Source organism: Malus domestica, chromosome 15, assembly GCF_042453785.1.
Source record: "Malus domestica chromosome 15, GDT2T_hap1".
NCBI lineage: Eukaryota > Viridiplantae > Streptophyta > Magnoliopsida > Rosales > Rosaceae > Malus > Malus domestica.
In genome coordinates, this window is record NC_091675.1 from 36013376 (window position 1) to 36085464 (window position 72089).

Below are 72089 nucleotides of genomic sequence, written 5' to 3' on the forward strand. Positions count from 1 at the left end.
ATTAAGGTTAGGATGGATGTAGGGTCGGCTAGGGTAGTTTCTGGGCAGAAAATAAGGTGAATGGTGGTAGAATGGTGCGGCTAGGGGTGGAATGGTGTTTCTGGCGTGAATGGTGAATGAATGGATGCTTTGTGGCTGCACAAGGATGTTTATTTAAAGGGATTTAGGAAAATCAAACCCTAGGTTAATTAGGTAAACAGAAATTAAGTCTAAAGCTCTAGAATTAAGGAAACAAATCAGAAAACTAAGGGAAAATAGGCTAAAGGGTGCGGCAAGGCATTAAAACACAATAGGAATGTGTTTTAATGCATAAAAACAGGAAAGAGCCCTCTCCCTTGCACGGCAAGGAAGAGGAAAGGGCAAGGGAGTGCGGCAAGGGGTCAATAAGGGTTCTAGGCTTTTGTTTTGTGTCCTAGAATGCTTAGGGAGTCTTCATAATTGCTGGAACTTTAGGGACATTTAGGAAAAATCAAACCAAAGTAGGAAACCTAGGCTTAACTTTCCTACTTCAAGTAGGAATCCTTGTTGGAGTAGGAATCCTTGTTCTTCTAGGAATCCTCATGTGATTAGGAATCCATCTTCAATTAGGAATCCATCTTCAATTAGGAATCCATCTTTAATTAGAAATCCTTTGTTGATTAGGAATCCATCTTTAATTAGGAATCCTTCGTTGATTAGGAATCCTTCGTTCTTCAAATCTTCAATTACGTCCATTCCTTGTGCTCCGAGCATGTGATAATCATTCCAAGCTCCATTTTGCTTCAAAAGGCTCCAAAATGCATCTTCTTGCATCTATTGACCTTAAAACCTGAAAACACACAAAAGTGACTTTAAACACTAAAATAACTAAAGAAACACAACGTAAAAGCATGAGAACAAGACAATTAAGTCGCATAAATATGCTCCTATCACTTCTCAAATGAATGGGGCTCTGTTCATGAGCTCGCCAAATACAAGTGTTTAGTTTCCAATCTGCATCACAGTAAGCTCTCAATTGTAACGAGCTTGTGAAGGATAAGAAAACGATGGGCTAAATACAGGTGCGGTACCCTTGGTTTGTCCATCAAACCATATCCAGTCTTGTGATTGTCAAGTATATCAAACGGCCAACGAGCACCAAGAAACCTTGAATCCTCCAATATTTCAAGTGCAACTTTGATTCCTAGGAAATTTTTTAATTTTCATTTCCCTAGGTCCTTGAGTTTGAATCTGCCCGCTAAAATGCGCTTTGTGACTTCAATGTCAATATCACATCATCAACATAAAAAAGCAATGCGGTAAAGTTGTTACCTTTGGATCAGACGAATAAGGAAATGTCGGTTTTTGATTGTTGGTAGCCTGCGGATTTTAGAGCAGAGGAGAGAGAGAGAATGAGGATTACCTGTATGAGAACCAACATGTGAGGCCGATTGTTGCAGGTGGGAGTGGGAAGGTGCACGGGTAGGCCGGCTGCACTCATGAGTAGGTTCTTTTGGTCGTTATGCTGTTGTGGATTCAATAGAAGGCTCGATTGCAACGGCGTCTTTGGAAACGAACATTGGTTGTGTTGGTCGGTGACGGTTTAGTAGAATTTGGAGCTTCCATGGTGTATGGATCGTTGTTTACAGAAGTTGGATATGGGGGTGCATTTAAGAGAGTAGGCGTGATGGTTGGTTGCGAGGTAGTGGAAGTGTGGTCACAGGGAAAGGTTTCTTCGTGAAAAATAATGTGGTGGGAGATGAATATTTTAGTTGTGCGACATCGTAGACTTTGTACCATTCCCCATATATCAACATGTAATAACTCAAATGGGGAAGTGCTCGAAATACTTGGTAAAGGAAAACGAGTTCGTGTTTGCTTTGCCAAGGGAAAAACAGTGCATTTGTTTGACGCATCTCTAGCAGAAACGGAAATTAGGTGGAAGACTTTATCGGAGAGGTGACCAAGACGATTGTGCCATAAACTAGAATGAGAGGAGGATGTAGGTTTGATGGAGTGGCAGGTAGCGTCAATCATCTTCCCCGAACAAAGGTATTGTATCACACAAAGATTATTTAGAAAAACGGTGATGCATAAAGAATGCTACGTAAGCTTGCTAATGGAAACAAGATTAAGATTAAAAGATAGGACACAAAGAACATCCTGTAAGGTTGGTTGACAAGAAAAGACCATGGTGCCTATATGAGTCCAGGAGTGGATGTCCCATCAGGAAGCTCTGCAGTACGATTTTGAACAGGCTTCCAGGATGTAAGAAGTGTGGGTGTGCACAATATGGGCGGTCACACCACTATCCAAGATTCAAGACCATCGTTGTCCATGTAAACTGAAAGAAAATTTTGCACCTGACAACCTGCTTACGGAAGAGTTTGTTACCAATGTTGTGAGGTTTGGGCTTGTTCTCATTCAGCATAGCAATGATTTGCTTGCATTGATCCGGCTGGAGTGAATGGAAATGAACTTCCCAATTCTTGTTTCTTCGAAAAGCTTGTCACATTGTTCCCATTGGAGCGTTCATGGTGGGATGGACAGGTCTCTACAGTATGCCAGACTTAGTCGCATGTTTCACACTTCATGGTGGGTGGCTGAGATTGGATAGTTTTTGGATTTTGTGTTTGTCACCAGAAAAGTTGCTCTGGTGCCATGTAAAAAGATTTAACTCGGGAGAATTATATTTCCTTGAATGTGAAAACACTAGGTATAATACATTTATATAGTACAACAAATGCATGCACATATCTAGGCTAGAAATTCTACCACTATAACAAAAATGAGCACTGCACACAATAAATTATTTGTGTCATTGAAGGCCAAAAAGCACCAATAATTGCGCTTATAGACCAATAGCAACAATGCAGCTACTATCTTTGTGTTTGTGCCCTCTATGGGCGTCACCATTGATTAGAGGGCACCATATGGCTATGTGTGCTCAAAGAGTTGAGCACAAATAAGGTTTTTTTTTGTGCCCTGTTCTGACACCTGTGTCAAATGCCATTTCAGATTCAAGTTAGCACAATTTTTGTAATTGTGCCCTATCAATTAAATTAAAAAATAATAATAACAAATTCGAAATACCCTACAATATGAAACAAACATTTGAAAACGTATATTCATCCTTTCAGGCAATCATCCTTCCGGTGGAGGTGCCTGTGCTCCACGCGCCATCCACAATAGTACCACACGCAGCGACAGTGCGACCTACAGCCACACCCAGGGTTTCAAAGTCCGTTTTGGTCCAAAACACAACCATTTTCAACAATTCAAAAGCTAAAACAAAGCTACAAAGGTAAGTATTCGAAATTTACCTTCTTCAAGGCCATTGGGTGGCTGGTGATAGCCTAAAATCATAGCCCTTACTGGAAATCAGGGGAATTTGTCCCCTGAGTTAAAATTGCATCCAAACTTAACCAAATTAGGCATGCAGTGCACGAAAACGTCTCTAAACAACTTAAAGAACCTAACTAAGGTGTTTTCAAGACTTACCCATACTAGATTCGACAGAAAATCTCATCGGGGAGTCAAGCCGCGATGGAGCTTGTCATTTTGTCACTTCGGTTTCGATTTCCATAAAGCAAAAGGTAAAGGGAAGTCTGCAATGAGGAGAGGAAGGTGACTCTGGTGGTTGCCTCGCCAGAGATCCCCAGCTCTATCACCGTCGTTGCTTATGTGTTTCTCTGTGTCAATGAAGAAGCCGAGAGGGAGAGACATAAAGATTGTGAGAGAGCGAGGGTGGCAATGTAATGTTTGGCTGGTGGCAAGGTTCGCCGGAGTGGCTAGTTAGATGGAGATGGATGTTGCTGTTTTCTGTGCAGTGAGCACATAGATGGCGAGGGAGATGACAGAAAAGTGTGAAGAAGTAGAGAGAGAAAGTTAGTGAGAGAGAGGATTGCGTGAAGGTGGGAGACAGAAGAGTAATGGAGTGCATATAGGAGTAGAAGCACGGGTAAGGGTGAAGACCCACGTGGGTGGGTCCCACGAGACACAAAAACTCATCAGAAAATTAATAAAATAATTATATACATAACCAGGAGGGAGATGGAAGATTGTTGGATTAATACTCAACAAATAATTATATATACATAACCAGGTAGGAAGGGTGAAGACCCATGTGGGTGGGTCCCTGCTGCATCTGCCTGCCAGGATAGAAAACAATGAATGAGCATAAAAAGCCATCAAAAAATTAACAAAATAATGATTTAATACTCAATATATATACACACACACAAACACATATAACTAGGGGTGGATTTTTTTGCCAAATTGCCATGCCAACCGAATTACCAACCGTGCCATACCGATTTTGTGCCAATCGGTAATGGTACGGTATTGTACCGTACTGAAATTTCTTGGTACGGTATTTGTAATGGATATCATTACCACAGTATTACCTTACCGTACCGAACATATAATATAATATATAATTTATAAATTATATAATATATAATTATATAACACATATTTATAATATTCTAATAATTTGATATGATGAAAGAGGCTCAACTTCGGTTCAAGATTCCAACTAGGAAGAAGATTGCGGCCAATGTGTGGGATTTATATGTGTTGGAGAAGTCTATGTTATTTGAAACAATGCATAATCAAAAGGTAAGTATCACAACCGATACTTGGACATCGGTACAAAACATTAACTACATGGTAGTTACCGCTCACTTCATGGATAGTGAATGAAAGTTGCACAAACGGATCATAAACTTCATAAAGATCATGGGTCATAAGGGAGAAGACATTGGGAAAGTTCTAGAGGTGTGTTTGAACCAATGGAGGATAGAGAAGATCTTTAGCATGGGGGAAACTTTTTTTTTGTTTTGGTTCGTAACTTCTATTTGGATTGTAAGCTTAATTTTCATCATGAATCTTGATGCATCATTTGAATTATTGTGTGTGTGAATTGTAAATGATGAATAATAGATGAATTTAGGCTACAATGTATGAGATAAAGGTACAATAAAAAAGTTTTGCCCTTGAATTGGGTTAAAAAAGCAAAAACAAATTTTGTCCCAAAACAAAGTGGCAATTACCATTGCCATACAATGCCAACCGAACATTTGGCAATACCGAACTTCGGTATACCGAAAGTTTGGTATGGTAATGGTAATAGATTTTACCAAACCGAAAGTTTGGTACGGTAATTGGTACGAGGGTTTTGGTACGGTAACCGTACCGAACCCACCCCTACATATAACTAGGTGGGAAGGGTGAAGACCCACATGGGTGGGTCCCTGCTGCATCTGCTTGCCTGGAAAGTAAAATGGGAGAAGCCTTTGGCTTCTAGAATGCTCTCTCCCAAAATTACTTGCCTTCTAACTTTAAAAATTTGTAACTTACTCGTTGTAACTTTGAATTCACATCTGTTTGTGACCACGTGTTCATTACGATAATTATTATTTAAATAACATAAAATATTTATCACCACTAATAATTCAAGTTGATTGCAACTAGATATTTTCACAAATTGTGAATAGGAAAAAAATAGTTGGGAATAGGAAAAAGTAAATGTAAAGGACACAAAAACATAATTTTTTATTTAAATATATTAAAATAGAGGGCACAAAAGCTTTTATTGTGTCTGTGTAAATTAATAAAAAAAAATTCTATCTCTGACATGCAAGCTAGACACAAAGTTTTGTGTTCAGTAGGCACAAATACCCGACACAAACTAATGTGCTTTATGTTAGAGGGCACATTTGAGGTATTTTGGTGCTCAATGGAATTTAAAAAGCACAAATATATATTTGTGCTCAATGAAAATGAGAAAGGCACAAATCAATTGTGTTCTTAGCCCATTTTTCTTGTAGTGTACAAATAGGAATTTAATATCTTTCATTCATAGGACTTGGTTGAATTCATTGTGCGATCCAAGTTCATTGTCTTTGACCCTTACGAAAGAAACCGATGAATTGATTTGAAAGAATAAATCTGATTACTTTCGATTATTTATTATAAGCAATTCATGATGAAAGTATTTGTCTATATATGATGCATTATGTATCAGTTTGGTTTTTTGTTATGGTCAAAACTATTCAATAATAAATTTAGATCGAGACATTTCGAGTCGATCCTCACGAACAAAACTAATTGAACAAGGAGGATTATCAAAGTAAAAACTTGCCTAAATCTAAAGCATATAGTTCGCTAAACTATCCGCCACAAAATTCTTTTCTCTATTGACATATCGAGGTTCGCATTGGCAAGATCTTGATTGCAACTCTCAACATCCCAAAACAAGGGAACCGAAGGGATGATTATTTCCAGCAGCATGCATCACCAAATAAAATGTGAGTGCAAAATCTTATATAAATATATATCAATATGTAATCTCCATGCCAATTGGTGCCTTAATTGGCCCAAATCCCATAAATCTATTTACCATAAGAATCTTTTAAAGCACCCCCTACTCCAATAGAATTATTATTTTTCTTCTCACAACCATCAATATTAAGCTTAAACTAATACGAAAGAGGAGCTTCCCAATAGAGCAACGATTCAATCCTATGAGGTTTATCAGGCTTGTGAGCAATAATCTTCAACCGTTCACTAAGATAAGCACAAACAGAAACTATAGTCTCATCGATAATTGCAAAAACTTGCTAAAAACAAATTTATTTCGCCAATACTAAATAAACTAGCAAGCAACGGAAATACTAACCCTCACTATAAATCCTCCAATATGAGTGTTTTAGTGGTGAGATTAAAACATGAGTTGGATGACTAATCGATGGGGTCATATTGTTTAAAATGATTCTCTAAGTGCTGGGGGCGCTTCATCTAACAGTTGAGAATTGTCATTCTTAAGATCCATACAAACATTGTCTCAAAGGAGTGACTCAAGATTTTTTGTTGTGTTCATTTAACGATTTAAACCTTATTTTAGAGAGCTACTAGACCCACCCCACAATCCTATTTCTTGACCCCACCTCATATTATCACCCCTCAAAAAAGTTAAAAAATAAAAAAACTCTTTCTCCACCCACCAATATTCCTAAAATGACCATCATATATTCTATTGTTTTGCATAAATTGAAAGAAATAAACTGCAAAAATCACTCAACCCAACTACCACCCAACCCCATACAACACAACACAACGCAACTCGACGACAACCCCTTTCATCGTCCACAGTGAACCCACCCTTGAGCATCTTCTGCTTGTTGAGGGCCTTGATGCCACGTTTCGCGTGTGGTACACCTTCGTGAAGGCCTTGCACCCCAGCAACCTCCCGACTTTGTAATTCCCGAATAGGTTTATCTTAGCAACTCCGGAGCCGTTGCCATTGTTGGCAACGACCTCAATCTCCGGCATGCCTCCAATTTTTCGGACTAGCAAAAAATATTCCCAATTCTTCATCCTCGCATTCATTGTTGATACTTCTTCTTTGCGTTTGCCGCTAATATCGACAAAGCTCCAGTAAAGACAAAATACAGAGAATCTTGCATCTTGAAGAAGAAGCGGCAATAGTAAAGCATTAGATCAAACATAACATTAAACACCACCTAGCCTACCATAACCACCATCCTCACTGTTACCACATCCAGCAAAAACATAAATCCCAAAATTAACATATCGGGTGACCAACAAGCAAGAAAAAAATTTAGAAACAAAAAATAAATTAGATGGGGAAAAAAGAAAATGAGTATAATATTGTGAGGGAGAAGAGGATGAAAAGGAGATGAGAGAGCAAAGTAGTTCGTTAGAATAGTAAAAATCAAAGGTTGAACTTTGAACAACTGCTAGGTCCTTATATGTTATTTCGTCAAGAGGTAAACTTGTAAATAAATTTTTTATTTGGATGTGGGTGGGAAAATAAGACACAGAGATGAGATATCAACACTCTTATTTTATTTGGCAACTTCTGTGTTGATACTTAAATGGGGTTACTTTCAAGATATTTGAATGCTTCACCATTTTAGGATGGGTATTTTTGGTATTATGAATGTTTCACCAAATTGGCCTTATAGAGAAGACAATTAGCATCGGTCACTCTTTGCTCAGTTGACACGTGTATGTCGGTTTAGATTTTTAGAATGCTAATTGAACTCACAATTTAAGAACCCTACTTTTTCGAATTATGTACCAATTTACCATTTACCGATTTCTCACTTTCCCTTTTTTTTTTTAAGTGGGCACAGTTCTATTTGGCCTGGTTCACCTCCAAATTTGTGAGCTGAATGATGACACATTTTTGGTTGGATTCAATTTAAAAATAAAAAGTTTCAGAAAGAACCCAAATTGAATCGAACCAACTTGGTTTTGGTTCGGTTAGTTAGGGATCATTTCCGGATCTCTTCTATCAAGGTTACCGGATCAAGTAATCCGCGTATTTGAAATTTCATCCAACTGCCCACCTGTTTTGATCCCTTAAAAGTTATAATAATTTTTTACTGTTGAATGAAATTTCAAATGTTCAGATCACTTGATCCGGTGACCTTCGTGAAAGAAATCCAGAGATGATCTATTTCCCTCAATTATAACCTTTTTGCCATAATTTCATTTGCAATTGTCCAATCAACTTTGTCAAAAAAACTGAATCGACATGTCTGTAAAAGTCCATGATAGTCTACAAAATCAGAATCCTGAATCTTTGAAAGTCCATAGTCCTTGCGGAAGTCTAATAACCATAAAGCGACAATTGGTTTTTAGAGTGAAACTTCTTTTTGGTTTAGTTTTTGTTACTCCTTGAAACTAGACCTGACATTCGTATCGTATTTTCTGTATTCGTGTCGTTTTCATGTCATATCTGATATCTTAACGGGTCGTATCGTGTAACACTCATTAAAATAAACGGGTAAAATAACCTGACCTGAAATCGACCTAATAATATTAACAGGTAATATGATCCGACCCCTTACCGGTTAAGGAAAATATATTTTAAACCAATAAATAATCAAATGAAAAACATAATACTAAATAAGTATATACATATCATATTGTCACATCCAAAACATAAAAACGCATTTTTCTTTTAAGTATATTTTCACTTACCTAAAGTCTTTAATAGTTTCTTAATTAATGTAGAAGTGTAAAAAAATATAGAAAAAAATATATAAATGCTCGTAATGACAAGCTTTACAACTTTCATGAAGAGCTTAACTTCGAAATTCGCCACTATAATCATATAAATCATAGATCAAAATTTAACTGTTGATTGTTGTTTACATTTACGCTTCATTGTTCTCATCAAATTTTGTTTTTTCAGATTTTCTTTTTTGAAAACTTGATCTATTAGAGGATGCAGGAAGATGAACGGTATGGATCATTGTTATTATATTCAAAGTTTTACGATTAGTGAAAATATTGCTTGATGTTTATAAAGTTTCTACAAACTATATGACATCGACTTATATTTCAGTTAACCGTAAATATCAAAACGTGATATCAAAGATCTGAACCGTTCATCTTCTTACATCCGCCAGATGATCATGTTTTCAAAAAAGAAAATTTAAAAAATGAAATTCAGTAAAAAGAATAAAGCGTAAATGACAATCGACGGTTAAATATAAATTTAAGGTTTATGAATTATAGTGTTGGATTTTGAAGCTGACCCCTTCATGAAAGTTGTAAAGTTTGTCATTATGAGTGATTGTATTTTTTTTCTTTCATTTTTTACACTTCTACAATAATTATTATTAATTTTTCCCTCAAATAAAAAACATTATTCATGAAATTGGAGGATTTTAAAAATCTAAACGATAATGTAAGTATAACCATTATCTACTTGTGGAAGAATAATGATGAATCACGAGTGTTTATATATTCTTTCACATTTTTCATACTTGTATGTATATCTTCTTAGTTCTTGCCTATACAAATACTATATTAGTTTATTTTAATTTTGGACAACAACATGTTAATTAAAATTTATCCTAGCAATGAAAATAAGAAACTCTCATAATAAAAATAAATAATGACTAAAACTTTTTTTTTAAAACTTATTGTAGACATCGAAATTTCGGTAAATAAATGTTGACCGATAAATCAAAGTTTCAACGCTCATGTATTACATAAATTTTACACGTAGCGTGTGACTCAACGAAAATTGAAATGAGTTGGAAAAGTCATCAAATAGGACACGTGTCAACACCTGGCAGAAACGACTTATTTCATCTGGAATATTATATTCAAAATTAGGCCTTGGAAATTTCTATAAATACAAGCCCATTTCATTCATTTGGGAGGAACCAATTCATATTACACCTTGAAGCTCTGAAGCTCTGAAACTCCGAAGCTCTCAAGCATCCAGGTTCCCGAAGAATCAAGAAAGCCTTCTTCGTTCTTCGTCCAACCGTTCTTCAAGATCAAGCCCAAAAGCCCTTGAAGATCCGTTCATCACTGTTCTTCAAGATCAAGCCCAAAAGCCCTTGGAGATCCGTTCATCACTGTTCTTCAAAGATCAAACCCAAAAGCCCCTTTGAAGATCCGCTCAAATCCATCTTCAAGATCAAGCCCAAAAGCCCTTGGAGATCCGTTCATCACTGTTCTTCAAAGATCAAGCCCAAAAGCCCCTTTGAAGATCCGCTCAAATCCACCTTCAAGATCAAGTCCACGGCCCTTGAAGAACGTTCATCCTTAGATCAAGCCCAACGACCCTTTGGATCAATCACACATCCACAAATACACACCTTACGGAGATCGAATCAGAGGATCAAAATAGAGAGAGATTGTAACCCAAAATCATAAAAAATACAAATATTTGTTTGTGCACGTTGTTCTTGTCTCTATCCTTTCAGGAATTTTCCGTGTTCACAAATTGGCACGCCCAGTGGGACAATCTCTGCCTCTCATCTCTTTCTCCGTTCAAGGAATTCAAGCGCACTTCCAAAATTAATGGCATCAAGGAAGGCTCAAACTGTTCCCGCAACCGGCGCAAAGAACAAGAGCATCCTCGTCGCAACTGGTGTCACTTTGGGCATCACGACTCGAAGCATGGCAAGAGCTACTTCTGCCACCTCTTTCACCTCTGCATCAACTCTGCCAAGGGAACAAGAGCACCCAAGGCACGAGCCTTTGATCACCTTAGCCTCACTAAGGGCCCTAAGGGGGGAAAGCCCAAGGAAATACTCTGAATCCATGCTCTCCGATGCTGATTCAAGCGGCAGTGCAGCCATGCAAGTCATGACCATTGGAGCAACTTCAATCGATGAGCAGCTGGCTCAGATCAATGAAGCAATCGCAAGGCTAACCAGAACTGTGGAAGAAAAAGACTTGCAAATCCCTGCACTCGTCCATCGACTGGAGCCACAGGACGACGAGAACCCCGACCCTCAGAATGACCCACTAAAGAGAAGAGATGACGAAGAAGATGAGCCTCAAGTGGAGAAAAACGATGTGAAGCCAGAGCCAGACCAAGCAACGGCACTCATGGGATCTCTTTCTATCCAGTAGCTGCAGGAGATGATCACCAACACCATCAAGGCACAGTACGAAGGGAGCTCACATACCTCCTTGTTATACTCGAAGCCCTACTCCAAGAAGATTGATGCCTTAAAGATGCCAAGGGGTTATCAACCACCAAAGTTCATGCAGTTTGATGGAAAAGGAAACCCGAAACAGCACGTTGCCCACTTTGTTGAAACTTGCAACAACGCAAGGACCGAAGGGGACTACCTTGCCAAGCAGTTTGTGCGCTCGCTGAAAGGAAATGCCTTTGAGTGGTACACGGACCTAGAGCCTGAGTCCATCAACAGCTAGGAGCAATTAGAGCGGGAATTCCTCAACCGCTTCTACAGCACCCGCCGCACTGTGAGCATGCTAGAGCTAACGAGCACAAAGCAGTGGAAGGACGAGCCAGTCATTGACTACATCAACAGATGGCGCACTCTAAGCCTCGACTGTAAAGACAGGCTCTCGGAAACCTCTTCAATCGAGATGTGCATCCAAGGCATGCAATGGGGTTTGCAATACATCCTCCAAGGCATTAAACCACGGACTTTCGAGGAATTGGCCACTCGCGCTCATGACATGGAGTTGAGCATCGCCCATCATGGGAAGAAAAAACCGATCGCCGACTACAAGAACGACAAAGTTCTTGGGCCAAAGTTGGAGAAGACGGCATGGAAACCCACCAAGGAAGCAATGACGGTCAACATAGCTCCCGTCAAAATCCCTACACGAGGCAAGGCGATTCAAACCGAAGCTTTTCGTGATCAAGAGATGCGTAGACGCACTTTGAAGGAGCTTGAGGAGAGGACTTATCCATTCCCCGACTCTGATGTGGTTGCCATGTTAGAAGACTTGATGGAAAAGAAGGTGATTAGTTTGCCTGAGTGCAAACGGCCAGAAGAGATGAATCGCACTTACAGTCCAAGGTACTGTAAATTCCACCGCTTCATCAGTCATCCAACAGAAAAATGTTTCGTGCTGAAAGATCTCATCATGAAGCTGGCTCAGAAAGGAATCATCGAGCTAGATCTTGACGATGTGGTGAAGTCAAACTATACCACATTCACTTCTGGCTCTTCCGACTCGAAGTTTTCACCTCAACCGCTGGGGGCATGCTCCAAGTCAAGCGAAGTTAAAGGATGGGCTCAAGTCACTCCTAAGAAATTGCACAAGAAGCATACGTCTCCTCCACAAGTCTGCCAATCGGAAAGGGGGCAAAGCAGCTATTGTAAACCTTCAAAACAACGTGAACGTGTTGAAGATGATGAAACTTCGACACGAAGATCGTCCGTCCCCATCACGATGCGCGACTTCTTGCCCGAAGACTTCTTCAATCACGCGATCAAAGCTCATTGCTATAAAAATTGTGAGGAACGCCTCTCCCGGATTGCTTGACAAAATTCACAAATTCTCCTCGCCCGCACGAGTCTAAACTGCATGGCACAAAGCTCCTGGTCTGCACGAGCATAAAAGGCAACACCAAAGCTCCTTGTTCGCACGAGCCTAAACTGCACGAACCAACGCTCCTTGCCTGCACGAGCTGAAACTGCAACACGGCACCAAACGCTCCTTGCCTGTATGAGCTGAAACTGCAACACGGCACCAACACTCCTTGCCTGCATGAGTTAAAACTGCAAATGGCACCAAAAGAAAATACCAAGAAAAAAAAAATGTATTTGAACTACGTTACGACTTGATCTCTTCTTTGGAGGGGTACGTAGGCAGCTCGAATGTTCAATTTTTCGAGTTCAGTCACATCAAAATCAAAAGAATAAATGTTTTATTAAAGAAGGTCAATTTCATTACAAATTTATTTTGTTAAGAAAATTTGCAATTTTCTTTGTACAAAATTAAATTACAGTTTCTTCGAAAAAAAAAAAATTGAATACATATGTTATTATGTATTTAGAAAAAAAAAAAGAAAGAAAAAAAAAAGAGATACAATTTCTTCAAAAAAAAAAAAACAACATATGTTATTATGTATTTAGGAAAAAAAAAAAAGAAAAAAAAAAAGAAGGGGAAACATATATATGTCTCGGCCCAACACCAAGCTCCAGCAGCAACAAAAGGAAGCTATCCAGGCCCAAGTGACAGCCTCTAAGCCCAGGCTTCCCTCCAAAGCACAGAGAGCGACGAAGGCGGTGAGGTCGGCGTCCGGATTCACCAAACCCGACGGCTCCCCGATTTCCTCCAGAGCGTTAATCTCAATACAATCTCGTCCCATCATCATCTGCTCCGCCGTCCTCGTCTTCGGGTTGACCGTCTACATCATGACCCGACCCAGACCTGTTTACTTGGTCGATTACACCTTCACCTACGCCAATGACGAGCTCTCGAGCTCTGCTTCAATGTGGCTCTCAACCACCTCCCAACAACTCACGGCCCTCTCCTCCACAGGACCCTCAGATTCTCCAGACCCTCAAAGCTCATTCCTTTCAAGGTCTTCGGCCTTTCCTCCTTCAGCCCAATTGAGGATGGCTCCGCCGACCAGTTTTTGCAGAACAATTCAATTGCGGACTTCATGCAGTTCAAAATGGGTCCCGATGGCGAAACCGGGAAGCTGCAGACAGGTCCTCCACGGACGAGCCTCACGCTCCTAGGCTCTGTCAGATCCTCTCAACGCCGGCGCCGACACCATCCTCGGCACCCACATCGCCGTCACCGTCGACCCCAACGCCACCGTTTCCGCACTCAAAAGGAAAATAGAACATGAACATCTATTGTGCTTTAATAGCGTGGGGAGAATCAAGGTTGAAGCTCTAAAGTAGTTGCGGAGAAAAGAAAAATTCAGGTCCAAAGAAATTTCATTTGGGAAGCAGCGCTTTTGACTCGTGCGACGACGGAGGACTAAGGTCCTCTGATTCTCCGTTGTAGTAGGCAGCAGCCATGGCTCGGCGGACCTCGCTCCTGCTCATCTACTTCCTGCTGCTGAACCTCTGCGGCACGGATGCTTCACTCTCCGACGGTCACCACCGTCCGATGATCCTCCCTCTCTATTTCTCGTCTCCCAAATCCAATTGGCTCCACCGGCGACCCTTCGACGGCCGGCGGCTTCAGAGATCGGTGCCCAACGCCCACATGAGGCTCTATGACGATCTCCTCGCCAACGGGTACTACACGACGTGGCTGTGGATTGGGACGCCGCCGCAGCAATTCGCGCTGATTGTGGATACGGGAAGTACGGTGACTTATGTGCCTTGCTTTGATTGTGAGCAGTGTGGTTTTCATCAGGACCCCAGGTTCCACCAATTTATCACAGTGGAGAATCAAGTCCACGCAGTCAGTCGATAGATACCAGCTTGTTGGGTATGATGGAAAGTCAGATGTTTGGGTTGTCTTGTCTGGAGGAAGCCTATTCTCAATTTGGTGGTTACAATTTGGAAGTGTTTGGAGAATCCATGAACGATTTCACTTCTTACCTTGTTGGAGGTGTAGCTAAACTGTTCGAAGACGTTAATGCTAAAGATACAAGTTACAACATGGTGAATAATTTCTTTAGCTTTCCTGAAAATTGTGAACTACATCAAGCACTTGGAACACTTCTGCAGAGGCAGACCGATGAAAGTTTATGGGATCCATCCATTGGCATTGATGATACGTGTAGCAGCTCTAGTTTTCAGAAAGATCTCGCTAGCCGTATTGAGCCATCATGGTTTTCCAAAGGAAGTGATGCTGAGAACCTCGTGAAAGCGTTTGTAGCCAAAGATGAAACCTCGTCTAGCCGATCAGACAATACTAAATCATCTATCACCTCATCAAGTCAATTTCCTGCTTCTTTTAAACAATTGAAATTTGAAACGTGTGCCCCAATAGGAAGTGGTTCGGTGACATGGAACCAATCATCTGTTTTACTTGCCAGGGGTGCTACTCCAGCTTCTTTCACAGACAGGATGAGCACTTTGGTTGACGAAGAGCAGCATGGAAAAGGGTACAAATCTGTGAAGCCTAAAAGGGAACAAAAGTTGTCCGATGGCACAACAACAAAGACCACGGCTTCCGCCGGAAATACGTCGGATCCCGCGCGAGCTTCCCCACCGACCCCCAGGCCGAGCTAGTGTGGCCCGCCATGCAGGGTACCTTCAATGTGCTCCAAGCCGCCTCGTCATCCTCATTTCCACGCCTGGCCTTCTCAGCTCCATGTTTTCCGTCGAGCTACTGCTGCGGCTCAAGCAGGCGCAGGTGGCGGGGCCTTCGTCTCTGATGTTGCAGTCTCTTTTGACACTCAGGTGGGGGGGTCAGGATGCCACTCTCCAAAGCGGCGTCGTCTGGTTCCAGATTCGACGGCGGCGTCTCGCATCAGAGGATAAGCGGCATGAACGGTGCTGATTCCATCTCCGTCGATGCTCCCTGCAAGTTCTTCATCCCATCACCAGAATTTATATAAGTGTGTATATATATATATATATAAAATAAAAAAAATAAAAAAACAACATAGTGGAGCAAAGTGGTGCTGGCACCACGTGAAGAAAAAAGGAAAGGTGCATCTGGCACCATGATTAAAGGAAAAAATATAAAATATAAAATATAAAAATAATAATAATAAAATAAAAAATAAAAAAAAATAAAAAAATGTTTTATCCCTGGTGCATCTGGCACCATGTGAAAAAAAAAACAAAAAAAAAACAAATGTATTAAGAGAAATAAAAGTCCATTTTATTTCTGGAAATTTTTACATAAATTTGCATTGTACATACAAAAGAAAAAAAAAATCAAATCAAATTTACAAGAGGGGATCTTCAAGGACGATCAAGTGCCGCCTCACCACTCGGCAGAGCTCCAGAAATGAGAGGCGCTGGAGGTTGACTGTTTGAAGCCTCACCACTCGGTGGAACTCCAGGAAGAAGAGGCACCGAAGGTTGATCATTTGAGGCTTCATTACGCGGTACAGTCCCAGAAGACGAAGGCAAATGCTGCTGGAACAAACCCACAAACCTCTGATGATCAAGTAAAATCTGACCATCAGATTCCTGCATCTGGTTAATCTTCCTCTTCATGTTTGTTGCATAGCTATGTGCAAGCTTATGCAACTGTTTATTCTCCTGCTTGAGCCCTCTAATCTCCTGTTTGAGACTCATCACTTCAGCCGCCAATGATTCAACTTGACGGGTTTGAGCAAATAGGCGTTGGGCCATATTAGACACAGAACCCGCACACTGGACACTGAGAGCCAGAGAATCCTTAACAGCCAACTCATCAGACCGTTTGGAAAGTAGTTTGTTATCTCTGGGAGTGACAAGGTTTCGGGCCACCACCGCAGCGGTCATATCATTCTTCACCACTGAATCCCCAACGGTAAGAGGACGAGTAGGGGATATGAAGGATGGGCGCCATATGTTGTCTGGAGAAGAAGGGACTACCTCTTCACCAAGATTCAAGTCAAAGCGACGGTCGGAGGGTCCAGACATTTTCAAAGTATTGAAGGAAGAAGAAAACGAACAAATCAAGATCTTAGAAGTGCAAGAAGGGAGTTTTCACAAGCAAAAATTCAAGTGTGCTTTGAAACGAACTGCATGCCTCTATAAAAAAATCAGCACTCGACGGGATTTCAGAGATCGAAGAGGCGAGCTCAGAATTCGAAGAGGCTATTCAAAAATCGAAGAGGCAAGCTCGGAAATCGGAGAAGCATCTTGCTTTTCCAGACTCGTCGGCACCCATCACACGCAAACTCAGCTTTGCGGAAATCACGGGTAATTTGTCGAAGCGCCGATCCCAGATATCGAAGAGGCACCAGTCTTTTTCAGCCGCGTCATCACCTGTCATATGCACACTCAACTTTGCGCAAATCACGGGCAATTTGTCGAAGATTTTCGGTGAAGGAGAAAGCACGTGAAAGTTTACTGTTCAATCACGCGTTAGTTGCCGACACAAGTGAAAGAATACTACCTCTACAGGTATTAAGGGACCTCCTATAACTGTCCACCTTCACCTTCCATAGCAAGGCAGACATACAGAGCCTTTCTTCATCTCCAAAAAATGCTTTCCCAACGAAACCTCTCGAGTCATTCAGTGTTCCTTATTCCTTGGGGTACCTCTGCAAGCCAATGACTCCAAAGCAAAAGTATCTTATATCACCAGGGTAGAAAGCAAGAGTATCTGTGGATGCAAATTTCTTCCTCCTCGATCTTGGACGATTTTGCACCTACAAAACAATTAACACCTTAGGTTAAGGCCAAGAGCCTCACGCGCCCACGATGAATGGGGGGGGCTTTGGCCGAAGAACCTCTGATGCCAAAGTTAGAATTTAGAGAGAAAGAGTGTTTAGAGAATTTTGGGATTTTTGCCAAAGTGTTGGAATTAGCTTTTTGGTGAAAATGGAGTATATTTATAGGGATAGGAGGTGGCTAGGGTTTTTAGGTTTAATTTAGGTTTAATTAGCCAATTTATTATGATAAATTTGCTAATTAAACATAAAGGGAATAAATGGATGGTTATAGAATCAATTAGCTAGCTTAATTGGGGTAGTAAAGTGGGAAAAGATAGGGAAGGTAGAAAGCTTAAGGGGATGGCCGGCCATGTGATGTTTTAGGGTTGAATTGGTTGTATTTTGTGGTTATTTGGATATAATGGATGGTTTAATTGATAATTAATGGGTTAATCAGGCAATAAACCCATTAATTAGCCAATTAACATAATTTAAAAGGAACGTGTTTGGGAATTACCTTGTAGAAAGGATTTGATGAGATGGACTTTGAATTGTTACCTATTTTGGGCACTTCTGTCTTGGTTGAAAGAGGGTTGCCCGCTGCTTGCGCGTAGGAACCTCATTGTACTGCAAGGGTATTTTTTTCCTTTTTGTCCAAAAAACCCACGTGTCGCCTTGTGAATATTTTTGGCTCCACAAATGCCCCCACACCTGTTGGGCTGCTCGCAGAAAAGGGCGGCAGGTGTAGAGATTTTCTTGCTTTAGGAAACTTAGGACTGCTTCCTATTTTGATGTAGATTCTCTCTTTAATAGGAAATTAGATCCTTCTAGGAAAGGGAAATAAATTTCTCTCAAAGCCTATTTAAGTCCACCTTAAGTGGGTTATTAAATCAACTTTGGAGAGCGATTTATTCTACCCTACAAGAGAGAGATAGCTTAGAGGATATTTGTTCCCCCTCCTCTAGCAATCTTCTACATCTTGCCCGTGCAAAGGACCGTTTTTCGTTGCTTTCTTCGTCTTCTTCGTGCCGCACCAATGTAAGAAAAATTTAATTTTTCTTGCCTTATTCTTGGATAGTGCTATTGCGGGGTAGCCGTCGGGGTGGTGCGGCACGTCGGCTGGCAGGGGCCAGGAGCTGGCTCGGCATGAGCTGAGGAGATGTCGTGGCAGGGACCACTGCTTGTGCAGCTTGGCTTGGCTTGAGCCAAGGGCAGCTTGTGCAGCTGGGGTCGAGGATTGTGGCGCTAGGGCACAGTGTTAGGCGAGCCGCATGGCTCATGTCCTTTGGGCTCTTGGACCTGACTCGGGCCAGGCTGGCGATTGAGAGAAATAAGGAGATTGCGGGTCTCATGGGCTGCTGGAATGTTGGGCATGCAGGCCTTCTGCCTGCTGGAATGCTGGGTTGAGCTCCCCTGCTGAGTACCATGAATGTCGTTGGCTGCTTAGTCTTCTTTGCTGAAAGAAAGGTGGGCTGCTCCAGAAAGATGAGGTAAAGAGGATCAAGGCGGATGCATTGGCTCGTCTGATCGCTGTCGTGGAGCTTACTATGAATGAAGATGGAAAGAAGAGATATTCCCCGCCTGCTCATGAGATGCCTAGTTAAGAAAAAACTGAAGACTTCTTTTGCTGCTCATGAGGGTCCGCTTGCTACCGAGAGGTATGTGATTAACATGACTTCTTCTAATGGGAAGAAAAATAAGGCTGCTAGATCTGAGCATATGGCGTCTTCCATGTTGAGAATGGCTAGTACAATTGTGGATAAGATTGCTCAACGTAAAGGTTTTATTATGCCCCCAGTGCCGAAGTCTGTACCAGGACGTTCTTTGGGAGCCAAGTCCGGTTCACCTTTGTAGAGACTTGCTATTATGAATAGTGGTAAGGTGGACTCTGCTGCTAAAGTGGCGCCAAAGCCTGCTCCCTTTGCTGCTGAGATTGATTCGCCTCAGATTCAAGATCTTAAGCTTGCAATTTCTGAGCTTCGTTTCGCTGCTTATGCTAAGAAGGGAGTGGATGAGTTGCAGCGCGTCTGTGTTAGTCTGCTTAAGAAGAATGAGCAGCTGAAGGGTGAGAATGATGGGCTTGAGGTTTTACGACCTTCTCTATTTCTCCGAAATACTTGCTTGATTTTACTTTTAAGGCTTCCATTGGTGAAGTAGTTGGAGAAGTTAGTGCCCAGACTGGGGCAGCCGGGGGTGAAGCGCCGGATGATGCCGTTGCTAAGAGTGTTACGGCTGTTGAAGGTGTGGCGACCGAGTAGTCGTGGGATGTCCAAGCTGCTGTAGTGTAGTATTTTAGGTAGCCTTTAGGATTTTCTTTGTTTTTCCTTGTAGCTCTTGTTTTGCTTGAACTCCTTCGGCCTTTGCTAGTTGTTTATAAACATGTTTTCCTTCGTTTTTCTTCATCTTCACTTCTTTTGTTCATGCCCTAACCTTTAGACTTGATAGACCAGTGGCAGGCATGCTACTTTTTTATAAGCAGACAAGCTCGCGTAGCCTATGCAGCCGTACGTGTTGGTGTAGAACTTTGCAAAGTTGTTAGGCATAGGGTTGGCAGCCGGATGCCTTACTTACAGAAGAAGACAAGTCCGCGTAACCACTAGGCTGTTAACCTTGACTTTCTTCAATTCCGTAGGTTGCGTAGCAAGTATCACAACACTTTAGGACTTGGTGTAGGTTGTTCCGCGCTTGGCAGAGGTGAAGCTTATCGACTACGTAGCATGTCGGTAGTGGATAAAACTTCGTATATGCGCGCTAGCTTGTTTAACCTTTCACAAGAATATGCGATTGTATAAGTCTAGCGCGGCTTTACTGCTCGAAGGGCAAGCCGTAGGCAGTCTTCGAGAATCCGTAGGCTACCTTAGTGCACTCGGTAGCATCTTTAGGATTCCAGGGCAGCCGTCCATCGGATGTACTTCGTAATGTGCCATCTCCGTCTCTAGGGCCCGGTTCCCCACGGATTAGGCCAAGAGACCCAAAATCCTTCAGTTAGCTAAGCCTTGAAAAAGACCATTGCGGCTACTTCTAGGAATCCCGACGCAAGCCATCGTGCATCTAGTTATACTAAGGCAGCCAGGCTCATCCACGTCTGGATATTCGGAGTGTAAAGTTTATCCTCCCGTCTTGGAGAGCTGACCCATATGGGTGTCGGGGAATTGGTTTACCCTCTCGCACTGGAGAGCAATTAGTTTACCCTCTCGCACTGGAGAGCATGGTTGGTCCCTGGGGGGGCGCAATTCCTGCGATGGGTCCCTAAGAAGGGCACAGTCTTCTTTTGAAGTGCTGGAGTGATCACTTGTTGTAAGCATGCAGCCGAGCCAAGTTGTGATTACTTCTAAATTCCTCATTGAAAAACGAGTGAAACGAACGAGAACTTAGCTGTAAGGTAGGAACTGCATAACAACTGGATAGTCCTCGACTTGTGAGGTGGTGCCCGTCGAGCTTCTTAAGTCTTCGGGCTTTGATGTAGTCGGAGGTCACACATGTTACTTCTTCAGATTGTAGGCGCTCCACTACTTTTCGATCTTTTTATCGTTTCATGGTAGCAGAGGTATAATTACTCTTACCGCCTATTCTGCTGAGCTTGTACGGACCTTCCCAGATGAGATCCATCTTTTTGGATGTTTTGGCCTGCCTATTGCCTTGAGGATATCTCGGCATGGACATATGTTACTTGATGCCATATTTTTTGAAGAACTTCGCCAAATCTTTGCCCACGAATTGCAGGCCGTTGTTGGTGACGATGGATTAAGGGATGCCAAATCGGTAAATGATGTTCCTCCATGTGAAGCGCTCTATGTCCGTCTGAATCGTGGTCATCATGGGCTCTGCTTCCACCTATTTGGTGAAGTAGTCGGTTGCCACGAACCACGGCTGCTCGCAAGCCTTTGTAGTTGGATGCGTCGTTAACATGCGAATGCCAGAAATCTCCATTAAGCGAATGCCTCGACTGCCTTCGGGGCATCGTTGGGCCGAGTTGTTGCGTTCGTCAGAAAACTTTGCATCTGCCAGGGTTTACGCCTTTATCATCGCCGGTTTGGATTCGGCGGAATAATGCGTCATGATGATGACTGCAGGTAACTGTAGAATACAGGTAGTCGGGCCCCCAGCTCTTCTCGCATGATGGTAGAGCTTATTGCTACTTTAGATACCGTCAAACATGCGAATAAGTCATCCGCTGCTTCTAGGGAAGTGATGTCGGGTACTTCTTCAAGTTCTTGAATGTGCATTGGCGAGCCTCATCCCAAAGTGCATGCTTCTTTGCTAAAGCAAAAGAGTCTGCCAGAGTTAGATCTTCTTTCATGATCAATTTTCCGAATAGCGGGTGGTCTGCTGGAAGTCATTTTTGGAAGGCTGCTCTAGCTATCGAGTCGTTGCATCCGACTATTTTTGCCTTCTCTACTTTGAACCTCCTCACATAGTCGCGAAGCGACTCCTTTGGGTTCTTCTTGACGTCGAACAAATGGTCAGACTTCTTTTTGATCGAGCGATATGATGAATATTCTTTGGTGAAAACCAAAGAAAGTTCGTAGAAATTCCGGATGGATTGTGGCGGCAGGGTGTAGAACCAATCTTGCGCCTCGCCTTGTAGAGTGGTGGCGAATATCTTGCACATGAGATCATCGTTGTTTCGATAAAGGATCATTGCACTTTGGTAACGTTTTAAGTGTCTCTCCGGGTCTTCATCCCATTTGAAAGATGTGAAATGTGGCATGCTGAACTCGCGTGGAGGCTCTGCCTGCTCAATCTCCTCCGTGAAGGGTGACCTGCTTATGTTGGTTATGTTCCGTCGTAGTGCCTCGTTGGTGACCTCGTTGCGTTAGAAATCATGCAATCGCTTGGTCAAGAGTCTCTCTACTTCTTCCTGAATTTGCATTTGTTGGGGTAGCGGAGCTCTCAGCTGCCCCCAGTCATGACTTGCTGGTCTAGGCTGCTCTTCCATGTGTTTGGCTCGTCTATGCCGCGGATGCAGTGCATGTGATGCGTTCCTAGTAGGAGAGCGAGTTCTTCGCATGCTGCTGGTTGAACTTAAGCTGGATTGAGTGACTGCTTCTCTCCGTCCGTCGTGCTGCCTACTCTGATGTGAGGTGGAGGACGCTCATTGTGGGCTTAGCTGCGAATAGACACTTTGCCCGGAAGGTTGTTCATGTTGACTATCGGAGTATAACCCCAACTGTGAATGTATGCTCCTCCGTGGGCCTAGTCGAGAGTGCATGCTCCTTCGCGCTCTAAGACGGGAATGTACACTGCCCAAATGTTCAGCTCGTGGCTGCTTGCCGGGACGCTGCTAGAAATGTCCGTCTACCATTGTCCTACTTCGGGATACCTCGTACGGGGCACGTTGGATCCCAATGTGTTGCAAAAGTTGATTCACCAAGGTTGTCTGTTGTGCAAGGGCGCTCGTCAACTCTATGACTTGTCGAGACAAGTGTTGTTCGCCATTTGGATTGGAAGAGCTTGGAAGGAATGCGCCTCCTTGGGCAGTGAAAGGGTGGTAGACTTCGGGCGCGAGATTTGAGTTGGGAAATGTCAAACCCGCGAAAAAATGTGGTGAGAATGCCCCCGGTTCGATGGTAGGTCCGGATGGTTGAGATAGTCTTGGGCCGACTTGGGCTGCTTGGAAAGCCACTGGAGCAGGATAGGCAGTGAGAGTGGGCTGCTCGTCGGGAGCAGGTTGGGTCATGAAAGCAGGCTGCTTGGCAGGAGCAGGCTGGGCCACGAGAATGGGCTGCTCGACGGAAACAGGTTGGGCCACGGGAGTCGGCTGCTTGACGGAAGCAGGCTGGACCACGAGAGTGGGCTGCTCGTCGGGAGCAGGTTAGGTCACGAGAACAGGCTGCTTGGCAGGAGCAGGCTGGGCCACGGGAGTGGGCTGCTTGATGGAAGCAGGCTGGACCACGGGAGTGGGCTGCTCGTCGGGAGCAGGCTGGGTCATGAGAGCAAGCTGCTTGGCAGGAGCAGGCTGGGCCACGGGATTGGGCTGCTCGACGGAAGCAGGCTGGACCACGAGAGTGGGCTGCTCGTCGGGAGCAGGCTGGATCACGAGAGCAGGCTGGGCCACGGGAGTGGGCTGCTCAACGAAAGCAGGCTGCTCAATGCGCGGTGCATGTGAATGCGAGGCTTGGGCTTGGGTCCACGTAAACTTGGATGGCACGGCTTGGGTCGTGGTCTTGGTACCATGAGCCTTGGATGGCACGGCTCGGGCCGTGGTGAAAGTTCCATGGACCTCGCCACGAATGGCTACCGAAGTAGCCACCGCGGTGGTTCCCATGGTGGCCTTGGTGAAAGCACCATGGACCTCGCCGTGGGTGGCTACCGAGGTAGCCACCGCGGTGGTTCCCATGGTGGAAACTCGTGGTGGTGATGCCGCTCCCCTTATTGTCGCATTTTGCCTCATGGAGCTCCGCAATCCCATTTCTTGTATATTAGAATTTTCATTTGTGGAATTTTCTAAATTTCTAGCCATTATATTTTGCTTATACGTTTTATTAAAGAACCTTTGCAAGTAAAAAATTCTAATAATAAGAACGTATGAAAAATATTCAAATGGACTAAAAAATAAAGAAAAAACCTTTTTGTGCGAGAGTCTTCTACGAGTATGGATTTCAACTCTCAATGAAAGCACCAATTTGTGGATGCAAATTTCTTCCTCCTCGATCTTGGACGATTTTGCACCTACAAAACAATTAACACCTTAGGTTAAGGCCAAGAGCCTCACGCGCCCACGATGAATGGGGGGGGCTTTGGCCGAAGAACCTCCGATGCCAAAGTTAGAATTTAGAGAGAAAGAGTGTTTAGAGAATTTTGGGATTTTTGCCAAAGTGTTGGAATTAGTTTTTTGGTGAGAATGGAGTATATTTATAGGGATAGGAGGTGGCCAGGGTTTTTAGGTTTAATTTAGGTTTAATTAGCCAATTTATTATGATAAATTTGCTAATTAAACATAAAGGGAATAAATGGATGGTTATAGAATCAATTAGCTAGCTTAATTGGGGTAGTAAAGTGGGAAAAGATAGGGAAGGTAGAAAGCTTAAGGGGATGGCCGGCCATGTGATGTTTTAGGGTTGAATTGGTTGCATTTTGTGGTTATTTGGATATAATGGATGGTTTAATTGATAATTAATGGGTTAATCAGGCAATAAACCCATTAATTAGCCAATTAACATAATTTAAAAGGAATGTGTTTGGGAATTACCTTGTAGAAAGGATTTGATGAGATGGACTTTGAATTGTTACCTATTTTGGGCACTTCTGTCTTGGTTGAAAGAGGGTTGCCCGCTGCTTGCGCGTAGGAACCTCGTTGTACTGCAAGGGTATTTTTTTCCTTTTTGTCCAAAAAACCCACGTGTCGCCTTGTGAATATTTTTGGCTCCACAGTATCTCATATCATGCGTTCTCCCTATCCTTTCCTTTGTCCTTGTTCCTACCTACAAAGACAAGGATAAAGAAAACAATATGCCGGAACTTCCACTCAAACTCGGGTAAGGAACCGATTGCTTGGAACCCTTCCCTGATTGCCTACCTAGCACTGCTCTCGAGTACTCGTCTCCCACTGCTGCTGTACTTCCAAAGAAGCTACCACATCTGCCTGAAGAACAGATAAGGCAAGTGAAAATGATACCTTGCAGCATGTGGAGACAACGTGCAGAAGGAACAAGCAGAGAAGAATGCGGTCTGCACAGTCAACTCAGCAGAAGGAGTCCGAACTGAGGAACTCGAGAAGCTGCCACATCTGCCTGAAGAAACAAGCAGAGAAGAATGCAGCATGCACAGTCAACTCAGCAGAAGGAGTCTGAGATGAAGAACTCGAGAAGATGCCACATCTGCCTGAGGAACAAATAAAGGAAATGAAAATGATACCTTGAAGCATGTGGAGACAAGTGCAACAAAGCACGTGCTGAGTCATCCGTTACTTCTTCAAAATCAAAAGTATCTCATATCATCAGGGTTGTAACCATTCTGGACGGTGAATTCTTTTTGACCCTCAAATTCTTGGGTTGGCTTACTAGGCGTTGTGAGCTGCACGTGTCGATTCACCACCCTTGAATCAAATCCTTAAAGATCAAGTCACCAACTGGAAGAAGAGCCCATTAATCTTGAAGATCATACCGCTGACCAAACTGCTCAGGTGTGAATTAGAAAGATTGAACAAAGCAACAAGTCGTCACCTTCACCTCGTGCCTGCTTGCAATATGTTCGAGTCAACCTTCAAGAATCAAGCCTCGACGGCCCTTGAAGAAGTTTCCAGCCAAATTCAAGATCAAGCCTCGACGGCCATCGAGGAAATCACAAGTCCGATTCAAGATCAAGTGTCTACCACCCTTGAATCAAAACCTAGTTCAAGAATAAGCTGTGGAAAATCAACAATTGGAGGAATCCAGAAAATCCTCCAACCCAGTTCAAGATCAAAGCTGTGGAAAGTCAACAAGCGCAACAAAATACGTGCCGATTCACCCACTACCAAAGCCAAAGATCATCTACCACATGAAGCTCCTTGTGGTCCAATTTCAACCTTCAAGATCAAGCCTCGACGGCCCTTGAAGAAATTTCAAACAAAGTTCAAGATCAAGCCTCAACGGCCCTTGAAGAAATCTCAAGCCCAATTCAAGATCAAGCCTCAACGGCCCTTGAAGAAATCTCCAGCCCAATTCAAGATCAAGCCTCGACGGCCCTTGGATCGACGTCTACAGTAAGGGACTTCAAAACGCATCTCCTACACGCGACAAGCACATGTACACGACGCGACTTGAAGTGGGGGCATTTGTAGACATCGAAATTTCGGTAAATAAATGTTGACCGATAAATCAAAGTTTCAACGCTCATGTATTACATAAATTTTACACGTAGCGTGTGACTCAACGAAAATTGAAATGAGTTGGAAAAGTCATCAAATAGGACACGTGTCAACACCTGGCAGAAACGACTTATTTCATCTGGAATATTATATTCAAAATTAGGCCTTGGAAATTTCTATAAATACAAGCCCATTTCATTCATTTGGGAGGAACCAATTCATATTACACCTTGAAGCTCTGAAGCTCTGAAACTCCGAAACTCTCAAGCATCCAGGTTCCCGAAGAATCAAGAAAGCCTTCTTCGTTCTTCGTCCAACCGTTCTTCAAGATCAAGCCCAAAAGCCCTTGAAGATCCGTTCGTCACTGTTCTTCAAGATCAAGCCCAAAAGCCCTTGAAGATCCGTTCATCACTGTTCTTCAAGATCAAGCCCAAAAGCCCTTGGAGATCCGTTCATCACTGTTCTTCAAAGATCAAACCTAAAAGCCCCTTTGAAGATCCGCTCAAATCCATCTTCAAGATCAAGCCCAAAAGCCCTTGGAGATCCGTTCATCACTGTTCTTCAAAGATCAAGCCCAAAAGCCCCTTTGAAGATCCGCTCAAATCCACCTTCAAGATCAAGTCCACGGCCCTTGAAGAACGTTCATCCTTAGATCAAGCCCAACGGCCATTTGGATCAATCACACATCCACAAATACACACCTTACGGAGATCGAATCAGAGGATCAAAATAGAGAGAGATTGTAACCCAAAATCATAAAAAATACAAATATTTGTTTGTGCACGTTGTTCTTGTCTCTATCCTTTCAGGAATTTTCCGTGTTCACACTTATATAGAATAATAATACAAAACTATATATTTAATATAGAATATATTGTATATATTAATATGGTTATTGTATTTTATAATAAATCTTTTAGTAATTAAATTTTAAAATTATCAAAATAAAATTTTTCTTAATGGGTCGAAACGGGTTACCCACGTATATACCATTTAAGAACCCGTTCTTAACGGGTCACCCGATAATAACCCGATAAGTTATCGTGTTGACCCGAAACCCGTTATTTTCTTGTCGTTTTCGTGTCGTGTAAAAAACTGCCGGTTCTACTTGAAACTCAACTTTAATTTTACTTTGCTCATTAAAACTTAATTTGCACAACTTTGCCTTCAGAAACTCAATTTTTGTGCCATTATGACATTTTCCGTCAATTCACCAAGTGATGCGAAAATTGAATTTTAGGGAGTAAAGTACAATTAAATGGAGTTTAACGGTGCATTGCCAAATAAAAAAAAAGTCCCTTTATGGTATAGTAGCAAGTGATTATTTTTTTAGACAAATGATGACATAATAAACTAAATTTATCCAAATTGTTAAAAGGAAAAAAATTGAATCTAGAAAGCAATAACTTGAAAATAAATAACACGGTTAAAGACTTCAAAATTAACCATTGAAATCCCTTTGCATTGCCGTGTGCGCGCGCTCGCAAAAATGTCCCTCAAATAACGATTGAACCTGGCCAAAATGGTAGTCCATTCCATTGTATTCCAACGGATGAGACTGGTAGATCAGAAACTGTTTAACAACCTCTGGTCTTTTAATTTCCATTTTCTCATAATTAGTGATTTCTTTTAAAATATATTTACTAAATTAGTTTGAACTTTATTTACAAAATTCAAACTCAAAACTTCCGACTTATAAATACAACAACAACAACAACAAAGCCTTTTCCCACTAAGTGGGGTCGGCTATATGAATCCTAGAACGCCATTGCGCTCGGTTTTGTGTCATGTCATCCGTTAGATCCAAGTACTCTAAGTCTTTTCTTAGAGTCTCTTCCAAAGTTTTCCTAGGTCATCCTCTACCCCTTCGGCCCTGAACCTCTGTCCCGTAGTCACATCTTCGAACCGGAGTGTCAGTCGGCCTTCTTTGCACATGTCCAAATCACCGGAGCCGATTTTCTCTCATCTTTCCTACAATTTCGGCTACTCCTACTTTACCTCGGATATCCTCATTCCCAATCTTATCCTTTCTCGTGTGCCCACACATCCCACGAAGCATCCTCATCTCCGCTACACCCATTTTGTGTACGTGTTGATGCTTCACCGCCCAACATTCTGTGCCATACAACATCGCTGGCCTTATTGCCATCCTATAAAATTTTCCCTTGAGCTTCAGTGGCCTACGACGGTCACACAACACGCCGGATGCGCTCTTACACTTCATCCATCCAGCTCGTATTCTATGGTTGAGATTTCCATCTAATTCTCCGTTCTCTTGCAAGATAGATCCTAGGTAGCGAAAACGGTCGCTTTTTGTGATCTTCGCTAGATTGCTCCGGTCATTAGTGTGGATAAGTATATAAATGGATAGAGATAGGAAAGCAAACACAAGATGTACGTGGTTCACCCAGATTGGCTACGTCCACGGAATAGAAGAGTTCTCATTAATTGTGAAGGGTTTACACAAGTACATAGGTTCAAGCTCTCCTTTAGTGAGTACAAGTGAATGATTTAGTACAAATGACATTAGGAAATATTGTGGGAGAATGATCTCGTAATCACGAAACTTCTAAGTATCGGAGTGGTGTGTCGTCTTGACTTGCCTTATCTGTCTCATAGGTAGATGTGGCATCTTCTCTGGAAGTACTTTTCCTCCATCCAGGGGTGGTATCTTTAACTGGTGGAGATGCACAAGGTAATGTATCAATTTCACTTGAAACTTACTTGTAGTTTCAGGCTTGGTCAAGCGCGATACAAACCATGTAGTAGGAGTCCCCCAAGTCGCCGAGCTAGGGGGTCTGCTGAAAGAGGTGACAGACAAGGTAAGCAATCAGAGCTCCGACTGATTGTTCACCTTCTCCCTATCTTGCAACAGCATGAAGGATAAAGAGAAGAAAAATGAGAAGAGATGATATGAGATACTTTTGCTTTTGAAGAAGTAACTTTCCACAGGCTTATTCTTGAACTGAGCTGGAGGGTTTTCTGGTTTCCTCCAGAGTATAAGGCCGACTGAAGAATTTGAGGGTCAAAACAAGTCCATCAAATCTAGAGTACGTTCCACCCTGCTGATATGGGATACTTTTGCTTTTGACAGAGTAATGGATGTATCGGCACGTGTGCTGTTACGCTTGTCTCCACATGCTTCCTTGTATCCTTCGCACTTGCCCTATCTGTTCCTCAAGCAGATGCGGAATCTTCCTTGGAAACATAAGATGCTGAAGATGAGTACTCGAGAGCAATGCCAGGTAAGTAATCAGGTAAGGGGTTCCAGGCAGTCAGTTCCTGGCTGGAAGCTTGATTCCAAGTGCTGACTGATTGCTCTCTTTCTCCTTGTCTTGCAGGTAAAAACAAGGCCAAAGGAAAAGATAGGGAAAAAGCATGATATGGGATACTCTTGCTTTTAACCCTGATGATATGAGATATTCTTGCTCTAGTATAGCTTGTTTGCAGAGGTATTATCGGGGGGAAAGAAAGCTGAATATTTCGAAAGGCTTCGTTGGAAGTGCCCTCTCAGATATGATGAAGGGTTGAGCATTTTTGCAGGTCTGCCTGTCCGTTGGGGATGGAGGTTGACATATATAGGCGTCTCCCTAACAACAAGTAGTAATGCTATTCCTTTACCCTGCTTGGTCATAGCACGGTAGTGGGAGCTGTCAGTTTCACATGTTTTAACTCTGTCAGAGCACTTTGAAAAAGTGGTCTGTGGTATCTGGCTCTCGAGATTCGGAGAACGATGCCTCTTCGATTTTTGAGAAAGCAATCATGCTGGGGGTCTGGCTCTCGAGATTCGGAGAGCAGTGTCTCTTCGATTTTTGAGTAAGTAATCATGTTGGGAGTCTGGCTCTCGAGATTCGGAGGGCGGTGCCTCTTCGATTTTGGAGCAAGCAATCTTGTTGGGAGTGTTGTCTCGAATTTGAGTAAAGGTTGGGCATGTTTGCTAGTCTACCTTGCCACGAAGCACAAAGGTTGACACATAGGGACTTTCCAATTATCCAGCAATGGTACTGTTCCTTTACCCTCTCTTCGATTTTGAGAAAGTAGTCATGTTGGGAGTCTGGCTTTCGAGATTCGGAGGACGGTGCCTCTTCGATTTTGGAGCAAGCAATCTTGTTGGGAGTGTTTTCTCGAAATGTGAGTAAAGGTTGGGCATGTTTGCTAGTCTACCTTGCCACGAAGCACAGAGGTTGACACACAGGGACTTTCCAATTATCCAGCAGTGGTACTGTTCCTTTACCCTTGTGGGTAATATTATGGTAGCTAGACCTTCAAAATTTATGTGTCCAAACTTTGTTAGTGCTGTTTCTTTGCTATTCTTTTACCTTTCTTGGTCAGAGCGATGTAGTGGGAGCTGCAAGCTTCACGTGCTCAACTTTGGCAGAGAACTTTGACAAAGTTATCTGTGGTACCCATGAGCTATTGTTGCGTGTGGGAAGTGGGTAATTGAACAGTAAGATTCATGTGCTTTCTACTTCACTAGAAATCTTCGACAGAATGCCCATAATTTCTGCAAAGCTGAGTGTGCGTGTGACAGGTGCTGACAAGGCTAGAAAAGTAGGTGCCTCTTCGATTTCTGAGATCGGCCCTCGTGGTCTCTGAGCAGCCCAGCTTTTGAGAAAGCGAGCGCCTCTTCGATTGATTCGGAGAACGATGCCTCATCGATTTTTGAGAAAACAATCATGCTGGGGGTTTGGCTCTCGAAGATTCGGGGAGCAGTGTCTCTTCGATTTTTGAGAAAGTAATCATGTTGGGAGTCTGGCTCTCGAGATTCGGAAGGCGGTGCCTCTTCGATTTTGGAGCAAGCAATCTTGTTGGGAGTGTTTTCTCGAATGTGAGTAAAGGTTGGGCATGTTTGCTAGTCTACCTTGCCACGAAGCACAGAGGTTGACACACAGGGACTTTCCAATTATCCAGCAGTGGTACTGTTCCTTTACCCTTGTGGGTAATAATATGGTAGCTAGACCTTCAAAATTTATGGGTCTAAACTTTGTTAGTGCTGTTTCTTTGCTATTCTTTTACCCTTCTTGGTCAGAGCGATGTAGTGGGAGCTGCAAGCTTCACGTGCTCAACTTTGGCAGAGAACTTTGGCAAAGTTATCTGTGGTACCCATGAGCTATTGTTGCGTGTGGGAAGTGGGTGATTGAACAGTAAGATTCATGTGTTTTCTACTTCCCCAGAAGTCTTCGACAGAATGCCCATAATTTCCGCAAAGCTGAGTGTGCGTGTGACAGGTGCTGACAAGGCTGAAAAAATAGGTGCCTCTTCGATTTCTGAGATCGGCCCTCGTGGTCTCTGGGGAGCCCAGCTTTTGAGAAAGCGAGCGCCTCTTCGATTTCTGAGATCGGCCTTCGTGGTCTTTGAGCAGCCCAACTTTTGAGAAAGCAAAAGCCTCTTCGATTTCTGAGATCAACCCTCGTGATCTCTAAGCAGCTCAGCTTTTGAGAAAGCAAACGCCTCTTCGATTTCTGAGCAGGCGCCTCTTCGATTTCTGAAGCTCCGTCGAGTGCAGATTTTTATAGGGGCTGGCATTAAGTTCTAAAGCACACTTGAATCTCCACCAGTAGAAGCTTCATTCTTGCACTTCTAAGATCTTGATTTGTCCGACCTCTTCTCTCTTCAACACCTTTGAAAATGTCTGGCCCCTCCGACCGTCGTTTTGACTTGAACCTTGTTGAAGAGGCAGCCCCGCCTTCTCCAGACAACATATGGCGCCCATCCTTCGTCTCCCCTACTGGTCCTCTTACCGTTGGGGATTCCGTGATGAAGAATGATATGACCGCTGCGGTGGTGGCCAGGAACCTTCTCACTCCCAAAGATAACAGACTACTTTCCAAACGGTCTGATGAGTTAGCTGTTAAGGATTCGCTGGCTCTTAGTGTTCAGTGTGCAGGTTCTGTGTCTAATATGGCCCAACGCCTATTTGCTCGAACCCGCCAAGTTGAATCATTGGCGGCTGAAGTGATGAGTCTCAAACAGGAGATTAGAGGGCTCAAGCATGAGAATAAACAGTTGCACCGGCTCGCACATGACTATGCTACAAACATGAAGAGGAAGCTTGACCAGATGAAGGAAACTGATGGTCAGGTTTTACTTGATCATCAGAGATTTGTGGGTTTGTTCCAAAGACATTTATTGCCTTCGTCTTCTGGGGCTGTACCGCGTAATGAAGCTCCAAATGATCAACCTCTGATGCCTCCTCCTTCTAGGGTTCTGTCCAGTACTGAGGCTCCAAATGATCCCCCTCCGGTGCCTTCTCTTTCTGGGGCTCTACCGACTGCTGAGACTTCTCCTAAGCAACCTTTGTGAAGGCTCCCTCTTGTGTGTTTATTTTGACTCATGTATATGTACATATTTGTAGCTTATCGGGGATATCAATGATCTGTTTTTTTTTTCTTCTGACCAAATGATACTTTTATAAAAAAAATGTGAGGTAGTAAGTTAAATCTTATAATAAACTAGTAAAAATATGATTTAAGCTTGCTTTTAATGAGAATTGAACCAAGACTTTACTTTAAGCAGCGGTTAGAGACAAAACCTCAGTTCTTCCCTCTTTCTCTTGGCTTGGGCCCCTGCAACTGAAATATAGAAAACCGTTTCTAGGGTTTTGCAAATTCAGCAATTCTTCTCTTTAAATCATATCCCGCTTTAACCTCCCTTACAAATTCGGGATTCTGTAATTTGCTCAAGGTGGTCGTATTCCCCAGTACATCTACTCTCAACTCTGATTCTCTCTTTCTCTACATTTGTTCCAATCCTCTTGCTGCCTTCCGCTAACTGGAGCTGTTTCGTCGTCGATTTTAGGGTTTTCAGTTGAAAAATTTGTGGGGTTTTTGTGAATTTTTCTGCCAAAGTTTTATCTTTTTTCGAATGGTTTTTGGGTGTTTTGTTTAGTATAAATTGTTGGAGGGGTGGGTGGTGAAAAGTGCATTGTTGGAATAGGATATGAATAGTGTATTCACAGAGCAGATACTTGCAGACAAGCTCTCCAAGCTCAACAGCACCCAGCAATGCATTGAAAGTATCCTTTTTTTCTTTTATTTATTTATTTATTTCCGAAGATTTCGCAATGCCCTTTTAATTTTCTCTGGATGATACTTGCTCGTTATTTGATCTAATTGATGAAATATGTTATGTAATTGGTAGTTTGGGTTATCTGGTTTTCTGTTTGGGTTATGCTTGCTTGATGGGGATTGAATTCGAGTTCTTTCTCTCGACGTAGTTTTTTTAAAGTTTGAAATGTAAACAATAGCTGATACGAAATTCTGTGTTGCTGATATGAAACCGAATAGGGATTGATTTCCCAAATTTATTGCTACTCCACCGTCAAGTGGTTCAATGGTTCAACGAGATGGTTTGATACTTAAGACAAAGTAGGCACACAACCATTCAATTAACTCTATCAGTGTCATTAACAAGCCTCTCAAGCTTAGTGGGATGATGACTTCAGTAGCAAGGATGAAATGAGTTGGAAAATGTATATACTGTTGATTTGATTAAAGTACTTTTCTTTCTGTAACTTTTTTTAAGGATGAGTTAGAACAATGTCCAGGTGTATATTTCTTGTTATCTTGTATGCATTCTGAGGAAATGATGTTTACTGTCTGTGTTGCCTTGACTTTCTAATAAGCTTTGTCACATTGGTGTATATTTCACCGGAGCAAAGCAGAACTGGTTGTTGCAACATGGGATAAACAATTCCGTAGTGCACAGATGGTTCAGAAAGTTCCTCTCTTGTATCTTGCAAATGACATCCTGCAGAACAGTAAGCGGAAAGGAAATGAATTTGTTACTGAGTTTTGGAAGGTTCTTCCAGCAGCTCTCAAAGTTGTTCACGACGAAGGCGATAATCATGGAAAGAATGTTGTATCTCGATTGGTAAGCCCCTCCTTTTATTTTGTTTCATATAAGCAGTCCAGCTACTGCTAGCATGACCTGTAACTGTAAATAAAAATTAAAGTTCCGAGGAATTTGGAGTTGGGTATTAGATTTGGTCACTATTCTCTTTTAAATCATCTTCCCTTCCTCGTGGCTCAAGGAATGGTATGTTAATCATGTGAACCAATTTAAGATTTTTTTACCAACTGGTTTATTATTCTCTTTTAAGTTGTGAAGCAGAATGGCTTAACTTTGTTGTTGCTTACAAAATTGCTAGGTTGGTATTTGGGAAGAGAGACGAGTATTTGGGTCTCATGCAAGGAGCCTAAAAGAAGTAATGCTTGGGGAAGAAGTGCCTCCACCATTGGAATTCAGTGGCAAAAAGCGCCCTCGTTCAGTCAGAATTGTTAAAAGAGATTCACGCTCTATCAGAACGGTGAGATAAAGGGCCTTCACATACTTTTCTCATTTTGCTTCATTTTATTTTTTTTGGACTACCATCTCTGTTGAAAAAAGTCTTTGCTCAATTTGATACGTATTTATCTTGTACATTTGTACTTATTTTTGTCTAGAGATTTCTAACTTCATGTTATTAGGAAAATAGAAACTTTCTATTGGAGGTCCAGCTGAGAAGATTGTATCCGCATTTCACTTGGTGATCAGTGAACATCCCACTGAAGATGCTGAGATGAGTAAATGCAAGTCTGCAGCTCACCGTGTAAGGAAGTTGGAGAAAGATGTTGACGTTGCCTGTACTAATGGTAAACTAACAATTCTATACAGTTAACATTTATCGTATTAACTAGAGTATTGACAGGAAATATTTTTAGCTGTTTCCCAATTACATCCTTTTACATTAGGGAATGGAAGTCTTGCTTTGATTTTTAAGAGAGTTGTTTCTTATGCATATTTTCTTTTATCTTCAGCTAAAGATCCAAAGCGGGAAACTTTAGCGAAAGAACTAGAGGAGGAGGAAAATATTTTGAAGCAGTGTATCGATAAACTTAAATCAGTTGAAACCAGTAGAGTAGCACTTTTATCTCAATTAAAAGAAGCTCTGCATGATCAGGTATCGAACCGTACCACTGTTTTCTTTAACTATTGAGTAAGTTTTCAATACTGAAACATGCAAATAAGCAAGCATGTAGTGCTCCTTAAACAAGACACTTTGTTTCATGGTGTATGCTTTTGCTGACTTAATAGAATCTTTTTTTTTCAGGAATCTGAACTGGAGAATATTCGAACTCATATGCAGGTATGCCTCTAATGATTTTATATTTGAAAACGTTGTATTTTTGCTTTTCAACTCTTATGTTTTTAAGTGATGTCAGACCACAAAAAAAAAAAAAGTTTTAAGTGAAGGGAATATTAGCATATAATAAATTTCACCATTCGATCACCATTCTATAGTATTTTTTAGGGCAATCATGGTGGTTAGGGCCTTCCTCTTCAATCCACTGCTTAGTGTAGAATATCGCTTGTATAGTAGTTCTTTCGAGATTGTTTGATGGATCTGCTGGACATTGTATTTTCATGTTTTAGAATGCTATAAAACCTCATCTGTCACAAGGTCGCAACCGTAGCATCCACTTAACCACGAAACTGTTACAAGAAGCGGCAGCAAAAAATTCCTAGACCCAGTTGAGGTCATGGACCTGAATCAGTTGATCATTTTAACTCCATTTAAGATGTAATATAAATGGGTGGATGCTTAGGACTCATTTATGAGCTGCGTAAGACCCAAATGAAAAACACAATGAGTTACTGCCCTCTTCCACAGGTAGGAGCAAGTTCTGAGAAGACTGAAATGAAAACAGAATAGAACCTCTCATCAGTATCCTTATTTTGGAACTATTCATTTGGTTAGTATGAGTTGTGATCTCCGGAAATCTCTGAGATATTCTTGATTAAGTGTTTTACTGTCACACTTCCTAGTGCAAGAAAGTGGCTTTCTAATGGGCTTTCGGCTTTATCAATTACTGTGCCTTGCTTGAATTTTCTATTCTGGTACATGGCTTGACTTCAATTTTAAACGATTTGTAAGTGTTATCATAGTTCTCGAACGAGCAATGAAAAGATTCTGGAGCACCAAGTATTTCTTGGCGAGCTCAAATTTATGTATTTGTTCCTCTAATGATTGCAGCATGAAGTATTTCTTGGGGACCTCTAATATGATCAGATTTATAAGTAGCATCTGTTGCAAAATATGAGCAACACCAAATCACTCCAGAGCAATCAACTATGGAGAAGAATTTTGACATTAGGACTTTTTTGCGTAACGATCTCTCTCGTTACTCTTGTTACTGTTCTGAGAAAGAACTTTGTTGTCGTATACTCCAATTCATAACCTGTTTTGTTGTCCAAATCACAACCTGTTGAGTTATTCATGGGCGAAAGATGTAGGCTATGTTAGGGTGAGGGATTTTCAAGTTTCAAGGGGTTGAGGCCAAACTAACAAGGAAATGGACTAAAAAAATGTTAGATAGACGGGATTAGAAATGCACCATGAGAAATACAAAGGCATGTATGAGGGATTTGTAAATGATTCCTTCCAAGTAGTCATTTGCAAATCCTTCTCACATGCCTTTGCGATACTCATGAAAGCATATCTAATCCCCACTGTCTAATTCTGTAGTCTATTTCTTACTAACTGGGCCTCAATTCCTTTGGACTTGGAAGTCACCCAATTGGGTCGTTTATAGTTGGCCTGGTCTGATTGTATCATGTCTAGTTTTCAGTGAACTTTGTGGTAATAGATGCATTCAATTCCCATTCGTGGAAGTTCTCTTATATATAGTGTTAGCAAGCTTTGCACCAATCTCAGGCTAGTTTTCAGTACCTTGGTTGTGATTATGAGGTCATGCAAACCATCCAGTAAATCAAGACAGTTGACATGCTGATGTAGCAATTTCTTCAAAGCATGCTATCTTTTGTGCCTTCAGTTTATTTGATGTTGAAATAATTTAACACGTGGGCTTTGTTGTGTTCTGCCAAAATATTTAGAACACGGGTCTCTCTCAAAGTCACTAGTGTTTGTTTGCAGTCGGTACAGAGATCTGGAACACCATTGTTTAGCTTTATTATTAGGGAATTGTTATTAGCACTTCAAAAATCTCATTCTACGCTCCAAAATTTCTCTATTTGGAAAGAAAAATACACTTGTGAGGAGTGTAGAATGAGATTTTTGGAGTGCCAATAACATTTCCCTATTATTATAACAATAGTGCAATGTATCATCTAACTGTGAAGTTGATATGTTATGTTTTGATGAGTGTAGGTAGCACAGGCACAGGTAGAAGAAGCCACCAACATGCGGAAGCGGCTCAATGATGATGATTATGTGTTTAAACCATCTAGTGCGACCAGTCCATCAACTGATGCAAATTCTAAAGGCGGACAAACACCTAGGAAATCAGCTGCAGCCATTGCAGCCTTGGTTGCAGACAAGCTTGCTGCTTCTAGTTCTTCTCAATCGATCATGACTTCAGTTCTTTCAACATTTGCTGCTGAAGAAGCGAAGAATGCTGGTCTGACAAAGCCCTCCACATCTATGCCCCAGAGTTCGGGCACTGATTCAATATCCAAACCTGAGAGGTCCATGCCTGTATCAGATGCCAATGTTTTTATGTCATCACAAGCGCCTTCTGTGCAGCCAAGCCATTCGTACCAATCAGCATTGGTTCCCCAACCGCAGAATCAAGCCCCAACCTCTCAAGGTCAATTTCACATGCTTCCAAACCCACCCTCCCAACAATATTTACAGCCATCAGGAGGGGCCATGAGCCCATATGTTTACGGTAGCATTCCACCTTTGCCTCTAGGGCCACCACCTCGCCCACCTCATATGGTGACTTCAATGGTGCCTTTGGCTCAGCAGCCATTGCAAATGAATCAGCAACCTGTACAAATTAGCCAGCAGCAACCAATACCCTCAACTCAGCAGCCTCCTCCTGCACCTAGTTTCCGGCCACTTCAGCCACCCGGTATGGTGTATTATACTTATCATCATTCTCAGTAAATTTGATAACTTACGTAGACAGTATAACCAACGTGAAATTTTGAGGAAAAGCATTCTGTAGCGAGATCAAATTTTTGTTTATTCATTTGGTGTCAGTGTTTTGACATTTTTCTTCTCTTGGAGTTGGCATTTCGGCTCTCGTTTTTGCTCTTTGCAGATCCGATATAAACTTTTAAATGTCGGTTTTGTAACGTTAATCTTGAGTGGTGTGTATAAGATGATGTTTGCAAACTTTTCTGAAGAGGTTGATTTAGGACCTTGTAAGAGAGTGGCTCTAGCGCGAATTGCTGCTTCAAAAGGCTTGTATAATTTCCATCCGGGCATCTGTTACCGGACGATATTTTCAGATACATTATTCCCCGCAAACAGATTATATCTTGGGCACTGTTCTAAAAATCCCTGCCTAGGGGTTAGGCTGTTGACCACCATCCCAATAATATTAAGGGGTTTGAAAATTAAGAAAGGGCGTCAAGATTTGCTTAGGCACCCACCTAAACTCACCTAGGTTGCAAGTCTCACTTAGATAAAAAGTAGATAACTTGCATTTTATTTTATTTTTTCAATATATTTTAAGAGATTTGTTGAATACTTGAATGAGTGCTCATTATACACTTGGTCCTTTGTTTTCAATATGTTCTAATACTTTATAATATATACGTAATTCTATTTTGCAATTTATGTATCCTAATACAATTATGTTTTTTTTTAAATAAAAAAATATAAGCAGACACTTTTTTGTAAGATATATAATAAATTTATTTAAATACGCCTAGTCTGCCTAGGCCTCACCTAGATCCCGCCTAGCCGCCTAGGGGCTAGGCCCCAGCTCGCCGCTCGACTAGCGTCTAGCGTCTTTTAGAACCTTGATCTTCAGATACAGATTATAAATTGAGCGTAACACAAAGCACAAACCTTAAAGAATTAGTGTGTGTAACCATGAAGAGCAGTTTTGAGTGCTGTGAAAGCAATATCATAACATCAAGGTGTTGTAGCCTTGGGGTTATTTTTCTCTCTCTCGATCTCTCTTGTGTTTATCTGAGTATTACATTGGATGGTATTGCACTTGGTTTGATGTTGTTCTGGTCGACAATGCAAGGATACAAGAACACAAAGAGGTGCGGTTACACGGAAGAAGAAATTGCCATTCTTCTCTCAAAGAATGGATGTCGGGTGTGAAGAAGCGATCAAGAGAGAATGACCTGTTGGAACCAAATTTGCGCATCACTGTACATGGAGAAGATGCACAAACTCACCTACCTGCAAAACAATAGACAATCGTGAGCAAGCCCAAGACTGAGTTGGGGTAAGGGTGGGGTGGGGGTGGGGTTGTGCCAGCCAAAGGTTCTGCGACAGTCAAGTTAGTGAACTATTTTAACTCACGTAGTGCACAAGAGAATTAGTGTATAGAGATTGTGTTACCAAAGATGAACACTAGATGGGTGTATTTATACTGTGGGGAAATAGGCATTTTTAGGATAGATTCCTTGTTTTAAACCGGGAGAATCCTAGAGGCACTACTACAAAATGGACTTATTGTGTCACTAGGTGATGTCCCTTTAATATAATATAGTGGCGACAAGACATTTGCGACACCTACTAAACATGACGTCAGATTTACTGTTACTTGTAAGTGTCATAAACTGTCTATGTCGCTTTTAACTGACGTAAACATTTAATGTCGCTTATAACCGACATACATTTTAATAATTTTTAAATAATAGTGTTATTTAAAAAAAAATAGTGTCACTTTTAAGCGACATAAAGTATTGGTGTCGCTTTTAAGCGACACCAATTATTGTTTTTAAATATTTTAAAACCTGCGTCGGTTCTGAGCGACATAGATTTTTTTTTTTAATATTTTGAAACTCGATTTCGGTTGTAAGTGACAGATTGATGGTCTTTATACACTATCCCCTGTGTTTTATTCTTCCTCTCTTGCATCTTTCTTAAGGATGAGTTTATGAGGTGGCTCGCAACTAGGCTTGGCAACGGGTCGTGTTTATCGTTTTCGTGTAACACCTGTTATCTTAACATGTAGTGTCGTGTCTCATCCATTAAAACTAGTTTCACAAAATGCGTATCCCATCAAAACAATAGATTCACTAACAATTAGAGTTTATTTATACTTTCATTCAGTATAACATAAGATTTTGTGGTTCCACTAGTGTAAATATTTTAAATTGAAGATCAAATTCATTTATTGTATTCATATAGGGTCAAGGAGTGTAGCTGTAAAAAAATCATCAAATTCGGAGTTAAAATAACCGTTAAATCATAATTTTTCATTTATACCCGTCGAAAAGTTTTGTCCCATTACTTGATATCTGAATGTTTGTTTTTTGCAATTTTTGGCGTATGCGATCTCGAAACATATATAAAGAAGTTTGATGGTTGGATCGTTGAAATTAGTTTCGTAAAATGTGTATCCCATCAAAACAAGTTTGGCGTATATATATACCATTGAACTTGATGGGATACGAATTCTACGAAACTAATTTCAACGATCCAACCGTCAAACTTGTTTGTATATGCTTTGAGATCGCATATGCCAAAAATTGCAAAAAAAAGAAGAAAAATTCAGAGATCAAGTAACGGAACAAAACTTTTCAACGGTTATAAACGAAAAATCACTATTTAACTGTTATTTTAACTCCGATTTTGATGCTTTTTTACAACTACACTCCTTGATCTTATATGAATACAATGAATGAACTCGATCTTCAATTTAAAGTATTTACACTAGTGGATACCACAAAATCTTATGTTATACTTAATGAAAGTATGAATAAACTCTTAAGTGTTAGTAAATCTATTGTTTTGATGGGATACGCATTCTACGAAACTAGTTTCAACGATTCAACCGTCAAACATGTTTGTATATACTTCGAGATCGCATACGCCAAAAATTGCAAAAAACAAACATTCAAAGATCAAGTAACGGGACAAAACTTTTCGACGGTTATAAAATAAAAAATCACGATTTAATGGTTATTTTAACTCCGATTTTGATTAATTTTTATAGCTACACTCCTTGACTCTATATGAATATAATGAATGAATTCGATCTTTAATTTAAAATATTTACACTACTGAATACCACAAAATCTTAGTTATACTTAATGAAAGTATAAATAAACTCCAAGTTTAGTCAATCTATCGTTTTGATGGGATACGCATTCTACGAAACTAATTTCAACGATCCAACTGTCAAAATTGTTTGTATATGCTTCGAGATCGCATACACCAAAAATCGCAAAAAACAAACATTCAACGATCAAGTAACGGGACAAAACTTTTCGACGGTTATAAACGAAAAATCATGATTTAACGGTTATTTTAACTCCGATTTTGATGATTTTTTTACAGCTACACTCCTTGACCCTATATGAATACAATGAATGAATTCGATCTTCAATTTAAAATATTTACACTAGTGAATCTTATCGTTTTGATGATTTGGAATAAATATATTAATTATTTTATATATTTTAAGTGTTAATTAGACTATGTTTCAATTAGTATGTGATGATATTTTATAATAAAATTATATTTATGTTTTTTATTACGTATAAATAAACTCTAACTTAACACTTTCTGTTGTACCAAAGTTCTCACTGATTTTGTGCATCAACAACAATTACTTACACGGAATAGAAGTTTGAAATTTCAAGTGTCTGTTCACTTTAGAATTCTAAATTTTGATGTTTATGAATCCAAATAAAAGAATTAGCACATACTAATTATATATTGTGACTTTTTTCAAATTTCATATTTATTTCTCTCATTTAAATAGGAATTGATGATAAAATCATAAGAGTCTTAACATATTTTTTGTTCAATATACACACACGATCGAGGTGAAATGGAAGAAGCTAATTAACTTGGAAACTTAGAAAATAGAAGTTACACGAGAACACTCGGAAGATTAAGCAAGCAACAAGCATGCATAATGATTTATACAAATTTAAAAACTCCCATCGATCCCACACAGTCACACATGCATGCTTAGGAGTTGTTATGGCCTTCTTCCACTGGACCTGCAGTGCTAGTGGTGTTGGGGACCTGAAAATGTCCAGGATGGATCTTCTTGTTATTATTCCTACCATGACCATGAACTGCAGAGACTTTACCGGTCTCTTCAACAAGTTCCTCTTGCTGCTTATTCTTCTTCTCCATTTTCTCCTTCTGCCGCTTCTGCATCACATAAACCCCTGCATAGCTAGCGCCAATCGAAGACATGCCTGGGCCTGGGAGTTCGAAACAAGCTATATGCCAACTTAATTCTTGCAGGTGGGTTGGTGAAGTAAGAGACTCCAGATTATGTGAGTATTTATAGGAGAACATTCACACTAATATGTTTGTGTGTTTCAAGGCTGACTTTTTTTGGTATTATCATAAGAACCCATGAATGATTAAACTGGCATTATCCTTTTTGTTCAAAGATGAACACAGATACATAGAGGGAATAGTGGTGGCCACACCACATTTTTCTCACCACCAGAAGGGTATGTGGATGCGTATGTGTTGCATATTTTTAAATGTCGGTTTAGTAAAATTAGTGTTACCACTCTTGTGGCAAAGCCATTAGTGCCACAAAGACGCCACATCAGCTGTGCTTATTTTGGGGAAGAAATGGAGGGCGCCTAGTTGGACATTAAATCTAATTAAAGGTTATTCAAGCTAAGCTGCCAATTAAATCCCTCACCTACACCTAAAATATAATATAGGGAAATACCCCAAAATGGGAGAATTTCTTAATCTTGAGGCAAAAATAAGACAATCGGGCTATGCACAAGCCATGCACAACATGCATAAAACCGAAATTACAAAACATATAAATGGGTTATTTGCTCCCATTTTCTGATTTCTCTCTCTACTCTCCCTCCCTCCCGCTCTCTCTTTTCTCACTTTCTTCCTCACGCACTTTCTCTCCCCTTCTCACTGTGCACACACGGTGCACTGTCATCCCGACCAACACTGTCCAAATCGAAGCCACCACCAATTTCATCTCGTCCTCATGAGTCCAGAACACCTAGCCTTGTCACGAATCTTATCCCCGATCATTGGGATCGAAACTCAAGCAAGCCGCGAGTTTTCCGATCATTTTTCGGCAACACATCAAATAACCGAGGCTCGAGATCACCACCGCTGGACTCGCATCGAGGGTGGGAACCAAGCACAGTCATTAAATGTTGGTGTTTAGTTGGATGATTTTTTCAGGATTTGCCCACTGTATGTACGCAACATGCACATGATATGCTCATAGATCTAAGTCAACTCAAAAACCCAGATGAATTAATACTTAGAAGTTAAATTAGGGTTTGTGTTTCATGTTGGGGCCTATGGGTTGTGGAATAAATTTCAAGTTTTGACGTGCTACAAACCTGGGATGGAACAATTTCTAGTTCAAGTGCCCAATTGTAGAAATTTTGTGAATTTTTTTCCATAATGTGCATGTGGTGTGCATATGGTGTGCATGGCTAACTTCATAATAATATTCCAATTCCAAAAACCCAGAGTCCACAACTCTCTTTTCGAAATTAGAAAAATGACGTCATCACCTGCGACGTCACCACCATATACACTATATGCACACCTCATGCACATCATATGTACATTACATGCACATGATATGCACATAATTGGAGATCAAGCAACGAGTTGCTTTTCGCATTAATAAAAACTTTAACGGCAACCTATCGGTATAATGGATACAATTAAAACATAATTGTTATGTATATAAGGTTACAATGGCAGTTTGAAAAGTCTTGTTACGTATATCAATCACCGCTTAACCGTACACATGGAAAACATGATACTCGTTGTTGTTAGTTCATGGACATGCATGATCCTTAACATCCTCTAAGCTTTTTCTTTATTTTTTTTTTGGCCGAGGCCAACTAGGTTGTGGTCATACTCGCTAAATTTCGGGGCACAACATACGTGCATCATAACTAGTGAACATTCCCGCTTCTCATTTTAAGATGTAGCCGTGCACATTATATGCACACCACATGCACATTACGGAAATTTTTTTATCAAATTTATGCAATTTGACACTTGAACCAGAAATTGTTCCATCCCAATTTTATTGCACGTCAAAACTTAAAATTTATTCCACAACCCATAGGCCCCAACATGAAACACAAACCCTAATTTAACTTCTAAGTATTAATTCATTTGGATTTTTGGGTTAGCTTAGATATGTGAGCATATCATGTGCATGTTGTGTACATACAGTGGGCAAATCTTGAAAAATTAATCAAACAAAACACCAATATTTAATGACTCGGCTTTGTTCTCACCCTTGATGCGAGTCCAGTGGTGGTGGTCTCGAGCCTCGGTTGTTTGCCATGTTGCTGGCAAATGACCAGAAAACTCGTGGCATGCTTGAGTTTCAATCCCAACGATCGAGGTTGAGATTCGTGACAAGGCTAGGTGTTTTGGACTCATGAAGACGAGATGAAATTGGTGGTGGCTTCGATTTGGACGGTGTTGGTTGGGATGATAGTGCACCGTATGTGCACAGTGAAAAGGAGAGAGAATGTGTGAGGGAGAAAGTGAGAGAAGAAAGAGGAGGGGGAGAGAGTAGAGAGAGAGAAATAAGAAAATGGGAGCAAATAACCCATTTATATATAAGGGCAATTAAGTCATTTCAAGGTGTAGGAAAATCCTATTTCCCAATAAATGGCTTCAACCGTATATATTCATAACTCCAACTAGTCCCTAGGCTATTGCTATTTATCTCCCTTGAAAGTGAATCTCATGTCGAAAAAAATAAGGGATCTTGCATGTACTTATAAGAAGTTGGGCTATTCCTAATATTTATAATTAGTTATATGGTGGAACCCCAAGTTCGTCCATCGTATCAAAGCAGGTTGACCCAAGTGAAGCTCAACGCTACATATGTTTCATGTTACCTAATTTGTGTTGTCCACGTGTTAGGCTTAAATGGTCACCACACGTGATGACACGTTTTGTGAGTAAATCCCACATTAGAGACCTTGCATGTTCTTATAAGGAGTTTGGCTACTCCTCGTATTGCCAATTGGTTTTATGGTGGAACCTTAATTTCTTCACCACTTACAACTTTGCAAGTTCGACTCATATCGATTGTGAGGACGGTATTTGTTTGTGATAATTTTAATACCTAACTGTGGCTAGTGATCCTCGTGTTACCCTAATGTAGTTAAGGATGGGCACATGCCGGGTAATGGAATTTTTGAACTTGAAATTGGTCTGAACCGGCTCATTTGAAACAAGCTGGTTCGGACCCAGTCCATAGAAGGAAACAACGTCGTTCAAGTTGTCTTCCCTTATCGTCGAGCTCGAATTGTTTCCTTTTTAACAACCTAGATGCTTAAATAAGAAAATACCCAAAACCCACATTCAACACCATCTTCTCCGAGACCAGTGCCAGAAGGCACGTCCCTCGCCCCATCTTCGTCAACTTGGAGACCACCGTCATCGACGTGGTCTACTATCATCGTCGCACCACCTTCATTTATCTTCAATATCCGTTATCCTGAAGGTTTCTCGGATCCCCGTGCCATCTTCGATTTGGAGCTTGAGATTTTGATCTGGAGCCTCACGCCATCGTTTATCTGAGTATGAGATTATGATATGGAGCATCACGCCATCTTCGTCGATCGAAGTTAGGAGATATAGATCTCGAGTTAGGATTGGGAGATATGAGTGAGAGACAAAGAAAGAGGAGGAAGTTCGACTATGATATGGCTGGGCCACTACGTTGCTATGAATGTGAGTGTGATGCGAGTCTAAGAGATTGAGACTGAAAGGGAGACAGTATGACACACCCCGACCTAAATCAGGGCATGCTGGCCGTCACGTGGGAGTGACGTAACCATGTGCACAGTGCGGAAACAATAAAGATATAATGGAATTGCAAAGGAATAAAAAACCAAACTACTAGCAGAACTAGCTAAGATAGAGTGTTAGTGCGAGATTAAACGTGAAATACACAACCAGAGCATAAATATACTAAGTGCAGTCAAGCAGGACAAGTGCTAATTATACAACACTCAAGGGTAATCCTACATTATGATGTTCTGTCAGAACCACTGTCGAAATCCTCGTGATCCACCAAGCACTTATACTTAAAACCTGGAGGGGCGCAAAACAGAAAGTGTGAGTGAGCAAAAACAAAGCTTTTCAAAATCATTTCATTTCTTAAAAGTTCTAACCCTTCGCCGTAAAACCTGTATAACTTCCCAGAAAATAATAATAATAATCTGCATCAGAAATTATAGTCAAGATGAAAATCCATAAAAGTATACCATGCCAAAGTATCTTAATGCAATGCTATAGGTAAACTAGGCAAAATATATCAATGTTAAATATCGCATTAGCCAAATCTCTCTAACTCAAATTGCACTGCTGAGTATATAGCTCATAACCAATCTCAATCATATCAAATCAAATCCTGTACACGAGTCGGAACCACCTACAGTGGTCTGTATGACAAGACTAGGTGTAAAGTAAATATGCTTTAGTGCTATGATCACGTGAAGGCTGTGCGAATAATCGCGGGTCACCTACGAGTCAGAACCACCTAAAGTGGTCTGTACATTAAGACTATGCACCTAACTTGGATCCAAGGTGAGCATACGGTGCGGGAGGTGAACATCACGTGAAGGACTATGCCCCAACTCTGGGCAGGAACACTAACACCGGGTGCAAGTTTATGAGCTCTCATCACATCGCATCATAACTCGCATAATTGAAGTAATCTCACATCTTTAATTTATGAACTTACCTGTCACTTACCTGTGCGTCCGCAGCACCAATCATAATTATATGCAACTACTAATGCATAAATAAAATAGGTAGATACTTTGCATGACATTTCAAAACGTATAATCATTCAAATTCATTTCCTGGAAAAATCTCAAGTATATAGGTATATACGGAAATCCAAAAGCCTATTCACTGATATGCCGAAGGGTCGTAGCCCTCGAGCCTCGATTGATGGTGCTCGTCCTCAAGATAGGTCTCACCTATATGCGAAATAACTGAATAAACGTTATTTAAAGCATATACACAAAACTAGGAATTAACTTCTCATACAATGCTTAAATGGGGCATTTGAATATACCACCATGACCTACTCAACCTCAGGAACACCCTGATATTTTTAGAAAAAAATTTCGATGCTTCATGCGCCTCCACGCGCCGGCAAGGGCACGGCCAGACAAACCCCCACGCGCGGCCACGTGCCTGGCACGCCTAACATAATCTTTAACGCGTTAGGGAATATTCCGTCAAATAACAACATATTCCGTTAAAACTAACTTGACGCCGTCAGAATATTCCGTCAAACTTAACGGAATATTCCGTCGTCTTCAACCTTCGAACTCCGGTGACCGACGCCGTCATCGGAAAACTGAAAAACTTCAAATCGTCATTTCCCGCTCATTTCTCAACCAAATTTCCTGAAATTTGTATCAAAATGAAGCTTAGGATGAGAGGAACAAATCCTTACCACTTTCAAGCCCGAGGAACCTTGATAATCCGGCCAACCTTGAAACTCGCCAAACTTGACTTCCCGACGTCCAATTCACTTCGTTTTTCTTATCCGAGCTTTGTGAAGATGTCCTAAAGCTCACTAGTAGCTTTAAATCTCTTAAAAACTTCGATAACACGAGTGCATGAACAGGGACCCAAAACTGGGTTCTCAGGCAAATGAGATCTTCACGTTCTAAAAATAGTATAGATGAGTGTGTGACGATGAGATGAAGATGATGATGCTAACCATGAGCTCAATCTGTGCGTGAAATGGAGGATTCAAGGTTTGTCTGTACAATTGTACGAACATGGAAGAAAATGCGAGAGGGAGGAGAGAGAGTCAATGGGATAAGGGGAGGGTATGTGTGTGTGGTCCAGTTTGCAGTCAACCAACCAAAATCTTAAGTCTTTAGTTCTAATTAGGTCCAAATAATAAGGGATAGAACCTATTGGTCCAAAACCTTAGTTAATACACACACACACACAACCCAATAATAACAAGGGTATAATAGAAATTCCCATGCTCTCGAGGATAAATAATATATACGTCCGGAACGGGCTGTCACATAGTGTGTTGTGATAGGGTTAGGAATCAATGGTGTAGATTTAAGCGAGATTAAATCAATGGTGGAAATGGTCCGGGCCGACAACCTGCTTCCTCAAAATTTTGGACCCACCCCACCCTGTTTTGTGTTTAGAATTTTTGGACTTGCCTGGAACCCACCCCAACCCGCAAGTCCAGTGCCTGTTTGCCCACCCTTAAACCTAGTTGTGGAGTTGTGGTGCATTCTAAATTTTTTTTCAAAATATCCTATTGTTTATAAAAGAAAAAAATCTATATTATTAACAACACTAGCACTTTTAATAAGGGGCTGTTTAATAACCATTTCAATTTTAGTTTTCAGTTTTAGTTTTTTCTTTTTTGAAATCTGAAAATTAAAATTTTGTTTGGTAACTTACAGTTTTTAATTTTCAAAAAAAATGAAAACTAAAATCTACTTCCTTGAGTTTTCAAAATTTGGCCTTGAGTTTTTAGTATTTGGTTTTCAGTTTTCATTTTTTTTTAACTTGAAAATTGAAAATAGTTATTAAACAAGATTTCAATTTTCAACTTTCAAAAAGTAAAAACTAAAAAGAAATAATAATAGTTATCAAACATCCATAAGTTGTCACTATTTGTCTTCTCCTGTTATAAAATATCTCAAGTACGAGGCTCTCATCTCTATTACCTAAAAGAAGACCACACTTAATGGAGTGCCGATGGAAGATATCTCAAATTTGGGGGTTGAGATAGCAGATGTACTACAGATCCGATGGATGAGGAGGAAAACTCGACGATGTGGGTGATAAAAATCAATCTATTGGTGTTGTGGGACTGGATTAGCTTGGTGGCGTCTAGACCTTCAAGTCGACATGATGTAGAGTTGGCACTGGCATTGCGACTTGAAAAACCAGCTTCAGAATTGTTGGCTTTTAGTTGGTGGGTTTTGGTTTTTGTATTTTTCTGTATTGCTGCAACACTCATCCTCGGGGGCTCTAAAATGTATTCCAAATATTGTATTGTATTTTGAGGAATAGCAAGCGCTTAGAGTGAAAAAAAAATAAAGATTAAACTGTATCTCCATCGAGCTTGAACTTAAAGGGCCCATTTGATGAGCTCGATGGAGTTGGACCTTAGAGATAGGGTTCGATCGGCAGGAATGGGTACATAACCCTTGTGTGCGGTTAGATTACATAACCCATCGTATTTCTCTTGTTTCAGATTTGTAGCAAATCTAATCCTAGTTACAATTTTTCTCACCAAACATTAGCCCCGCTACAAGTCCAATTTAGGTGGAAATAGCCCATCCCATCATGCCCACCAACACAGGCCGAGGAGTGAAAAATCAATATCCTCCAATCCATAACCAGAAAATTGGTCCCTCTTGTTAGGGGAAAAGTGCACTAGGTCCACCAGTCATATAAAACAAATAGAAGGTGTCGAAAGTCAGAAGGTTTCCATCTTCGACTCTGGAACCTGAAGAAGAATCTAGACAAAGGCAGATTAGATTTGAGTGGAGAGGAATTGGTGGAGCACTACATGTGATGTACATAAAACTGGATCTTGAACGAAACATGTTTCTTTGCTTTGCATCTTCTTTTCAGCCAACAACCCAACAATTAAGTTCAACCAAAAGTCACCTAAAAACTCTACCAAGTGCTGGAAATACCCTCATCATTTCCTACGTATATGCTGAGCAGTACATGTTTGAACACCCAACAAAATACAGAAACACATCAAAATTTCAAATGGAATTCCCACATGCCAAGCATGTCCCCGACGTACGAAAAAGAAAGGCTCTCATCCATCTAAGCAGATGCACCAGCTAGTTCTTTGGGAGCCGCGGGCACCAAATGTTGGGGCTGTAGGCACACGAAAGGGAATAAGTAAACATAACAAAGTTTGACGAATACAAACCCAACAGCAGCACAAAAACTAGTAATCCAATAAAATGTATCCAATTTTTCTTCTCATATTAAAGATGATATCACCAGTCCATCGCGTTAATGATACCAAGTTATGGATTAACGAGAAATATAATTTCTTCAGAATGAGGCGGGTGACCTAATATATCAAATGGGAAAGCCAAACATGAACAACTTCCCAGTACATTACAAAAATACTGCACGTATAGCTCAGTTCTATATAAATTATAAAGGTAATTGTTAGTGGCACTCCAAGATAGCCTTCCTGTATTCCTCCCTCCTCTTTTTTTATTTTTTATTTTTTTCATTTAGGAAGGAGTGTATGATGAATATTTTGGAGTGTGAATAACAGCTCCCAACAAAAATCAAAAGGAATTCTTATATGACCAATTATAACTTTAAAATCCTAATCACCTAATCAGTGTTTGAAGCCTGTTTCTAGTTGTCTTACTGCACAGAAAAATAAAATTGAAAAAGCAGAATGAAAATTTAAAGTCTCACTGGTGAACTTATCAACATTAGACTAGCTTCTTACCGCTCGTAGCTCCTCCTCGTGCTTTGGAATAAAAGCAGTATCAACTTTTCCATTTTTGAAATCCTCTATATCAAGGATAAGTTTATGATATTCAATGGTTGTGGGAACCCCTGCGGCACAAAGCCAATATCTACGTTACCAATCATGAACAAACAGAAAATTACATTTTTACTATCTAATTCTGGACTTAAACAAAGAAATTGGCACACACAAATTTTGTTCCATATAAAGTGCACAAAAAGTAACTAAAATAGAACGATTTCAACAGTTACTTTATATTACCTGTTATAACAGTGTCATCAAGAGCCCTCTTCATTCGTTCAATTGCCCCTTCTCTTGTTGGTGCCCATACAATCAGCTACGATAGGAAAGCATTTCCTTAGTCAGTGAAACAAGAAACTAGAAAATTATAATTTATATTGGGCAACAATGGCTAGCAAAGGGTTGTTGGTCCACAAACCTTTCCAAGAAGGGAATCATAGTTTGGAGGAACCACATAATCTGGATAAACATGGCTATCCATTCTAACAAAGGGACCTCCGGATGGTAAGTAGGCTGTTATTCTTCCTGTAAAAAAGGCAGAAGATTACGAATATTTAAAAAATGAATACATAATTTCATTGGCAAGGCAATGCACACGTTATTATAGTAAAATAAATGGCAACGCGTTAAGTGCTGGACTAACTTAGAACCTATGTCATCAAGGGTTGGGCATATCAGATAACAATACAGAAAAAGACCAAGAGTATACACAAGTGTACTCAGCAATTACCGTGGGAACCAGAACATAGCAATGTACACATACCTGGCCCAGGTCGGAATCCTTTAAAAGCATCTTCTGCATTGATACGACATTCAATTGAATGTCCTCTGAGCACAATCTCATCCTGCAGAATGAGCTACCTTCATAAGACATTGAACACAAAGTATCATATGCATCTCCAAAACTACTTCGCTAATTACCTGCGTGTATCGGAGCTTTTCTCCCATAGCTACACGAATTTGTTCTTCAATCAAGTCAACAGATGAAATCATTTCTGTCACAGGATGTTCAACCTGTGGTTTAATTGGGGAAAAAATCTTAGTTCAACAAAAGTAAGCAAGTTCTACCAGTCAAAGCTGTCATCAAAAGATTAGTTAAACCTGAATCCGAGTGTTCATTTCCATGAAGTAAAAGGAACCTCTTTCATCCAAAAGGAATTCAACGGTTCCAACACCAACGTAACCAATCGAGGCAGCTGCAGCAACTGCTGCATCACCCATAGCTTTCCGCAATTCCGGGGTCAATGCAGGGGAAGGTGCTTCTTCCAGCAGCTTTTGGTTCCTTCTCTGTGTGATGGTCACATTCAAAACATGATAAACAATTTGGCACGTGTCATTGAATTTTACATTTCTCATAAAAGAATAGAGGATATACATCCTAGAGTTACTAAGAGTTAGTTACATCATAAGGTTATAACCAATTTTGCTTCCCTTGAAGAAATTAGAACTAAAATTATATGCAGAAAGCTGTTTTCTAGAAACTACTGTAACCTTCACAGAGATTAAAGCAGACAATAAGGCCATTTAAAGTACCTGGATGCTGCAATCCCGCTCTCCAAAGTGAACAACATTTCCATATTTATCTGCTAGAACCTGTATTTACAAGAGAATCAAGAGATTGCATGTTGTCATCAAATGTCAATTAAAATCCTAATTATTATAAAATAATTCAGGATAAAAATGTACGACCATGAAATTTTACAGGATCTTTTGCATGTATGTTACCTGAAATTCAATATGTCTAGGATTTTGGATGTACTTTTCCAAATAAACTCCATCATTTCCAAAAGCAGCTGCGGCCTCACTTTTTGCTTGCTGAAAAAAAATCAAATCAAGGTGGAAAACTATGACATGGAAGCAACAATATATACAAAAATATAAAGTTTGTTTACAGATAACTAGGCCAACTAAACTAAGAGCCAAACAGTACAATCAACAGGATAAACTTTTTAACAAAAAAAACTTCAAATATGCCTTCAAAGATGAGTCAAAGAAATACTTTCAAAGAACAACAACGGAAAAAGGCATCACTTAAAGCAACAAAAATAGGAAGATAATGCATTGGGTGCTCTACCTGTAACAGCTTCACAAACTCCTCAGGTTCTTTAGCAAGACGCATGCCACGTCCTCCACCTCCTGCTGTTGCCTTAAATAGCAAATCATGCTTATCACTTAACAGAAACAAAGAAATAACAGATAAAATTGTACATTGGTTTTCGCTAACAAGAAGTAAAGGAAAGTTTCAATGAAAGCCACAATACTAAAATAATCATTGATTTCATAGGATTTATGATTAATTTATTGAAGAACTAAAATTTTCATGTCCGATTCATTCAAGTAAATAAATAACACATTAGTAAACAAGACGGCCAGATTTATTTTTTCTGCCAAATGATAGAACAGCCTCCTCCAGAAATCAGAGGCAACAATTAGAAGCCACAAACTGAAGTTTTTAATAGCAACTCTATGTTTTAAAACCTATAAAAATTATCCAGCTTCATTGAGATGGTAAATCTTTCATAGTATAGCACTATGGCTAGGTAATTGGGTAGCCGTTTGTCATTGCTTTTCAAACACATTTAACTGTTGAGCAGCCATTCTACGGAAATAGGCATGTATTCCCTCATTTTAGAATTGATATGTAATTAATAATAATTATTAATATGAAAAGTTTAGTTCTTCAAACCAAACAAAGAATTCAATTTGGTACATTAATATGTTTTAACTTTAGAATTTTGGGAGTTAACATGAAAGGGTGTGCAATGTAAGATACAGTGCAAGTATAATGAGTTTTAATTAGCACGCGATCAATAAGACATGATACTTTACCTTGATCATAACAGGAAAACCAATTTCATCTGCAAGTCTGATTCCTTCTTCTGTGCTCTGTAGGGAAAATAAAAAACCGTTGAAACAAGTAATACAAAATTAATTCATAGGAGCACCTAGTTCTGGATGTGTTGAAAAGTAAAATATCTAATGTTAAAGGAGATACCTGTAGTAATCCATCACTTCCTGGTACAGTTGGAACGCCTGCTTTCTTCATTGTGTCCCTGGCAGTCGATTTATCACCCATAACACCGATGCTATCAGGCTGCAAAATGTGACCAAAATTGCAAGCATTTGTTCCACATGAGAACATGAGTTAAAGAATAAGCAACTGAACAAAGAGTCATGTGCTCGTATTTTCATGACCTAATAATTACTAATCACTCTAAGACATGAGAAATACAAAGAATAGAAGGTCATATAAATGCAATATAATGTATCAAAACCAATTAAAATGTAACTCAAGAAAAAAAGAACAAGTTTTTTTCATTCCAAGTTGAATATCTATCCATTACTATTCACAGATTGTCGATTTATCAATCTAAATTTACGTGAGATTTTGGCACAAGAACATTCAATTAAGTTAGGGAGTTTGACATATAGACCCTGCCAAAAATTTTAACTTCCCTAAAAACTTATAAAATTTATCCTTACAACCAAGGACAAAATTCATTCAAACAGCCCAACTATTGATACATGATTTGCCAACGTATCCACGTGGACTAAACCCTTAACTGTTAGGAAAGTTTAGACCAATGTCCTTAATTCTTAGAAAAATTTAACAAATATTTATATGGAATGTAAAAGTTTCTCAAGTCCCTATTAGTAGCATTCACATTAACTTATCATGGTTAGATCTAAAAGTATTATTTTTATTTGTTGTTAAGGAAGCTTACACATTACATTTTGAATAAAGAGAATAATATCAAACAGTCTTGGCTTGAACATTTTATGTTTCTTTTTATTTGACAAACTTACCTTAGGCCCAATAAAGTTGATTCCATGTTCTCTGCACATTTCAACAAAGGATGCATTCTCAGAAAGGAAGCCATATCCTGGATGAAGCATTGTACATTTCCGACTGATGGCAGCAGATAAAACATTTGGAACAACTAAGTACCTGTAGAAAGACAGATCAAAATGCACAGATTTAACCATTATCCTCAGTGACAGAAACTGAGACAAAGGATAAGCAAAATTTATCATAATCAACTACTTACGACTGACTGCTTGCAGCTTCACCAATACAAACCGATTCATCGGCCAATTTCACATGAAGTGCATCCTTGTCTATTGTTGAGTAAACTGCAACACAAGGTATTCCCATTTCATGGGCAGTTCTAATAACGCGAACAGCAATTTCTCCTCTGTTTGCCACCAGAATTTTTTCAGCACGACATGTAGCATGGAGAGCTCCCCCATGCTTCCTGGATTTAAAACTAACTTGAGCCCCCTGAGCCCTCTGCCTTAGAAAGCTGACTTTATTTCCTACCATAAAGCTACATTGGGAACTCCGGATCTCTCTTGTCCTCCCAAAAAATAAGCCCTGTCGTTGACAGTAGAAGACCTCATTGATTTATAAATTCTATTTATCTAGGAATTCCGATTATTTACTTTTCCCAAATGAGTTAGGAACTCAGGATGTTTCGGTTATCATCTCTTTGGCAAAATTGGATAAAGAAAAAGTTAAGGATTTGATATTTTTTACAAAAGTGAAGATACAGAAGCAACTTATCTTGCATGATTAAGAACATAAAGTTAAAGCAAACCTTCAACTAACTAACTAACTAACACGCATTTGCAAAGCGGATCCATCATCCATTTCGATGAATACACAAGCAAATCAGAACACAACCCAACATCCAAAACCCAGACACAATTCCGAAAAAATAAACAGATATTGGGTAAAGAGGTGCTTACGGGAGTCGGAGTGACAGTCTTGCAAATGGGCATTGTGGCATCCATTTTCGAAAACAATGAGACCTAAGTAAACCCAGTTACACCAAATGAACAAAAACCAGCATAAGTGACTCGCTACCATTTCAGAACAACAAGAACAAAAACAAAATTTGGTATTCGAACAAATCAAAACAAGATAATACATTAGCCAGAAGAATGGGATCTTTCTGCCATTTTTAAACGATAAAAATGATTCAGTAAATGCGCGTTGAGAGGGAAATACCGTTTTTCAATTGTCCCAGAAGAAGAAGAAGAAGAAGAAGAAGAAGAAGAAGAAGAGTAGAGAGAATGAAGAACCACAGGCAGATGGGTTGAAGGTGAAGAAAACAGAGTGAGTGAGAGATAAAAGAGAAGAAGGTAGGGAGGTCCGAATACTGTCGATGAAAACGAGGGGATTCGGTGATTGAAAGCTCCGCACAAATGGGTTACTAACGACTTAATATTTTCACAGCTCACAAAGTCGCGCCTTGAAGTTTGTCACTTCATGTCATATACACTAGTGTACCTATCTAGCACGGATAGGGTCTCATGCAACGAATGAGTATTTGTTGACTTTCGAATTCGTATACATTACAGAAGGCCTAATTGGATTATTAGTTTTCGTGGTGAGTTAAAGAAATAAAATATCGATGATCTCGGAAACATCAGTAGTTCAAAAACACGGAAATTTCGATGGAAATATCGGGATATTATTGATATCGATAAAATTGAATAAAAACCACGAAAATTGTAAGAAAAACTTGGAAATTTTTATTGAAACTTTGCAGGATATTTATTTAGTCAATTATCTATTAGTTTATCACAAAAAATTGGAAGGAAATGCATTGCATGATAGATATAACTGATTTAAGTTGATTATATAGCGAGCTGACAAACATTGTGAGTGTAGAAAATATGTAGTAATTAATGAAAGAAGTTTAAACACACCATAATCATTTATATATAATGAATTAGTACAATATTTTACACTTTATACATTGCATAGTAAGATACATGAGTGACTTAGCGAGGTTTAAAATATCGATGATATCGGAAATATCGGTAGTCCAAAAACATAGAAATTTTAATGGAAATATCGGGATATTATGAATATTTTAGACCATGGTGGTGATACAGTAATTGGAATGTAGCCTTAAAAAAAAAAAGGGGATTTAAGTTCTTGTGGTAAAGCCTGCTAGAAATTATGCTAAAATTTAAACAAAATTCAACTATCTGTTAATTATTAGCACGTGAGTCACATATAAAATCATAGTACATACGCAAGTATTTTAGCCATTTTCTTTCCACTTACTCAAATCAAGCCTCTTGTGACTGGTGCAAAGTTTCTTGGTGATTGGGGTGTTTTGTGCGCGAAAACTATGGTGCTTAAGAGGAGTCTTTGTCAGGCTCGAAGGGTTAGCTATTCTAAAGTCATTGTTGACGGAGATTCTCTTTTGGTTATCAAGTGCGTGTGTGGATAATGCGCAGTTCTTTGTCGCTGACGTATCTCCACCTTAATCGCTGACATTCTGAAGTTGTCGAATGCTTTTGCGAGTATTTCTTTTAACCATGCATTTAGGAAAGCTATTTTTGTAGCTAATTCCCTTGCAAATTTAGGTCACTCTTTGACCTCTGATTGCGGTGGTTCCCAAGTGTGCTAGATAAACAGGCTTTGCTTTGGGACTCTTGTTGGAATACTTGCCCTCGAGGCTGTGTTTTAATATTTTTCTCATTTTTCAAAATAAATAAATAAATAAATAAAAGAACTTGTAAAAATTTCTCTCCCTCTAGTTCTCTGTATTTGCACCATTTTTAATGAAATTGCATATATATTTATTCAAAATAAATAAATAATAAATACGTTGTATCTATTACGAATTCAAAAATTATAGAAACAAATACCGCATAAAATAAATAAGCTACTGTCATGAGCGTTCCTCAAATTCCACATTAATTAATGAACAAATGTATAGACTATATGGTCAATATATATAACACAAGGAATTCAAGACACTATCGGTGTCAGAATTGAAAGGACAAAGGATCTTGCCTTCATTTTTCAATTTTGTGATTCACTTTGGAAAAAAGATATATCCAAAACAAATCATATACATTGGACAGGACTAAAAATGCTTTTGAATTTATAGTATTTGATTAAAGTGTGTTTTTCACATGGTGTGAGATATCCACACATCCCATTCTACTTCTCACACACCTTTTTAATTTTTGGCTATCAGATCGGATGATCATTGAAGAAGATCAACAGACGGAAATTATCAAGAGGTATGTGAGAAGTAAAATGGGGTGTGTGAATAGCACACCCCTTTTCACATATGCCAATCACCATTTGTTTAGTGGCACCCTGTCACTGTAGAGGTGAGGAGATAATATGTTCCATCAACGATAGAGCCAGAATTAGAAATTTGTCCTTGGAGAGGACAAATACAGTAACTACGATGATGAAAATTATATAAATCTATAATCTACAGACATTATAGATTTTTTTTTTTTTGAAAACAAACGATATTATCTATATTAAGGATGAATAGATGGGTTTAGCCTCACAAGAGATTACCAATAATGTGATTCAAATTCATCTTTGACGATAATCAAACCTAAATAATCATGCTCTTAAATAGTTTGATCGTGAAATGGTTGTTATAAATAGTTTGGAATCTAATGAATCATGCTCGTCAATTTCCATTGAATGATTATGAAATTCTATACTTTTATGTTAGAACATACTACGACAAATGTCATAACTTAGTGAATGGATAACTACGATTGGCTTGATCCTATCTTTGGATACGTAGGCAATATAACACGAAGGTTATATGCAGCCATGATATAAAGAAAAGCTAATGCATTGTTGAATTGTTGTTTGTTTATGGTTATGTCTTGGAAGCGATGCATGATAAAGGAACATGTACATGAGGATGTTACGTGTCGATCTTGGATGAAGCTTGGGATCGGGGCAGGGCAAAAAGTCTCTTGTTGTTGGTGCAAAGTTTCTTGGTGATTGCGTTGTTTTGTCCGTGGAAGCTATGGCGCTTAAGTGGAGTCTCTGTCAGGCTGAAAGGGGTGGCTATTCTAAGGTTATTGTTGATGGAAATTCTCTTTTGGTTATCAAGTGTGTGTGCGGCGAATGTGCGGTTCCCTAGCATATCTCCACCTTAATTGCTAACATTTTGGGGCTAGAGAATATGCTATTGAGAGTTTTTTTTTTTTTTTTTATTTTTTTTTTATGTATTTAGGAAAGCAAATTTTGTACCCATTCCCTTGCAAATTTTGGTCACTCTCTGACATCTGATTGTGGCTTGCGGTGGTTCCCAAGTACGCTAGATAGACAGGCTTTGCTTTGAGACTCTTGTAATACTTGCCCTTGGGGCTTTGTGTTTTAAAAACTCGTGAAAAAATTACTCTCTCTCTATTCTCTATATTTAGACCATGTTTTAATGAAGTTGCATATATGTTTTTCCCAAATAAATAAATAAATAAAACGCTACATTTATTGCGAATTCAAGAAATATAAAAGCAAATACCACATTAAATGAACAAGCTACTATCATTAGCGTCATTGAATTCTGTTTTTCTTTTTGTGAAAAGCGTATCTCAATACTTTAAAATTCATGAACAAAGATATAGACTATACTGATAGGTCAATATAACACAAGGAATTCAAGACACAGTGTCAGAATCGAAAGGACAAAGAATCCTGCCTTCATTTTTCAATTTTGTGATGGATCAAGATCAAGCATAAAAGTTCACTTTGGAATAACGATGTTCAAAACAAATGATATACATTTGACAGGACCAGAAAAGCTTTTCAATTTTATAGTATTTGATTAAAGTGCGTCTTCACATATGGTTAGAAAAAGCCCTCTTATGTTGCCAATCACCATTCGTTTTAGTGGCACCTTGTCACTGTAGAGGTGAGGAGATATTGTGTTCAACGATAGTTAGCGCAAGAATTAGAAATTTGTCTTTGGAGAGGACAAATACAGTAACTACAATATTATACTAATGGCAAGAGAGTAGTCATAGCCTCACAATAAACTAGTAATAGTGTGTTTAAATTCGTCTTTGGCAATAATTAAACCTAAAACCTCTTACTTTTAAATAAAGAAGAATATCACTAGACTGTAGTATTAAATAACACTAGACCGTAGTATTAAATAACACAATCACTATAGAATTAGATATTGGCAAAACTTTAACAACTCCACGTAACCTATTTATAAGTTACAAAATGTCAACAAAAATCATTTGAATTATACCGACACTCTTTCACATAAATAAATCCATTAAGTACCCTTTTTATGAGGGAAATGAGGTGTGGGAACATAAAATATCTCGATCAATGAAAACATATTACATGTATAACTTGTCAAATATGATCATTATGTCCTTATGGAATAAGCATATCTTTGGTCAAACTCCAACGAGCTAACGAAACACATTCTCTATGAAGCCCACAACCAAGGCCTCCCAGCCCAATTCTTCACAAACGATCCAAGTCAATAGCCACGCGACCTGCACATATTATCCTAATATGTAATGGGCTTACCTATAGTCTCTTAGCATAATAAGTTTCTCCGAAGCATATTCCAAGAATCTCAGACGAATATTCTTCTATTGGTGTGTAAACTAAGTAACATTCTGCTAACAGTTTCAATGAACTAGGACGTAACAGGTTCAACGAACCTGAACGTTAGGGGTTAACTTCTCAATTCTCTATAAATATTCAAGGTCTGTCACTTTATTTCGGTACTCAAGAACTCTCACCACACTCTTATTACTTCGTACAATATTTCTTACTTAGGCATTGAAGGTCCTTTGGCAAACACCACAACGTGTTAATCTAATTCCAATTGTACCTTTCTTTATGTATGTAGGTTTTTGTCAATTCAATCCACACTGAAAAGTTCCTCCCACAGGAGGAATCAAACTTGATATCTTATTCTTCATTCTTTATTTATTTGTTACATTCTCACTAAACAACCTTCTTCATCCTCTCGAGTCCCCCACATGTATTATTTCAAGCACAAAAGATGAAAATTAAAATAAAATAATTATTAGACGGACTCTTTTAACTTTTAGCGGTATTACTCCTTCCTTGTTAAGTACAACTACAAGTCTAAGGCTTTCGAAATCCTTTCTTAGGGGTGGTGGGTTGAGCCTGTGGGGGATGGTGGCCATCCCCGGTTGAGCTGGTTAGCATGCAGTTCCGCCACTGACGATAATTGTTGGATAAACAAAAGCAAATACGAAGCACTTCCCGGAAAAAATTCTTTACAGTTTTCTCAAAAAAAGAAGCAAAAATGCTTCAATGTAGATTATGCAGAAAGATATTGTTACAAATTAAGAGAGAAAAGATGCAACAAAAATATATCCTTTGTTTGGAAACACTCTCCCACTGGGCCCTTAACTAAACTGCAATTTATCAAACTAATCGCAGCGTATTGCCAAATTACATCTTGTATAATACTGATTAAAGTTACACAAAGATCATGATAAATAAAAAAAGATAAAAAAGTAAAGTAAAATTAAAAAAAAAAACAAGATTAAAAAAAATATTTATATATACTGTACTAATAATATTAATCCAACTAAAAGGGCAAGACTGCTGATTAGAAAAATCTATGTAAAGTATTCCCCTGCAACGAAGATAACAAGAAAATCAACTCCGCATCGCTGCCGTCGTATTGTACCTGATTTCTCAGCCGATGATAACTAGCCACAACATCGTCCGGCAACACCTTCGTCCTGCAAAGTGGACACGTGGCCCTATACTCTTGCAGCCACTTGTCCAGGCAACCCTGGTGAAATGTGTGCTTACATTTCAGCTGCCTAATCTTGTCACCTTCCTCAAAATCTGATAAGCAAACTGAGCATTCTGTGGCCTTCAGTTTTTTTGTGTAGCAAATTGTGGGATTCTTTTGCTCTATGAGTTTGAGATACTGTGTGGTGGTGATGACACGTTTGCCTGAATTCAGGTTGAGTCCGGCGACGGAACGGACGAGGATTGCGATTTCAAGGATGAGGAGAGTGAAGAAGATTATGGTGAGGGTGTAGAGATGGGAGATGAATTTAGAGAGAGCTCCCATGGCTTGGCTGCTGAGGGTATGTGTTTTTTTTGGACAAAGGGCACTTTTCATTCGCTGCTGAGGATATGATTGAGGAAATGAGGGGCAAGTTAGTACAACGAGACTTTGGCTTTAATTGTGGATATATAGCAGCGAATGTGGTGTGGGCAGGTACTGTGCGGTCACATCTTACGTATATTATATATAATTTTGATATAATTTAGACATAATGTTAGGGAGACTAAAATTACCGACAAAATTTTTCGAATTAAATGACGTAAAAATGAATGATTGAATTATTATTTAAGATTTGATAAACGTGTTCATTTCTATTGACGACACATTATTTTTTGTCTACAAATTGAATCTCTTCAAATGGGCCATAATTTTGGAATCTTCATATTTTTATTCATGGGTTCCGTGTAACCGGAAAGGGATCATCTCCGGATTCCTTCCACCTAATCCTCCTCATCAAACAATCCGGATTCTTGAATTTGATCAAACCGCTAAAGTTATTATAACTTTTAGAGTGTGCTCGTGTTTTTAGCCGTTGAATCAAATTTTAAGGATCCAGATTGTTTGATGAGGAGGATTAGATGGAAGGGATCCGGAGATGATCCATTTCCTGTGTAACCATTGTCATGTTGCGAATTGTGGAGCAGGATTGGAGGAACGTAAATCACTCAAGCCAAAACTAGGGGAATCTAAATTTATCTTCAAAATGTGTCTTTTAGAATGAAATAACGTGTTTTATGTGTTATTAACAAAGAATAATATTAAGAATATCAAAATTTTAAATTAAATTTGTAAACTAAATGATGTGTTATTTATAAAAAAATAGCATATTAATTAATACTTGAGTAATAATTCAATAATTAACAACTATATTATTTAATTTATAAAATTAAATTTAAATATTTGGTATCCCTAATATTACAGTATGAACTATGAAGTGAAATCAGAGAATTTACAAAAAGCACTCTTAAAAAATAGTGATTGAACATAATTTCTTCTTCTGTTTATTGGGAGTTGGCTTTTCCTTTTGTTTTTATTGTCAAATCGATATAATTCCTCACAAAAAAAAAAAAACAAAAAACAAAATTACAAACATATAATCAACCAAAAGGAAAATGGAGATGCCAACATGGGTTGGTTCAGTCGGCAAGGCTTCTGTTTTGTCTGTCGCCCCATCACGATTCAAGTGCGCTTTGTAAATTCTTACGTAAATATATACTAGTGACAACTAGTAATTAAGTGTCACGTGTAAGTTTTTTTGACTCGAGATTGTAAGTATGCCCTGACGTTGGTGGTGAAAGTAACCAATTTCTCCCTAAACTTTCACTCGACAAAAAGGAAAATGGAAATGATAAGCTTGGTTCCCTATGTGAAAAAAAATAAAAAACTCTTTGGATTGCAAATTAAAAGACCTAAGGAAAATGGAAATGATAAGCTTGGTTCTCAATTTTTGAGGGCCCCAAAAATTTTCATCCTCCTATATATTACATATGAGTATAAATTTTCTATCAAAGAAGTTTTTGACTGAAAAAAATAAAAAATCGTCATCATATGATTATATCTGTATTATAATTGATTAAGTAAAGTTTATACTTAATATATTAATTTTTCACTTTTTTTTTCTAGTAAAAAATAAATTTGTGTATTACTTTCTTCTACTGTTCTCTAGCAAAAAAAAAAACTAACTTGTTTATTATTTTCTTTCACAAACACAAGGGTATTATCATATCTTTTTTTTTTCAGTCGTGCTCCTTTTTTCATGTAAGAACCCCAAATCATATTTTCATGGCAACTTGAGATTATTTAATTAATAAGAATGAAATGTTGATTTCAATTAAGTTTGAATATTGATTGTTAATTTCTGTATGAATAAAGTATTCAAAAAATATATAATTTTTTAAATAAAAAAGGACATTTTATTAAATTCGCACATGACTCTTAAAATGTCAGAAACGATCCTCTCTATCAAACTACAAAATCATGCATGTTGAGCAAGTTCATGGGCTACTCCGTTTATCATCCTTGCGGCCATTGGCATTCAAACCCCCTAAACCTCTTCGTCAACATCAAAACAACTACTTCCACTAAATCTCCATCAGCACCCACCAATCCTCACTCTTTTGTACTTTCAACTACCTCTTTTGAGTTTTGAGTCCATCTCAAACATTACCTTGCTGAACCCGAGCTCAATTTAATTAGTGTTATTTTTTTAGAGATTTTAGATTCAATTCTTCCCAAAAATGAATTTCAACCAAATTATATGACTAACTAATCGTGAGATTTAGGGTTGGTTTGGTATTGCTGCGCTTTGAAAAAAAACTGTTTCTGCTGTGAGAATAAGCAACTGTAAAATAAAACAGTAGAGTGTTTGGTAAACTTTTTTGTAAAAGTGCTTTTGGAAAAACTAAAAAAAAGGAGTATGATAGTGTTTAGTAAACTTTTATGTAAAACAGCTGTGACTGTGTGAAATGACCAAAAAATGTACAATACTATATATGCCATTAATTTAATTTTCTTAACAAATAAAGGTGTATTACTAAATATACTTTATTTTTTAAAATAAAGATATTTATAAACTTTATCTTAAATATTTATAATAAAGAAATTTTAAAAAAATAATTTCACATGTGAGGATAAGATGGTCATTTCATCCTCTCCATTTCATCTCTTCCATAGTCACTCCCCATTCATAAACAAAGACATCACGAATTGAAATTGCATCCAAGTGCGCAGCTGAATTCTTTGATTGAACTACTCTTTCTTCTTGATTGATGCTGCTCCTTCCACCTTTTCGTTACGGTTTTAGATTTGGTTTTTGTTTTGGATTTTGATTTTAGATTGGTAATGCTCATCGTTTATCTTGTAATTTAGGAATAGAGGTTCAACTGTTGGATTTTTTATGGGGATTGGATTAGCAATTCTTAATTTAAGGACTTAGATGGATAATGCTTATCCTCTTTCAACCAACAAATTGAGAAATGGGGGAGATAGAAAGGTTTCACAATATATAAGTAACCCAACAAAACTAGAGGAGCCCTACCATGGTTTCACAATAATATATATCTCTCTCTTTTCATTTTAATAACAATGCGCAAACAGACGATCCCCCTCCTGAAATTTCTCAGTCCTCACCAACCTTCGTACCCTTCCTCTCTCTCTCGCGTTTCGTCCCCCATATCAAAACGCACATCTCATTTGATGAGGAGATCACCTCGCAACTTGGAACGTTTGCAATTGACTCACTCATGTCCGGCGTTTCGATCCTGCAAAACAATTTGAACATCGTTTTGTTGTTTCTGGATCAAAGAAAAACGTTTTCTTTGTCTCACTGCGTCTTCGATATTGTACCTTTGAATTAAAGGATCAGTGTTTGTTTGGTGCGATGGTCAGGGTCAGATCGCCGTCCTTAATCAGATTGAAGTTTGCAACCCAACATATTACGAAGTTCATTTATTTTTTACTAATCATCTGTGTTTTACCAAAATAAGCTGTTTTGTTGAAGCTGCAATTTCTAGCTTCTGGTTTTTAGCTTTTTTTTCACCCATAACTTTGAAAAATAATTGATTTAAAGTGTTTACTAAACACTTAAAATACTCCAACTTTTTTTCATACCTACGTTTTTAAAAGTTAAGCTAAGCCAAGCTAAGGCTTAGCTCACTCTTGACTCCCCATAATATTGTATGTATTAAAAAAAAAAAAAACCTACCAAATGAAAAGAAAATAATTTAGGTACAATTACTTTTTATTAGTAGATCAAAAGTTTTTGTCTTATTTGATGGTGATGTACAATAATGAGTAGCATGCACGTTAATGTGACAACTTGTGGGATTTGCAACACCACGCCATTATGCCAGATTATGATAATCCTTTAAAGAAGGTTGGCTTAGTTGGAAAGATCTTTGTATTGTGTGTCGCACCACCAAGGCATGAGTTTTACTGTCAGGGGTCTTTGTAGGTGCATCATTTGTACATTCTTATACAAATCTATATCGGTGGTAGCTGGTAGTTAGGTGTCATGCGTAAATTATTCTGGCTCAAAGTTATGGGTATGCCCTGGAACAGATGATGAGAGTAACCAATCTCTCCATAAATGTTTGTGAACCATCCAAATTATGATACCTTTAGACAATGTTAATTATTCTGTAGTAATGTGACGTGAATATTTTAATTTGCGGATAGCAATGACACTATAGTGATGTATTGATGTGGAATTCTAGCTATTTCTTTCAAATTATAATATATATAAAATAATAAATACAATATTTTAAAGGGCTAAATTGCGAAAATGGTACCTGATATTTGTATAACACATTACTTTGGTCCCTAAGATTTCAAATCAATAGAAGTGATCCCTGAGATTGTCCACCATCCATCATTTTCGTTCTTCCTTTAAAAACTCCGTTAAGTGTCCCGGAGCTCTTGGCCAGAAGTTTGGGCAATTTCAAAGCTTCGTAACTCAATCGTTTCTTAACCAAATTTGATCCATAATATATCAAAATGAAGATAGGAAAGTGTAGAATAAGATTATATCTATTTGGAAGCCCAATGGTTGCCAGAGATAGCCGGAAAATAGCCTCAAAGTTGACTGGTCCAAGAGAAAACTGGAAAACTCACCGGAAACTGGGTAAACTTTAAGGGCTTGTTTGGTATCCTATTTGAAATTTTTTATAATTTTTCAAAACATTCTTAAGAATTTTTCTTGAAAACAATTTTATTTAAGACTCAAAAACTTGTTTGGTATGCGATTTAAAATTTTTAAATCTTACAACTTAAACTGGACAAAAAGATCCATAAAAAGGGGGTCAAGAGAGAAAGAGGAAAGAGGAGGAAAGAGGAGGAAGGAAAGTAAGAGATGATTGGAGGAAAGAGAAAGAAGTGAGAAGATCGGATGAGATAAAGAGGAAGATGAGTGAAAGAAAGAACCAAGAAAATGAAGAGAGCGGATTGGAGGAAAGACGAAAATGGTAAAATAAAAAAGAGAAGGGTGAGAGAAAAAGAAGAAAAGAGAGATAGATTTGGAGTGAGAGGGGAGGAGGGAGAGAAAAGAAAGGAGTGAGTTTAAGTTTAAAAACTCTAAAAACTCACTTTTTGTGTTTTTAGATAATAGACTATATTTTTGAGTTAGTCTTGAGTTCAGTTTTTGAAAATAGTCCTACCAAACAAGTTTTTAAGGCCTAAAACTTGAAAATTGTTTTTGAGTTTAAAAAGTTTGATTCAAGTAGAATACCAAACAGGCTCTAAACGTTCATAACTTCTTCAATACTCAACGAAATCAAGTGTTTCAAAAATGAAAATCATACTTCTCAACGAGATGAAGAGAATGGTACTTTTTGCAGCGACTAACTCGCAGTGGTTTGGCCAGAAAACGGCTCAAAAATGGCTGTCTTGGTCTCGAGTTAGCCACTTTTGAGCTGTTTTTCAGCTAACCCACGATGAGTTAGTCGTAAAAAAAAGGTACCATTCTCTTTTTCTCGTCAAGAAGTATGATTTTTGTTTTTGAATCACTTGATTTCGTTGAGTATTGAAGAAGTTATGAACGTTTAAAGTTTACCTAGTTTCCTGCGAGTTTTCCAGTTTTCCCTCGGACCAGTCAACTTTGAAGCTATTTTCTGACCATCTCTAGAAGCCATTGGGCTTCCAAATAGGTGTAATATTATTCGACACTTTCCTATCTTCATTTTGATATATTATGGGTCGATTTTGGTTAAAAAAAGATTGAGTTACAAAGCTTTGAAAATTGCCCAAACTTTCGACCAAGAGCTCCGGGACACTTAACGGAGTTTTAAACGGAATGACCAAAATGATGGATGGTGGACAATTGTAGGGACCACTTCTATTGATTTAAAATCTCAGGTACCAAAGTGAGGAGTTATGCAAATCTCAGGGACCATTTTCATGATTTAGCCTATTTTAAAGTGTGTAATTTCGTGTTATTTTTGAAAATTTAGAATACAAGCCTAATTTACTGAACAATATAAAGGACAAAGAGAGATGGTGTGCAACAATAGAGAGAAAGAGAGAGATATGTAATTGTGAGGTGTATGTTATGCCGTGCCATTGTGCCTTTATTTATAGTAGTAGGAAGGTAAATTTCTTACCTCAATAGGAATACAACTTTAATAGGATAATATCTAGTTTAAGAGATATGGTAGAATCCCATAAGGATATCCCATATATGATAAGATTTACACAATCACCTTCCTAATCTAATAGGACTACAACACTCCTCCTTGAGTGTGTAAATACTCAAGTTAATGGTGCATCAAGTCTTTAGTGATGAAGTCGTCGGCACAATGAGCGAATGCGAGTCTCAATTCAACGAAAGAATGCATAAAAGGTAAAACTCACAAAACCTCGCTATGGTAAAACCCAAGGTGGGAGAAAAACCAATAAACTAAGGAGAAAAGTGAGGAGTTGCATGAAGTCAAAACTATACGTCTTCTAGATGCAAGTAGAAGGGCTCACAAAGGTATGACCAGCCCAGGATGGTTGCCTTGTCAAAATTTAGTTAGGTAGCAAAAACTCAATGGAAAAAATGCTCCTAATCGTAGGAAAAATAGTATATTAAGATCAAGTGAGTATACTTCTGGATACTCCCCTTGAGTTTGACTGAACTTCCAGTTTGACAGAACTTCCAAATGAGAACTACAAACATTGCATATGAATAGTTAGGCACACCAATTCCTCGAACAAGCTTGTGGAAGGTTGACTTCCGCAGTGATGTAGTGTAGAGGTCAGCGAGGTTGTATGTGATCGACTTTCATGACTTCAATCTTATGATGCTTTGCTGATCTGATGTAGGCGCAATATATCTTGGCATTGACGTCGTTGATGTATCATGTCTTGGTCGGGTTGATACATGCGACATAGTCTTCATAAATCGTCGTCGGGACTTAACGATGGATGAAAACATCACAGGTACTTCGAATATGCTCAACAAGAACTCTCAACCATGTCTCACATATGGCGTAATAAAGTGAGGTAAGTCTTGGAACGATTCGAAGATTTCGCAACTAAAGTCATATCGTGGACCTACAAGATACTACGATATCCCTAATAGTAAAGACATAATCATTTAGGGACTTGCCTTGTGCGGGTTTGATAAGTAACCTACATCAGCATAACAACAAGGCAAACATTATTTCAAGGATCAAGGGGGTTGAATCTTCTCGAGATGCGTAGGGATTTGCCCAAATCCGTATTACCTTCAGGGTAATGGAAAACGCCTTTAATACCAATTCAGTGGCTGCGTGTAGGTGCAGTGCTGCATCTTTACCAATAGATCAGCAAGGAAGGAGATGTCCTATCTAATGTAATGAACTGAGTACAACAAAGCGCAAAGTTGAACTTAGATATGGAACTTCGGATTTCATAACCTCTTCAAGGGTTTCATTTGCATATAGCGTATAGAAGATCATAGGTATATTCAAAGGTAACACCTTTTGGGTATAACTCGACTGGTAAACCAAAATACCGTCAAAACAACGCTTGAACTTCAGATTAAGGCATAAAAGAGTTTTCCTAAGATCTTTCATCTCAAATTCTGTCTTCAGATGCAGTTTTCTCAAGCTCTTCCAAAGTCTTAGTGAGATTTATGTCAATGACATAAACTACAACTCTAGCAATTCAGAATAAGACTTCATAGTTTAACAAGTAAGGGCGTAATTTCATATCCCTAACTGATCAAATAATCACTTAGATCGGTATACCACATTGGCCAAATTGCTTCTATCCATAAGTGAATGCCTTAAACGAGTTGAAAGGGTATTCCGTGGTTTGGAACTATTTGAACCAGTCCATGTATTTCTTTGAGAACTTACATGTAATCTCCATATTAATCCTCATTAAGAAACACTAACCACATTTCATAATGTTGCAGTCAATCACATGACGTTTGAGATAAACCTTGCGCTGTAAAGCATGCATCATATTGCACTATTTAATTATCTCATTACACTTCCTTTCCCACTAGTAACACAGTAAGGTTACCTTAGGTAGTGTAGGAACTACGGGGCCAAAACACACCTTGGTAAGGAATTAAACCTGGATTGTTATTTTGGTTGTCTAATCAGTTCTACATTGTCACTAATCAACGAAACACAGTTCGATATCGTCGCTTTTCATTTATGTAGGTAGCTACCATATAAGTGAAAACATAATCGATGATAATCTCATTCCAATTCCTTTATCTAATCCAAACTAGTATACTGGACTAGAAACTCCATGTCTCGGGAGTAATTCGGATTAATCTCATGAGATGTCAATGATTTGAGACAGCGATCAAGTATGAATTCATTTTGTGTCGTGGTCTTCCTCTTCTAGGGAAGTGAATAATATGAACCAAATGATATGTCGTGCTTCATGCCAAGACAGTTTGATTGGCTATCCACCAGTTTACCGGACCATCCAATAGGGGCAACACAGCCTTCGAGGATGTTGACTCGACTTTCGTTAAGAACGTTTATCCTTGCAAGCATGTTTGCAACTGGTATATGATCTTGTCACTTTAGCTAGATCAGAAGAATGTGTCTGAAGCAACATTTTGAGCGATAGAATACGTGTCACTTGCTTATCATACTTGTGCAGTACGACCTATACGGGGATCGAGATGAGACATAGTAGGCAACGTCCATGCAAATTAAGTGGTAAATAGATTGCTTGCAAGGGCGGAAAGACTGTCTCATTGAAGTGACAAGCCGCAACATAAGAGGTAAAGAGATCACTTGCAAGGGCTCTAAGAGAGATAGTGTGAAGGAGAATCATGGTCGACAAAGATTCACATCCTTATGTGAGGACCCATATTGGTATGTTGTGGCGGTGCAACTTGGCACATGAAATGCATACCCAAAATGCGTAAGTACGAAACGCCAGGTTCGTACCCAGTAACCAATTGTAACGGCGAATATATTGGGTGGTAATGGGCCTCAAGGCAGACCAACATAGTTGTATACAAGATTGCATAACTCTAGGCAGAAATTGAAAGCTTAGTGCGTTCACCAAAGTCCTGGTGATCCATTAAATTGCGATTTATGATCATTCTGCGATGCTGTTTTTAGGGTGAACATAAGAATTTGATGTCCAATTAACCCAAAAGAAATGCAATACTTATAAAAAAACCTTCGATATAAACTCTTTAGCATTATCTAGTCTTCTAGACTTTATGGAATAATTAGGGTGGTGATCCTTTAAAATTGGCCAAGAGGTTTGCAGCAATGTGTGTGGAAAAATATGTGACCATTTTGTCGATTCATCAACCAAAACCATAAGTATATATATGGTCCGTAGTTTGGTTGGATTAGTCCACATATATTACCTTGAATCCATTGTGAAAAAATGGTCATTTCATATTTTGCGAGGGATGATATAGAAATCAAAATTTTCAAACGAGCGGGCTTGGCAAAATGTGCTTATAAGCATAAGATCCTTAATTCGAGTAAGGAGATGTGTTGTAGCATCATTGTTTAACCTAAGTGTCCCAAATGGTCATGCTAAAACAAGTAAATTGCTCAATCACTAGGCTTTAGGCCGGCTATATGTGGTGTGTTCCCAGTTGGGAGACAACTTATTAGCCCCAAAGCAAAGCTTTAGGCTCATTTTTCGAGGTGGTGCAAATATATATAACTCTATTTTCTTCAGTGGTTTCATTCATGATTATTGTTCTCTCGAATATCCTTAAAACACAACCACGTTCGTCCAAAATGGGGAGAATATAAGGTCTCTTAAATGGTAATGTAGTACCATTCATACAACGAAGGGCATGCCAATGCTCTTAATCAAGTTGGATAGACCTGAAGTCGTTGCTAGAGATGTGATTTAGGTATAAAGTTAGTGTGCATAATATTGCTTTCATCCAAACAACTAACTTTCTCACACGTACCTAATCAAGTGTTTAATTGAATTTGGTCACATGTTTTAAGAAACATGATTCGATTAACTCATATTCAAGGACAATATCAATAGGATTATCAATAACTAAAACAAACACCAAATGTGAATCCAAGAACATAGAAAAATGTTTACTAAGTAAACCAAAGTTACTAACGTGATTCGCCAACAAGGTCATTTTGATCAAAATTCTGCTCTTCCAACGGTGTCCAGTGGAGTAAAATTAGTCTTAGATTTTGCCTACGAGAATGGTACTCCTCAACGACATTGGTATGGGCACGAACAGGTGCGTAACCAATTATCTCTTCCATCAAGACGGAAGTAGATTCTGTAGGGTTGAGGTTCAGGAATACTATCCTTATTCTTGAAGTTTTAGGTCTTAGATGTCAAGGATTACACTTCAGGCTGTGACGCCACCCTTTAATGGGCCCTGATTCTAGCATATGTTGTAAAAACACCTTAAATTGGGTGAGAGGGAGAGAGAGACGGGTTCAAAAGGTTCCATCTGAACCATGAGAGTTTGTTTGGTACATCCCTACCGAAGCAAGGTATGCAATTCAGTATGCTTTGACCAA

At 39.3% G+C, this 72089-nt stretch overlaps 3 protein-coding genes and 1 long non-coding RNA gene across 5 annotated transcripts in view; 1 reads left to right on the forward strand and 3 right to left on the reverse strand.

Moving 5' to 3' along the window:
* Nucleotides 1–4005, reverse strand: part of LOC103401692 (uncharacterized) — a 4270-nt gene extending 265 nt beyond the window's left edge. The window contains exons 1-4 of one of the 2 annotated variants that reach the window (XR_011576824.1): nt 3460–4005; nt 3282–3356; nt 1382–3174; nt 1–808 (exon numbers count right to left, since the gene is read on the reverse strand). The exon at nt 1–808 is cut by the window's left edge and continues 265 nt beyond it. This is a non-coding gene — a long non-coding RNA (uncharacterized lncRNA). Of the gene's footprint in view, nt 809–1381; nt 3175–3281; nt 3379–3459 lie in introns of those variants that run through there. The other variant, XR_011576823.1, reaches the window with a different exon arrangement.
* Nucleotides 4006–32790: 28785 nt separating this feature from the next.
* Nucleotides 32791–38491, forward strand: LOC103401694 (uncharacterized). Its single transcript, XM_008340408.4, has 7 exons — nt 32791–33318; nt 33928–34175; nt 34453–34611; nt 34780–34936; nt 35102–35244; nt 35395–35430; nt 37453–38491. Exons 1-7 carry the CDS (start codon nt 33243–33245, stop codon nt 38191–38193), a joined length of 1560 nt encoding a protein of 519 aa, XP_008338630.3. The 5' UTR covers nt 32791–33242; the 3' UTR covers nt 38194–38491.
* An 11331-nt stretch (nt 38492–49822) lies between these two features.
* LOC114821664 (biotin carboxylase 1, chloroplastic-like) lies at nt 49823–56013 on the reverse strand. The gene is made up of 16 exons (XM_029094690.2): nt 55773–56013; nt 55511–55573; nt 54811–55136; nt 54569–54710; nt 53757–53855; nt 53591–53647; nt 52836–52907; nt 52487–52576; nt 52295–52354; nt 51863–52048; nt 51683–51775; nt 51525–51606; nt 51180–51286; nt 51002–51077; nt 50720–50829; nt 49823–50121 (listed from the first exon to the last, which is right to left on the reverse strand). Exons 2-16 carry the CDS (start codon nt 55553–55555, stop codon nt 50068–50070), a joined length of 1599 nt encoding a protein of 532 aa, XP_028950523.2. The 5' UTR covers nt 55556–55573; nt 55773–56013; the 3' UTR covers nt 49823–50067.
* Nucleotides 56014–61158: 5145 nt separating this feature from the next.
* Nucleotides 61159–61635, reverse strand: LOC103440556 (probable E3 ubiquitin-protein ligase XERICO). The gene has a single exon (XM_029093459.1). The coding sequence runs from the start codon at nt 61633–61635 to the stop codon at nt 61159–61161; it is 477 nt and encodes a 158-aa protein (XP_028949292.1).
* Nucleotides 61636–72089: the final 10454 nt, after the last annotated feature.

What these genes read in the sequence shown, in the direction of transcription:
- LOC103440556 (XM_029093459.1), bottom strand. Translation starts at nt 61,635, where the DNA reads ATGGGAGCTCTCTCTAAATTCATCTCCCATCTCTACACCCTCACCATA.
- LOC114821664 (XM_029094690.2), bottom strand. Translation starts at nt 55,555, where the DNA reads ATGGATGCCACAATGCCCATTTGCAAGACTGTCACTCCGACTCCC. An exon ending in GAAGCTGCAAGCAGTCAGTC is followed by an intron (nt 54,711 to 54,810) that starts GTAAGTAGTTGA and finishes GTCTTTCTACAG; the next exon opens with GTACTTAGTTGTTCCAAATG. An exon ending in AAATGAACACTCGGATTCAG is followed by an intron (nt 51,776 to 51,862) that starts GTTTAACTAATC and finishes ATTAAACCACAG; the next exon opens with GTTGAACATCCTGTGACAGA.
- LOC103401694 (XM_008340408.4), top strand. Translation starts at nt 33,243, where the DNA reads ATGAATAGTGTATTCACAGAGCAGATACTTGCAGACAAGCTCTCCAAG. An exon ending in AGAATGTTGTATCTCGATTG is followed by an intron (nt 34,176 to 34,452) that starts GTAAGCCCCTCC and finishes CAAAATTGCTAG; the next exon opens with GTTGGTATTTGGGAAGAGAG. An exon ending in ATTCACGCTCTATCAGAACG is followed by an intron (nt 34,612 to 34,779) that starts GTGAGATAAAGG and finishes TTAGGAAAATAG; the next exon opens with AAACTTTCTATTGGAGGTCC.